General features: G+C 37.6%; 1 protein-coding gene and 1 pseudogene across 1 annotated transcript; one reads left to right on the top strand and one right to left on the bottom strand.

Moving 5' to 3' along the window:
- Nucleotides 1-5,755: 5,755 nt before the first annotated feature.
- Nucleotides 5,756-6,973, bottom strand: LOC149222943 (uncharacterized). Its single transcript, XM_089387725.1, has one exon. The coding sequence runs from the start codon at nt 6,971-6,973 to the stop codon at nt 5,756-5,758; it is 1,218 nt and encodes a 405-aa protein (XP_089243851.1).
- Nucleotides 6,974-18,425: 11,452 nt separating this feature from the next.
- LOC149222944 (E3 ubiquitin-protein ligase RING1-like) lies at nt 18,426-45,612 on the top strand (annotated as a pseudogene).
- The last annotated feature ends 26,477 nt before the right edge of the window (nt 45,613-72,089 follow it).

A 72,089-nucleotide genomic window follows, 5' to 3' on the forward strand; every position in this document is an offset into this window, starting at 1 on the left:
CTTTAATGGCTTTCTTTACCAGTCTTGTAATTTTGGAGATGGGGTTTTTCTCTAGCTTTTTGTAGCTTCCACTATTATATAAGTGGTCTTTCATCTTGTTTACGTAATCCTCATAATTCATTATAATAGTAGTGCCACCTTTGTCAGCTTTTAGAATGACAATGTCATTATTATTTCTTAGACTCCTTATGGCCTTGAGTTGTTCAAGGTTTAGGTTCCTTTTATGTGGTTTAACTTTCCTTAAGATGACACTGCATTCTTGCCTAATGAGTTCTTTGCCTTCATCGTTGAGAGTCTTGATTCCATCCTCTAAGCTGCATATAATTTCTTCATTAGGGATTCTGTTAGGGACTAAGGAGAAATTTAGACCTTTGTTAAGGACCTCAGCCTCTTCCTTTTTTAGTTCATAAGAGGAGATATTAACCACTTTTTTGTTGATTGTTTTAGTATCTATGTTTTCAACTATGGTGTTAGTTTTTATTTTATAGTTCTCCATCGCGTTATTCTTATTGCTATGTTTAGTCCTCTTACATGTCTAACTCCTATCGTTATTCCTATTCTCCATCCTAATTTTATTATTTGAATAATTAACTACTAAACTATTCCTTTTCACCATGTTATTAACATCTAGATTTCTACGCATAATTATATCATTGGCTACATACTTGTGATCTGCTACGTACACCGAGCTTGCTGCTTTAGTTGTTTCGTTTCTTTTGGGGATGGTTTCAAGTTCGGGGTTGCTCCTTTCAGCGTTCGATTTATTCTGGGGACTGCGCAGTACAATTATGTTATTTTCTACGTTTGTCTTGGACCATGCTCCTTCATCATGCAGCTTAGTAATGTTGGTAACACTACTGCTGATTACCGTTCTGCTCGGATCTGCTACCTTCAACATGTTTGATGCTCTATTTTCTGCGACTGTTTCGAGTATGACATCGTTTGCCTCTAGTTCGGGGTTGTCCTCTTTATTCAATGTTTCATTCAATTCTCTAGTCTCAGTGTTTGATTCTGGTGTCCCTTTGGCCGAGTCTCCACCAGAGCTGTTCTTTTTGTGGGGGTTGCGCAGAATAATTAAGCTATGGGTTCTGGATGCGCTATCGTCTACTTTTGACAGGATGTTGTAATCTTTTGCGCCTATCTTGTGGTCCGTTCTGCGAGGATTTTTACTGCTGATACTGCCTTTGTTGGTACTTCTTAACCCTAAGTTATGCTCACGCTGATCGTTTATAGGCTGGTTGTTATTTTCATTGTTCGATGGTTGTTCTAGTTTTTGAAGTTTGTTCATATGTCTTAACTCAGCTGCTTGTCTTTCTTTGCTAGCCTTTAGTGCTGCAGAGGCATCTATGACTCTCCAGAGGTCTTCTTTGATTGTTGCCGCTAGTTTTAAGTGGGTTTTGAAGGCTGTTGCGGATAATTTCCACAAAAAGATTCTGGTTCTGCGAATTTCTAGGCGAATTAGGGATTTACTAAGTCGTTCAAATATTTTATGGTTTTTCTGGTTGTGTAACCTGTGTTTTATGCAGGCAAAGGGAGGGGTGATATTAGAATCGCGACATTGTTTGAGGAAGTATAGATCTGATTCCTTTCTCTAGATTTTGACCCTTGTTTTTTTCGAGATTACGTATCTCTTTCCATTTATCCCCTCCATACAGGGTAACGATATTGGATTGTAGATTTCTGTGGAGTGTTTTCTGAGAGATTGGATTCGGATAATCCACAGTGTTCATCTTTTCATTTGTCGACATTTCAAGCCTAGACCAAGACTCATCATCAGGACTAATTTACAGAGAAGAGAAAAGTGTGTGATAAATATGGTGTAGGTGGGCTGTTAAGCTATTAAGCCGACCAATTGATTATTTAATAATATTTTAATCTTATTTTGATTAATTCCTGTAATATTATCATATTATATTTATTGAATGTATTACTATCTATGCACTATTATTAATTTTATTAAAGAGATACTAATTAAATATAATTATTACTGTTACTAATTTATTTTACCTATTTTATTTTATTTTATATTTATAATTTTTTACTTTAATGTTTGTTGATTTTGTGTAATGTTAATTAGATTAGATTTTTATAATTGTATTAATTTTTTTAATTAACTCTTTAACCTAGTCTAATCTTTGATAATGTACAAAGGTTATAGGATTATGTTTTATATTTTTTTTTCCCGTAGAAAAAATCGTAATTTATATTTCATATGAAAATAAATTACATTTTGTAGATGCTTAGAGCATATGCAAGTTTGCTGTCCATGAATAGGACAAAGTACACTAATAAAAATAAAAAATTAAAATTAAAAAACATCAGGGCTATACTTTTCTGCCCTTCTTCTTCTCCACCCTTCGCCAACCCTGAGAGTCCAAGGGGGGAACAATGATGGCCTGCGGGTTCTCTTGTGTGTTCACTATAGGTTCTTTATCAGATTCTGATCCTTCAGATCCATGAGTTCTTTTGATGCCGCTAACTTCCAACTGTGGGATTTTTTGCTGCTGAGAAAGGTTCTCCACTTGTGGGTCTGGTGCTTTTTCTTCCTGTGTGCCCTTCTGTTCCATATTTATATCAGGTTCCTCTTGGTTCACTGTGTGCTCTGGCTGATTTTCCTCTTCTTCCAGCGGTTCTGTATGCTGCCACCCATTTGGCTTTTTTTGTTGTTTCTTGTTTCCTTTTGGATTCTTTCTGGCCAGTGGGCAAGCATTTTGGAGGTGTCCTGTTTGTCGGAAACTACGGCATCTGAATGCAGTGTTTTCGTAGTCCAGTGGTTGTATCCACTCAGTATTGTTAAAATTTAATGAGATTTGATCAGGCAGCCCCTGACTCAGGTCCACTTCAACACAAAGTCGGGCAAAAGTAAAAATTCCTCTGTTGTATCTGTCTTCATCAACTTTTAGGAATTTCCCCAAGGTATTCCCAATGGCAGTTAAGACTAGATGATGCTAGAAGTGTAAGGGGAGGTTATGAAGCCTCACCCAAACAGGCGTTGTTGAGATTTTCATAGTGTTTGCGTCAAAATCTGCAAACCAAGGGGTAAAAAAGAGGCCTGCATTACCCCAAAACCAGGGCCCCTCATTGATGATACTATCCCTTTCTTCCTCTGTGTGGAAAGTTAAAATGAAGAAACCTTTTGAACATAGGTATATATTACATTCTGATGTCCAGTGGGAATAAATCCATTGATGTAAAGTATCGGATTTTGGCCAGTAGCCATTAAATCTACATATGACAGCTTGTTTAGTGAGGTCAGAGTGTAGTGCAGTTACCTCTGGTATAGTAACCTTGAGCGTTGTGTATTCCAGTTTTTGTTCTATTATATGTGGACCCGGTTGCTCTGGTGGAGCCACTGGTTTGTTCTGCATTTTTTCTTTCCCCTTGACTGCATCACGAAAAGTTGTGCCCTTTGAGCTAGATCCAAAACTTCCTCCTCTCAGCCTCATGCTTAGATAAATTGTTGAATCTCTTTTTATTCCATAATGATGCACTGGAAATTTTTCCTCTAATATGTGTCCTGCATATACCAAGCTTAGCAGACTAGCTGGTATGCCTAATGATTCTTGGATTTCATCCTTTAAGTTTTTTATCAGCATCCCTGTTCGTATTTGCTTGCAGATTGTGTTCCCAGATAGGGTTCTGATGAAGATTTAAAACCTTTCCTGACCGGATTCTTTTATTGCTTCTTTTGTTTTTTGCCTGACTCCTTTAGCTGGTTGATTCTCCAGCACAAAAAGGGGGGTGGGCTTGCCATGGTGAGGATCTCCAGGAGGCTGTGGGGCTTGGATCTCTCGTCGAAAAGAAATCTTGTAAAGGGGAGTCTCAAACCTTAATTTTACCGCTGCCAAAAAAGCAGTCTCCCAGTTCTGCGCCCCCATGGAGAGAGTAGTCTCAGACCTCAGGCAAACCAAATCCAAATTCCGGCCATATGACAGCCATATGCCGGCAGATCGGGCCCGTGGTGTGCCAAAAAGGGTCAGAGGAGCAGGTGACTGTCACTGTTTCTGATTGTCGCAGACAGAGCGAACTAGCCAGGGCAAGTCACGCACATCGAAGGGCATATCGACCTGAGACTGGTTCGGTTGTTTCGAAGCATAAGACCCCGGACAAAGTGGAGGGGTGCCTTGTGCCGCCCTGAGGAAAACGGCCTGTGCCAAGGAGTGGGGGAAAACCTCCAGTTTCTGTATGTTTTGATTCGAATCCTGCTTCTCCTTTCCATCAAAGGATCCGGGCCAGGTCCTGAGGGTATCATCGAGCTCTAGAAATCCCGCTGCAAGGCTCCGAGCCGTTCCAGAGAGCTGCAGGTCTTTAGGTACGGCGGCAACAACAAACAGGCCTTCTGAAACCCTAAGCTCGCGACCACCAGCCATTCTCGCTCCAGGTCTAACTGATTATGTTTTATATGTTAATAAGGTTTTTAATTATTATTAATATAATAAGCTTTTTAATATTGTTAATTTAACTATTAATTAAAATTAAAAATGTGAGATTAGTTTTATATTGTTTTATTTAATTAATTTAATTTATTTTATAAGCTCTATTTTAAACTAGATTCAAAGTTCTTTAAGAGTTTGAGTTAAAGTATTAAGTTTGATTTATTTATTTATTTCTTTTTTGTAGTAAACAATTGCTCAACCTAGTTTAATGTTTGTTAATGTACATAGGTTATAGGATTATGTTCTCTATGTTAATAAGGTTTTATTATTATCAATGCAATAAGTTTTTAATATTGTTAAATTTAACCATTAATTAAAATTAAAAATGTGAGATTAATTTTATATTGCTTATTTAATTAATTTATAAGCTATATTTTAAACTAGATTTTTATCTTTGTTTAAAGATAAGCCTAGATATATTAAGACGCAAAGGCCCTATATCTTATAGATCTATAGGAAGCTTTAGGATAACCGAGGGATTTGATTTGATAGGGAAAGATGAGGGGAGGAAGGGGTATGAGGAAGGGAGGGATAACTTATTCATTGGGGGTAAGCAAAGAGTTCCAATTTTTACTAATTTCCAAGCCTCCATCCCTATTAAGGTTACGAGGGTGTTTTATGATTTCAATAGCCTCACGAATTTTCCGCTTGAAATGGTGTTTTTCATTAGCAATGACTTTAGTGTCTTCAAGGCATATATGATGGTTTGTTTTACCTGCATGCTCAGCTAAAGCTGAAGAGCGTGTTCTTTCTTTACGGATATGTTCACTATGCTTTTTGAGCCTAATCCTCACAGATCTGTGAGTTTCCCCTATATATTATTCTCCACACGAGCTGTTGATGATATAAACACGTTTCTGTTGTAGTTGATCCTAGCTGTCCTTTACCGATTTCATTCTTTGTTTGATAGTTGACAAGGGTTTGAATGAAGTTTTGATATCTTTTTTTTCTGAGAATTTTGGCTAGCTTGTCAGTGACACCTTCAATGTATGGAAGGTAGGCATTAGAAGTCATGGGGTTTTTTGGTTTGTTTTATTGTTCCCTGATTTGGCCTTTTGAATAGCTTTGAGGATTCTTTTATTATTGTATCCTAAGTTGGCAAATGTTCTTTTCAGGTATGTAATCTCTTCTTCAGTGTGGTTTTTATATGAAATTCTACAAGATCTAGTGAAGAGGGTCTGCAGTACCCCCATCTTTTGAGCTGGGTGGTGATGTAAATCAGCATGGAGGTAGTTATTAGTATGAGCCTTCTTTCTGAATACTTTATGACCTATGGAACCATCCTTGTTTCTTATGAGGAGTATTTCCAGGAATGGAATTCAATTATTCTCCTCCATCTCCATTGTAAACTTGATGTCCTCATATATGCTATTGAGATGGTTCAAAAAAATTTTAAGTTCATTATCACCATGAAGCCAATTGGCATTGGTGTCATCCACAAACCTGACCCAGAACTTAAGTTTTAATGGGTATGTATCAAGAGCCTTATTTTCAAAATTTTCCATGAAGAGATTAGCGACAATTGGTGAAAGAGGTGATCCCATAGCAACACCCAAAGTTTGTTCAAAGATTTCACCTTGGAAGGAGAAGAAGGGAAGACAAATTTCAGCTAACTTTGCAGTTTGGGGGTCTACCACTTCTTTAACCACTTGTATAGCTTCATCTAGGGGAATTTTGATGAAGAGTTGGACTACGTCAAACCTGACAATTTTATCTCCTGGATCTAATTTTGTATTTTTAATGAATTTGACAGATTGATTGGAATCTTTTATGTAAGAGCTGGTTTTGCCAACTAGCGGTGCTAAAGTGCTAGTGACATATTTTGCTAATTCATAAGTGGGAGATCCTATAGTGTTGACTATATGCCTTAATGGAACCTCTTTTTTATTCACTTTAAGGGCTCCATAAATACGAGGTGTGATTTCACTATCAGGGGTAAGGCGCTTCTTTATTTTATCGTCTAGATTGGTTTCTTTAATGGCTTTCTTCACCAGTCTTGTAATTTTGGAGATGGGGCTTTTCTCTAGCTTTTTGTAGCTTCCACTATTATATAAGTGGTCTTTCATCTTGTTTACGTAATCCTCATAATTCATTATAACAATGGTGCCACCTTTGTCAGATTTTAGAATGACAATGTCATTATTATTTCTTAGACTCCTTATGGCCTTGAGTTGTTCAAGGTTTAGGTTTCTTTTAGGTGGTTTAGCTTTCCTTAAGATGACAATGCATTCTTGCCTAACGAGTTCTTTGTCTTCATCGTTGAGAGTCTTGATTCCATCCTCTAAACTGCATATAATTTCTTCATTAGGGATTCTGTTAGGGGCTAAGGAGAAATTTAGACCTTTGTTAAGGACCTCAGCTTCTTCCTTTTTTAGTTCATAAGAGAAGATATTAACCACTTTTTTATTGATTGTTTTAGTATCTATGTTTTCAACTATGGTGTTAGTTTTTATTTTATAGTTCTCTATTGCCTTATTCTTATTGCTATGCTCAGTCCTCTTAGATGTATAACTGCTATCGCTATTCCTATTCTCCATCCTAATTATATTATTTTAATTATTAACTACTTAACTATTCCTTTTCACCGTGTTATTAACATCTAGATTTCTACACATAATTATGTCATTGGCTACATACCTGTGATTTGCTACGTACATCGAGCTTGCTGCTATAGTTGTTTCATTTCTTTTGGGGATGGTTTCAGGTTCGGGGTTGCTCCTTTCAGTGTTCGATTTATTTTGGGGACTGTGCAGTACAATTATGCTATTTTCTGCGTTTGTCTTGGACCATGCTCCTTCGACCTGTGGCTTAGTAATGTTGGTAACACTACTGCTGATTACCATTCTGCTCGGATCTGCTACCTTCAACATGTTTGATGCTCTATTTTTTGCGACTGTTTCGAGGATGACATCGTTTGCCTTTGGTTCGGGGTTGTCCTCTTTATTCAACATTTCATTCAATGCTCCAGTCTCAGCGTTTGATTCCGGTGTCCCTTTGGTCGAGTCTCCACCAGAGCTGTTCTTTTTCTGGGGGCTGCGCAGAATAATTAAGCTACGAGTTCTGGATACGCTATCGTCTACTTTTGACAGGACGTTGTAATCTTCTGCGCCTATCCTGTGGTCCGTTCTGCGAGGATTTATGCTGCTGATACTGCCTTTATTGGTATTGCTTAACCCTAAGTTATGCTCACGCTGATCGTTTATAGGTTGGTTGTTATTTTCATTGTTCGATCATTGTTCTAGTTTTTGAAGTTTGTTCATATGTCTTAACTCAGCTGCTTGTCTTTCTTTGTTGGCCTTTAGTGCTGCAGAGGCATCTATGACTCTCTAGAGGTCTTCTTTGATTGATGCCACTAGTTTTAAGTGTGTTTTGAAGGCTGTTGTAGATAATTTCCATAAAGAGATTCTGGTTCTGCGAATTTCTAGGTGAATTAGGGATTTACTGAGTCGTTCAAATATTTTATGGTTTTTCTGGTTGTGTAACCTGTGTTTTATGCAGGCAAAGGGAGGGGTAAGATTAGAATCGTGACATTGTTTGAGGAAGTATAGATCTGATTCCTTTCTCTGTATTTTGACCCTTGTTTTTTCGAGATTACGTATCTCTTTCCATGTATCCCCTCCGTACAGGGTAACGATATTGGATTGTAGATTTCTGTGGAGTGGTTTCTGAGAGATTGAATTCGGATAATCCACAGTGTTCATCTTTTCATTTGTCGATGTTTCGAGCCTAGACCAAGACTCATCATCAAGATTGATTTACAAAGAAGAGAAAAGTGTGTGATAAATATGGTGTCGGTGGGCTGTTAAGCTGTTAAGCCAACCAATTGATTATTTAATAATATTTTAATCTTATTTTGATTAATTCCTGTAATATTATCATATTATATTTATTGAATGTATTACTATCTATGAATTATTATTAATTTTATTAAAGAGATACTAATTAAATATAATTATTACTATTACTAATTTATTTTACCTATTTTATTTTATTTTGTTTTATATTTATAATTTTTTAGTTTAATGTTTGTTGATTTTGTGCAATGTTAATTAGGTTAGATTTTTATAAATGTATTAATTTTTTTAATTCCTCCTTAACCTAGTCTAATCTTTGATAATGTACAAAGGTTATAGGATTATGTTTTATATGTTAATAAGGTTTTTTATTATTATTAATATAATAAGTTTTTTAATATTGTTAATTTAACTATTAATTAAAATTAAAAATGTGAGATTAGTTTTATATTGTTTTATTTAATTAATTTAATTTATTTTATAAGCTCTATTTTAAACTAGATTCAAAGTTCTTTAAGAGTTTGAGTTAAAGGATTAGGTTTGATTTATTTATTTATTTATTTTTTATAGTAAACAATTGCTCAACCTAGTTTAATCTTTGTTAATGTACATAGGTTATAGGATTATGTTCTCTATGTTAATAAGGTTTTATTATTATCAATGCAATAATTTTTTAATATTGTTAAATTTAACCATTAATTAAAATAAAAAATGTGAGATTAATTTTATATTTCTTAATTAATTAATTTATAAGCTTACTAGATTTTTATCTTTGTTTAAAGATAATCCTAGATATATTAAGACACAAAGGCCCTATATCTTATAGATCTATAGGAAGCTTTAGGATAAGCGAGGGACTTGCTTTGACAGGGAAAGATGGGGGGAGGACGGGGTATGAGGAAGGGAGGGATAACCTATTCATGGGGGGTAAGCAGAGAGTTCCAATTTTTACTAATTTCCAAGCCTCCATCCCTATTAAGGTTACGAGGGTGTTTTATGATTTCAATAGCCTCACGAATTTTCCGCTTGAAATGGTGTTTTTCATTAGAAATGACTTTAGTGTCTTCAAGGCATATATGATGGTTTGTTTTACCTACATGCTCAACTAAAGATGAAGAGCATGTTCTTTCTTTACGAATATCTGCACTATGCTCTTTGAGCCTAATCCTCATAGACCTGCCAGTTTCCCCTATATATTGTTCTCCACAAGAGCAGTTGATGATATAAACACCTTTCTGTTGTAGTTGATCCTGGCTGTCCTTTACCGATTTCATTCTTTGTTTGATAGTTGACAAGGGTTTGAATGAAGTTTTGATATATTTTTTTCTGAGAATTTTGGCTAGCTTGTCAGTGACACCTTGAATGTATGGAAGGTAGGCATTAGAAGTCATGGGGTTTTTTGGTTTGTTTATATTGTTCCCAGATTCTGCCTTTTGAATAGCTTTGAGGATGCTTTTATTATTGTATCCTAAGTTGGAAAATGTTCTTTGTAGAATATAGTCTAGTAGCCTTCGATTCTACCTCTACCTATAGAGAGGAAGATCTTCATCCTCTAAAGTCACCTCATCTTGAAGGTTGCTTACTTGAGATCCCACCTTCTTCTTTTGGAGGTCGAAATATTTCTCTGCTACTTGATTTTCTGTTGTGTCTGGAATGAGATTTTCCTCTACTCTTTTGGCTATGTTTTATGGAATTTTTTCCCTTAGCTTTAAAAGTAGCATGGTAAGAATCCCTGATTATGCTTAGATTCAAGATGCAAATCCCCTCTTGGATATCATACCTCAAGCCATTAATATGTATGGAAACTATTTAAACATCCTCTTCAATGAGTCTAGCTATAATATTTAATTTATAAAATTCTTTAGTATATCATGCCATGGATATTTGTCTAGAGTTCTACGACTACTTAAAAGGATTTAACTAGTAATATTTTCGAAAAATCTTGTTTTTTTATTCTGGTCAACATTCTATCCTAGCTTCTAACCTTGGTATTTCCTTTTCTTTTCCTATCAACTTGCACTTTATCCTACCACATCATTGCATGTCATCTTAGCCTTATGACAAAAAAAATCACTTTCTTCACCTCATCTAATTCTTCATAATCAAAATAATTTTCAATGCCACTTATCCAATAAAATCAAATGTAAAAGAATTAATGAAATCAAGGCCATCCTTAGATCGGTGCACTAAGGAATAAATACAAGAATTAGAAGAGTTGCTACAATAATATAGGGGATTTTCTAGCAACCTAAAGGGATACCATCCAAGAGGGAAGTAAAGCATGATATCCAACTATTTTTGGACTCTCCATTGCAAAACATTAGCTTATATAGGTAGTTAATTTTGGAATCAAATGAGGTGAAGAGGTAATTGCAATGACTGTGAAAGTTGGGTGTTATTCGACAAAATACCTCACCATGTGGGTAACCCATCATATTTATGCCTAAGAAGGATGGTACTTAGAAATTGTGCATTCATTGATGATGTGATGGACTAGTTGCAATAAAAAAACTACTTGACCAAACTATGTTTAAAATTAGGTTATCACCAGGTGTGTTTCAAAGAAGAAGATACTTTGTAGACAACCTCTATAATAGTCCTGGTTAAAAATTCAAGTAAAATATACATAAGGCCATGGTGATGGGACACATATTTCAATCTGAATGTGGGGAAAACATCCTAGTGGGTGTTCATTCGGTTTTTTATGGCTAAGGAAATTGGAAATCACAAGGGAAAAGGTTTTGGAAAGGCATGAGGCATTTATTGGCATTTTATTTATGAAAATAATAGAAATTAGAAGAAAAGGAAGGGGGAAGGTCACATGTTGCATGTGAGGAGGAAAATGAATGAAAATTGGAAATTTGAAGAAAAGAGAGGCCTCATCAATAAAAGGGCTTATGAGCATCAGTGGCAAGGGCTTGGTCAGTGTATTATGGTCAGTTCAGTTTTGGATCCCTCTCTTTATTCTCTCTCTCTCTCATACTCATGGATACTTAGAGTTTTATTGGAACACTCTTGGAGGGTGTGGCATACTTGGATTTTGGAGCAATAAGGAAAATGAAGAGCAGAAAACTGCAATAGGACATCATGATCAGCAACTATAGCGGGTTTTTCTTGAAGTTACAAAGTTGCATGTGTGTTTTCCTCACTACTTTTGGCATGCATGGAATATGAATGTGGTTTGTTGGTTGTGATCTGTCATTGGCGTGTAAGATGGTTGGGATTGACAATGGAATTTCCTAGCCTTGACATTTCCTACATATCAATGGTAATTGTGGGTTTATTTTCATTATTTTGTTTTGGTTGGTTCTCATGATTCCTTAGCTTGGGTTGAGTTACTAGCTCTAGATCCTTGGTTGGACAAACACTCTGGAGCCCTCTAACATCTTGGATTGAGTTACTAGTCCCGTACCCTTGGTTGGACAAATGCTCTGGAGTCCTTGGTGAGTTGAGTTACTAGTCCTGGAGCCTTGGTTGGACAAACAATCTGGAGCTCGATAAAAGCTATGGGTTGAGTTACTAGTCCTAGAGCCTTGGTTGGAGAAACTCTCTGGAGCCCCGGAAGGCTTGAATGGAGACCAATCTAATGATGGTTTTGTGATGTATGATAATGAGGTGGAATCATTGTTTGATGGGTTGAGGTGCATGGCCTTTGGAAGCCCTTGATAGTTTTTGATTGATGTTTTCTATGAGTTCCCACATTCATGCTTGGAATATCGCATGGGGGTGAATGGATGAAGAGAGTTTTGTCTCAACCATTCTATGGTCGAGTGGAACATGGATGTACCATCCCGGTTTGCATTTTTCATCATTAATATGAGGTTATTTATCCTTTTTATCTCATGGGTATTATACTAGTTTATATGTGGATTATATGGATGTTGTTTCCTTGGTATTTTTTGTTGTTGTTATTATGTTGGCAATGAATATGCATTATGATAGTGGCTATGTATGACTCCCATCATGGTTTTAATTGACATGTGAATGAACAATGTATCTATGGCCTAATGGATGAGACTGCAGCTAAAGTGATAAGGAAACAATGCCTCATAGCAAATCTCAAATTAGTATGATACCCCTACACTCAGATATGTTATTTACACCTGTAGATTACATATTCGTGATATGTTTGACGAAATGTCTACCATGGCTAGTAGGGGTCTAGTCAAGGTATTATTCAAATAATTGCACTATTACTATTATTTCGATGTTATCTTACTATTCTAAAGGTGTGATATAATTTTGGGTAGTGACTTGGGCTCTAGGCTTGAAAACATGGCTCAAATCTCAAGGACACTGGCACAACACTGACAAAAGGAGTCCCTTGACACTGGTAGGTAGGCCTGTGAGAGCGTCTAGAGGTCCTTGGATATCGTCATACCTATAGAATGAGAGTGACTGGGGTTAAATTTTTCCAAAATCTTAGTGGGACCTGTTAACACCCAGGTTGTTCCCTTTGGCTCCTGAGGGAATACGGCCGGGGTAACCACTAACCAAGCTTTGGATCACAGGTTCTAGCCAACCTGTAATCAGAGAGGGCTCTCTCTTTAATTGTTTAACTTTGTTCTTGAGAATCTTAGGCTAGATATGAGGTGAAGGTTTGGTTTAAGAATTTTGGTTGAATGATGTCTTTCAGTACCTAAGGTGATATCTTCAGACAGTTTTAGACCATTGGGCAATGGAGTCTGTGGTTGCAGGTTGTTTGAAGTGTTTGAGTGTGATTATTGAAGCAACATGGCCATTTAGATATTTCATGAAACAAACTTGAAATTGTGATGATGAAGTATGCTTAACCAGTGGAAGGCAATTAAGAAATTTCCACTAAATTAGTGATGTGAGAAAGAGATGTATTGACCAGGAGCAGGTTTGAATTCCTGAAAGATAATCACTGTGAAAGGTATAGTTTGGAAGTGCAGAAATTAAGAATTACACTCTTATAACTATAACTGAGGAAAACATACATAATAGCTTAGATTGAGCTCAGGGTATTCTATGAATAAATCCTGAAGCTATTCTTTTTCTTTGCCATTAAACTTGTGAAACAGAACATGAATGGATTATGAAGGAAATAACAAACATAACGAAACAGGTTAAAGAAACTTATTGTTTCGTGAAATACGCAGGAATCCTGTAGCATTCAGCAAGCACACCAAAACGCATCAGACAACACAGAACTTTGGAAATTCCATCAGCTTTGTTGTATTAACACTCTGAACATTTACAGCATAGTATCTCCTGAAGAGAAAATCAACAACCCCTGCAAGCTTATGCGAGGGGGAATATATACAATCGGTTATACAAAAATATCTGAACCGCTGAGTCACTTGATAAATAAATGTGCTCACCAACTTTACAAAATAGCAGATAAGGAAGTTATTACTGCTCTAAATACAAAATGAATACTCTTTAATTCTGTCAGAAGTCTTTTCGACCTTTGGAGGCCACTGAGTCGGTTGAGCGTTCTGCATTAATGCTGAATGATGTGTCTTTATGGCTTTGTCATGTTGTAGCTTTCTCGGCCCTGTCATTTGTAGCTGTCAGTATTGCTTTAGTGGCCGAATTGGTTTGCTGAGCTGGCTCAGTCCACTCTTCTCCAGACATACTGAATACATCAAATTTTCCTGCACATGATGACTTATATTTTTTGATGAAAAAACTTGATGAAAGCCTCTTGTTTACAGTAACAACTGTATCATTTTGGTCCACCATTCCTGTGTAGGCAGTTGATGTCTCAAAATTGCATCTAAGGTTTCATCTGCCTCTGTATATTTGTAGAAGTTTGGAGGCACTTCAAACAAATGTTTGATCTCATTCATAATAAAGAATAAGTTCTCTACTCTATCATAGAGACTTTGCCCTGATGCTGGCCCTGTTTCCTCTGAGGTACTTGATCCTCCAGTGATCTGATTGGTGGCAAAAGTATTCACCCTTTTGGCATAATTTTCATGTGAAAGTAGCATCCCTGCGCTGTTCAGCAAGCCAGGAAGGCCTCTGCTCTGTAATGCTGCAAACTTATCCATGAATTTGTTTACTTCTGTTTGCATGTCCTAGCTTCTTCTATCCAATGTTTGTACCAGGCTTCTCAATGTGAGGACCCTCTTTATCAGCAGGATGGTTTCAGTTCTATTGGGGATCCCAACTGCTGCCAGCTGAGGACCTGTGCGGTTATTGAGCACGTTGATCATTCTGTTGGCTATCTCAGGAATATTGCCTAGAGATGCTCTTGCTCTTTGGACATCCCTGTGTGCTTTGCCTATGAGCTCCATTTTCTCATGAATAGTCTCTATATACTGCCACTGATCTGTTATTGATTGGCCAATGTTGGCCCATAAAACTGTCTTGACCTCAGCTACAACCTTGTCAAGGGTGAGCTCTTTCTCCAGCTCCTTTATCTTCTCCTTGAGAGCCTTCACTTCTCTACCCTTTTCAGCTACATTTTGCTTAGACTTGTCATATTTTTCATTCAGCTTAGCTAAATTCTCCTTGGCTTCATTTAGCTCTGCCATTTGGGCTTCTAGGATTTTAATTTCATTCATCAACTTCTGCATATCAAGGCTTGGAGCCTGCTTTGATGTTGGTGCTGGTGTTGATGTTGATGGAGTTGTCTCAACTGTCTACTCTGTAGGAGGAGTGACAATTTGAGGGGGTTCCTCAAGGTTGATTACTTGTGGAGGGAGCTGAGATGTTTGGCCTCCTTCTTTCTGCTGTAGGGCTGCCTGCAATGCAGCCTCTGTCTCTATTAATTTTTCTGCAGTCTGCACCAACTGTTTGTGCAGTGTTACCAACAATGTTGTTGTATCCTAGTCCTTCCTCTGCTGAGCAACCTCTTCTGTTTGGGGGTGAAAGGTTGCTGGGATCTTTATCATCTTCCTTAGAGCTGCAATGTCTGCATCTCTTTCTTTTAGCAGTGCCTGCACAGCTTTGGGGTCCTTTGGGTCATGCCCGAGCTCTATAATTATTTCCTCTAGAGACCTGATCCTGTTGTCTTTAGCCTGGGAGGATTCCTTTTCTAACTCCAATTGTGCAGTGGTATTATTCAAAGAATTCAGGAATCTATAATTTGTCAATGTATTATCTGCTAGGGTAGCATACACCATCTCACCCGTCTGTTTATGCAATTCAATTTGATCCATTGGCTGGATTTCCTTGGACAAGATTTCCAAGTTTGTTCTTATATAATCAGCTGCAGACTGTGGCTGCAGCGCTGTGGGCTTGAAATGGCTCATTATCATTTTTCCCTCTTGCACATCATATGCAGACATCAACCTCTGCTGGTTTGTAGGAGCCATTTTCAACAAGTGGTTGTATAGCTGTAACCTCAATGGCTCATTTCTGGTCTTGATGTCTATGAATTGTTTCTTTATGCTAGACTCACCCTTTCTTTGTTACCCTGAGGAGCTAACCTCTCCTCCAAGTGTTCTTTGTTGCTCTTGCTGTAATGAGCTAGCTGATACCTCTGTTCTGGGGGGACCCATCTGTGTTTGACCAAAAGGCATCTCCTCCTCTGAGAAAGGATTGAGCCTTTGTCTCTTTTCCCCTTGCTGTGATGTTGCGGTGCTAAGGGGGGTCTGTTCCTCTCTATCTCTCTTCTTACCCCTCTCTTCATTTATAGGGGTTTGGAGCACCGAAGTCTCCACTGTAACATTCTTCACTGAGACCTCCTTTTCTTGTGTTTGCTAATCATTAGGACCAGGAGCCTCTGCCATTTCTTCTTGCTGTTCAGGATGATTTTCAGGTTGTTGATCTTGGGCTGATTGCTGCTCTTCAGGGGCCTCTTATTGTTCTGTTTCCTTGCCTTTATCCTTGGCTGAAGTTTCTGCTGTAATTGGGGCTTGGGTTGCCTTTTGTGGAGCTGTAGATGATGAGGCAGATGCTCCCACTTGAGTGCCTGGAAGAGAAAATACCTGTGAACAAAGCTCTAAGTCAGCCAACTTTTGGAGATTTCTTATTCCTCTTTGAGCTAGTTCTTCTTGTGTAGTAGCTTCTTCTAAGGTGCCTTCCCTCCATTCTAGTTGATTTGCATATTTTTCTATGTGAGGCAACCTTACGTGACCACAACTGGCCAGCCTATATCTGATCCTTCTTAAGCTTATGAAATGAGTGGGGTCATATGGTTTCCAAAGGAAACTGGTCTGTAAGCCAAGGCTTTCTAGCATTCTATCTGCCTCTTGCCAACCTTCCTCCCTTTTATTGTAAATGAAGTGACCTAATTGATTTCTAACTTTAAGCTGTGCTTTCTTTCCCCTACTTGAAAAATGGAGTACATCAGCATTCCCAAATTGCCTGAAGTATTCATGGGCAAACAATCTCATGGGCACATATCTGGGCAATATGTATGGGGGCAACTCACACCCATATATTCTGATAACAGTGTGGTTTTGGTAAAAATACCAATCCCCAATGCTGTATACCTTGGACAACTGAAGAATCCTCTGCATCTCATCAGTCAGTCTTGGAGGAGGTGAGCTCATAAGCAGAGACATGGCTGGGTGGATGAAGAGGTCTATAAACTCACAATAAGTGTATGGGGAATAAGATCTGCAGTGGAAAGCAGAGGACCAATAGACCACTGACCTTGGATTGCCTTGTGCATCCACTCTTTTCACAGGAAAAGGAAACTTCTCATGCTGATAGTATAGGATTAAATGGTAGACATAGGAGGTGTATCTAAACACCCTTTCTCTTGCCAAGTCTATCAATTGCTCATGTATTTTATTGGATATGTAGGTGGCATAGTCATAACAGATTGGGGGCTTACCAGGGGAAAACATGGCCATCATCACCAGCACAGTTTCATCAACAAATTCTATTGAATTATAGCCCAGTATGGGACTAATCATATCTGCAAGGTCTCTGCCCAATTGATTCAGGTATACATGAGAAATGGGAGGGTACTTCATAGTCTCAGAGGTTGAATCAATGAACAATTGATTTATCTTAGTGATTTGAGCATCTGTCAGTTTAGCTCCTTGTTTTATCAGATCCAATAGTGACAAAGGGACTAATTTCTTATCAGTCTTGAAGTTCAACATCTCTCTCATGGCTTCAGGGGTGACATAAAAAACAACTGAGCCTGAAGGGTCAAGCACAGCCCTCTGAGTGGGGTCATAGCAGTCAGCACAGTGGTGGATTAGGTCAGGGAACTGGTTGACCTGAGGGAGCCTGAAGATGGGGAGGAAAGAGTCCCAAATGCCCAATATATCCATTCCACTATCATGCTTGAGTTTCAATTCATTTAGCAACTGAATGTGATACTTGCTATGCATTAGCATTTCCTCTGATATTTGGTAATCTTGATCTGCTAATGGTTTCCACTCCAATTCTCTCTGAGGGGCATTCAATGGAGCAACATTCAGGGCAACAGGTGCTACTGGTGTATCCATGTTTTATAAGTGAATTTGGTTTGAATTTCGACTATTTCTGGAAGAAATACCGTCCTGCGCGGTGGGTTAGGTAATTTGCTGAATTACAGCCCGTTTCAGAGCAACAGGGGTGTAATTGGGCACAATTGGCCGGTTTAAAAAAGGAATTAACTTAGTTTCAAGGTGTAGCAGGCCTATTTCTCAGGTGAAAATGGTCAATTTCCTGGTTTTTAATCAATGCAGGACGTAACAGAGTGCGCAGTCGGAGAATTGGTAAATACCTGGTGTTATAACGATGGAGGAGCTTGGTTGCAGTCAAATGCTGAGTGGCAGCAGCTCTGGAATGGTCTTGGTAGGTTGGCGGCAGCAAAGGACGTGAAAATGCATGCAGGAGGCAGAGCAGAAAAACATATGAAAATGCACAAAAACGGAAAAATTCGGCCAGATATGGACTTTTGGGCGTTGGCGCGAAAATTTGGATGACGTCAGCATGACGTCATCAGGTGGGGTCTGGGTTGGGTGACGTTAGCATGACGTCATCGGGTGACGTGGCAGCCTGTGAGTGGTCCACGGGGACTGCATAGGTGGCGTGACAGCTCGGAGCGATGGCGGGCGGGGGCGCTGATGCGGCGGTGAAGTGGCGTGACGTTGGCCTGACCAGTCAGCGGTAAACCGGACACGGTAAGCGGTATGATATCGCACCGCTCTTCATACGGAAGCGGGATTGTCAGAAGGTGGCCCGATAAGATTTGGGGGCGACGCGTGGCAGAGGCCTGACGTCACCCTCTGACAAATTTTGGGAGGTAACGTCCGGTCTTCGGGGCCCGTCCGATATGGATGTGGGTCGTCGGATGGGAAAGCCCAGATCCGACGGTCGACGGGTTGATAAGGTGCCAGGACAATACGGTAGCGGGCGAGGAATATTTAATTGTTTTTCTGGAAATGTGCGCCCAGGCGGACCTTTGGACTTTGGCGGGTTTTATGGGTTTTTTCAATGTATTTTGTGTGAAAATGCGCATTGCACCAAAACTTTGGATAAAGCGGAGCAATGGGTTTTTTGGTGTGTTTTGCATATAGCGCAGGTTAGGGGTAATAGTGGTTTTTTACAAGGTTTCTTTGCAAATAGAGTGGGTAAATGATTTCAAAGGTTTGTAAAGGGGAAAGGGGTGTAGCTTAGGTTATTAGACTGACCAGGCGTCAATTTAATCCCTGCTTTTGGGCATATGGATATAATTGCCAGCGGGAGGGAATATTTATACATTGCTTGGGGTTTATACACCATAGTGTTTATAATAGTAGGGGAAAAGGGGAACATAGGGGATTTAGATAATAAGAAGTTAGGAGTTAATATGAGTGGAAAAGGTGGATGAAGGGGGAAAGACACTAAGTTTCTATATGGAATCAACTTAGTTCAGGAAGTAGATCAAAATGAAAAGAATTTTACACAAGAAATGTGGCTTTTAAAGAGATAAGAATCAACAAAAGAGTTTGACTTTCTTTCATGAACATAGGTAGTATTGGGATGTTAGCAATGAATGTGATGGGGGATAATCTGGAAGTTAGACAGGCTTCATTGTACTGTTGCAAAACTGCTGAGTAAGAGACCTGCACTGGCACCATGTTTTTCCTTTGCTTGAGCCAGTGACAAAGGAACTATGCTTCTGCAACCCCTATCTACCTACCCATCTACTGCCTAGCATTTTTTGTTACTCCAAGGAGGGTGCACTTAGACTTGCAAACCCTCATGTGCCTTTTCTTTTCCTTTGGCTTTTTCCTTTTGATTTTTCTATCTAAGGCTAGCCTTATTGCTTCCAAGGCCCCAGATTAAACAGTTGGGAACCTTCATTCTCTACCTAACTACTTTATCTGCCAAGATTGAACTGTTTGGACAGATTTCTTTCTCTAATCTACAACAGAAAATTGAAACATGGCATGATCCAGATTAGGCTGTTGGACCATCCATCCAAATTCAGTTAACATCAAGCTATGTACACATGTTGCATTCTCTTGGAAATATGGGATCTTTGCATCACCAAAGCAGAGCATATTTGGAACTTTCTTTGCCAATCATGAAATATGAAGCCTATTGGTATAGGTATCTAATAGTGGCTCCACATGGGGATGATTTTTCTTCTTGAAAGACCAAGAACAGCAGGTCAGAATGCCTTGGCCCTTGACTTCCTCTATCAAAATTTGAAGACTCTCTCTTTGTACTTCAAAACTGGAGGCTATCACCTCCGTGGAACTTCTGGAATATAAAGCCCTTTTCTACTTATTTACAGCAACTTCTTAAACTAAACTATTTGTATGCTGAAAGAAAATATATACACCTGATTATGTACAGAAGGGGAGATCCTGCTATGTACATGGAAAGTAGTCAAAATAGTGCTTCAACATCCGGCCATTCACAGGGCCTTCATCTAAGTCAGTTTCATCCAGATTTTTTAGGAAGTAAGTGTTGTTTCCTTGCACTGCTTGGATAACAAATGGTCCTCTCCAAAGAGAATCAAATTTTCCATGTTTTCCTTTATCTTCCCTTCTTGAATCCCACTTGAGGACTTTGTCACCCATGTTGAAATCTTCAGCCTTAGTCCTTCTATCAAAAGCTTTCTTTAACTTCTCTTGTAGGCCTTGAACTCTGTTAAACACCTGATCTCTAGTTTGCTGCAAACATATTATTTGATTGATCCTTCTTTGCATGTCATTGGGCTCAGCTTGACTTTCTTGAAGTAGTTTCATAACAGGAACCCCTAGTGATGAAGGAAATTTGGCTTCTAATCCATAGACTAACTCATATGGGCTGACCCCAATGGATCTCTTGGTTGTTAGTCTATCTGCCCATAAGGCATTCACAAGCTTCTTATGCCAATTCTTCTTATTTTCTTCCAACACCTTCTTTATGATGTTTACAAGGCTTTTATTTGATGATTCAGCTAGGCCATTTTCTTGAGGGTAGTATGCAGTGGAATGGCCCAAAGTAATATGAAATTTGTGGCAGAAGTTCACCATATTCTTGGATCTGAAAGCAGCAGCATTGTCTGTTATTATCTTGTTGGGGCAACCAAATCTAGACAATATGTTATTCTCCAAAAACTGGATGATAGTTGAATCATTGGCCTGTCTACATGGGATGGCCTCAATCCATTTGGTGAAGTAGTTTGTGGCTGTGAGGATCCATCTATGTTGGCCTGAAGTTGAGGGATGAATTTCCCCAATGAAATCCAAGCCCCATTGTTGAAAAGGTCTCTCTGTTGCAATAGGCCTCAAAGGAAGTGGCAGTAACTTTCTCTTTCCCTCAAACATTTGACACTTATGACATGAAGTGGTAAATTTTTTAACATCAGTGAACAAAGTGGGCCAATAGTAACCAGCCCTCAGTATCTTATCCACAGTGGACTTCCAGTACAAATGTCCACCACAATCACCTGCATGAAATTCTTTCATGACATTGTTAGTCTCATTCTCGATTAAGCAGTTTAACAATATACCCTCATGGTTTTTCCAAAGCAAATTGCCATCCATGACACAAAATTTTGAAGCTTTCATTTTTAGAAATCTAGATTTGGTTCTGGACAATCCTGGGGGAGCACACAGGTTTTGCAATGTATAACAGATATCAGAATACCACTGGGATTGTTCAAAGGCTGCATTGATCTTTGGAGTCGTCAGCTCCGGTTCACTGTCCAATTGTTTAATATCCAAGGCTTGAAAATTTTGTTTCAGACATTAATTTAGCCAAACCTTGCCCTTTTATCAGTTTTGTAGGTCTTATCTCAATATCAAATTCTAAAATGTTGGCAATCCATTTTCCTCTTCTGCCTTCTAAGTTTTCTTGAGTGAGTATGTCTTTCACAATGGGACTTGGTACATAAGCTATAACATGGGAGTACAGGATGTAGATCCTGAAGTCTTTGATGGCTTTGACCAAAGCATAAGCTTGTTTTTCCATGATCTGATATTTCAGAGGTGCACCTCTAAGAGCTCTACTAAAGAAAGCAATAGGTTTCTCATTTCCTTGGTAATCTTTCTGCAATAAAACAACAGCAATGGTATGCTGGGAGGCAAAAGGGAAAATGATAAACTCTTTGTCAAATTGGGGATTTGTTAAGATTGGAGTTTGGGTAAGGGCCAATTTGATGCCTTCAAAAGCTTGATTTGCTTCTACTGTCCACTTTACTTTTGAATCCTTTTTTAGCATGTTGTTTAGTAATCTGATTAATTCTGCTAAGTTTGGTATAAACCTCCTTAGAAAGTTGATCTTTCCCAAGAAGGCTTACAATTCTTTGATGTTTCTTGGATGGGGCATTTGCAAGATAGCCTGTATTCTGTCTGGGTCAATTCTAATGCCATCCTTAGAGATGATGTGGCCTAACAGCTTACCTTCTTCCAAACCAAATAGAGACTTCTTAGGATTTAAGGAAATTCCATATTTTCTACATGTTATGAATATCTGTCTCAAGTGTTTCAGATGTTCTTGGTCAGATTTTGAGAAAGGTGTGAGGTCATCTAAGTAAATGACAAGAAAGTCATGGATCTCTTTAGCAAAAGCAATGTCCATTGCTCTTTGAAATGTAGCTCCTGCATTTTTCAATCCAAAAGGCATTTTAACATATTTGAAAGTTCCCCATGGGGTTGTGAATGTTGTTTTATCTTGATCATCAGGGTGGACTAGGATCTGATTGAAGCCCGAGAATCCATCAAGTAATGATATTCTTGAAGCCCCCACCACTCTCTGGAGAATGTGATCCATTTTAGGTAAGGGATAATTGTCTTTGAGCGATACTTGGTTTAAATTCCTTAGGTCAACGCAAAGCCTAATCTCCCCGGTTTTCTTTCTTGTGGGCACCAAATTTGAAATCCAGTCTGAGAACCTGATTGGGGCTATGATACCAGCTTTATACATTTTTTGTACCTCTTCTTCAATTGAAGGGAGAAGCATAGGATTGATCCTTCTCAATTTTTGCTTGAATGGCTTTTGATTAGGCTTGAGAGGGATGGGGTGTTGGATAACAGAGGTGTCATAGGATTTCAAATCCTCATAACTCCATGCAAACACATCTTGGAACTCTTTAAAGAGGTCAATGTATTTAGGCTTCTGGTCAGGAGGTAAAGATGCAGACAATTTTATTATTTTGGGTTTTTCATGAGTCCCAATGTTGCATTCTTCAATGGCAGCATTGAGGGGCTACATTTTCGGTTTTCTAGGGACATCATTTGAATCAAAAATGTCCTCCAATGGAGTTAGGCCTGTTGGCAGAAAGTTATCCTTTAGCTCTATGATTTCTGCCTCTATACCAGCTATTTCATCCAAATGCAGTTGTTCAAGTTCTTGTATTTGTTGCTTGTCAAAGCTTTTTGAATAAAGCATTTGATTTGCTGTTTTGGGTGATATAGCTATTTGGTCTTGTTCACTCAATGGTTGCATGTCTTTCACAGAATCCACATCAATGTTCAAACCTGAAAATTTGTGCTGCAAGGTTAAGAAATTATTTATCTGTGTGTCATCTTCAAATACTTGCCAATCTTTAACATTGTTTGGGACAGAAGGTCTGTGTTTTATCTCAGCTGTAAAACAATGGTTAGGTTCAAAAGGCAATTTGCATGTACTAGAAAATGTGGCTAAACTGTGTGCATGAAGATTGTGGGCTCTAGCTATTTTGGTTATCTGAAATTCAGTGAAGGTTTTAAGCATTTCAATAGCAGCAGACCTATATGACCTTAGTCTTTTGTCATTGGTGACAAAATTGCCTTTCACTTGTTGGATAATAAGGTCTGAATCTCCCATGATTGAAAGTTTTGTTGCCTCTAATGTTTTTACCAGTTTGAGGCCCAGCAAAAGAGCCTCATATTCTGCCATATTGTTGGTACATCTGAAATTAAGCCTGTAGGCCCAACCTTGTGCATGATTGCTTTGTTTGTTATGAATCCACACTCCAGCTCTTGCCCCTAATTTGTTGACTGATCCATCAAACTCAAGGAACCATAAGATCTCCTGTTTTAAGGGATTTTCAACATTCTTTCTATAATTCGGGATTATAAGTTGGGGTTCTTGTTTTTCATCTGGTTTATCTTTTAGGAGTGACTCATCAATTGGTTTCTCAATTTTGATCTCTTGGGGACTCGGTTGCTTACTCTCATGCATATTTTGTTCAAGTTTGACCGATTTATCATCACTCTCAGGATTTGTATCATCATTGAACAGAATAAAGGAATCCATATCTGAATGAACTGCATAAATGGGGAAATTTTGAGGCTTTTCTTCACTGCTCACCATATATTTCATAAGTGACTCTCTATATAGCCTCTTGGGCTGACCAAAGACTGAGATGGTGGCATATGACATGTCTAACTACAGGGAACCTTGGAGTTTATCCCCCCACGATCTTGATAACAACATTCCATATTTGGGTGGGATATCAGCAACTACAACATCCATTAAGATTGTTTTGTTTGGATACTGGACAAGGGATACGCATAGATCTTTTATCAAACCTAAACACTTAACTTGGCTGGAGTCAAATGAAAATAGGTCCTTATAAGGTCTTGTAATGTCTAGGTTAAGTCTCTCCATCACTGATTTAGGCATAAGGTTATGAGAGGCACCTAAATCAAACATTGCATTGTGTAATATTTTATCATGAACATGCAAGCTGACATAAAAAGGTAAGACCCCTATAACTGCTGTCTTTCCATCAACCTCTGGACCGAAAAGTAGTTCTGGGGTATCATCCAACACATTGACATCATCTTTGTTATGGGTAAGTTGAAGAGACCTTTTGATTTGTTGTTTGTAAATGTCATGCTTGGCTAGCTCTGAAAGAGGAATGGCTATCTTCAATTTGCCAATTTCAGCTTCTAAGTCAAAGGGTTTTTCAGATTGGACCTTGGTATTGTGGTTGACAACCCTTTCTTTGTTGTTCAAATTTTCTTCTTGGTTTTCACTCTGATCTTGAGGCTTGTCCTTTTTACTCATCTTTTGGGGAGTAATGCTTGGATTAGGCTGCAAGGGTGATGTAGCCATTGATTGTTGATTTGGGGAAGATGCTTCAGTTATTTCTTCAACTGTTACTTCATTTGTAATTGAATCAGGTTTGTCAATTTGCCCTGTGACAATGGTTTTCTTAGGCAGTGGAGTGTCCTTTGTTTTCTTAGGCTGTGTCACATTTATAGTTCTGCTCCTTAGCTTGTATTGCTTATGAACTTCATAAACAGCTGTGTCATAGCCTTGTTTAAAGTCGAATGACTCACCTAACTTGGTTTGGAACTGCTTAATGTCATCATGCTTATGATCTTCTTGACTTAGAAAAACTTGTTGATCATCATTCAGACCCATTAGGTTAATGTGGGTGTCATCTATTTGTTCATTAGAAGTGGATGCTTCTGTATAATTTTCTTGGAACAGAGGTCTAATCTCTGGTTCAGAATTTGCTTTACCTACATTAGGATTTTGGTTTCTTCTGAAATTGGGATTCCTAATAGGATTATTTTGTGGTGGTTCCCATGATGACTTCCTCTCAACTGATTCTACTCTGTCACCTAATCTTTGCATACCAGTGATTATTGCATCCAGTTTTTGATCCCAGCCTGAAGGCTCTTCTTTAAAGGTTGTCTTTCTCTCAGTTCTTGTCCTATTTCTCTTGGCTATCAGGTTGGCTTCTACACTCACTGCTATATCTTGCATTTCGGCTAAAGTTCGAGGAGCTCTTTCCCTTAATTGGTATGCCATATCCGAATCAAATCCATCAGGAAAGGTATATAGGGCTAAATCAGGTGGGGGTCTGAGATTTTGGGGAATAGCATTGTAGACATTGTTAAAACGAGCACAATAGTCCAAGACAATTTCTTGGGGACCTCTTTTGATAGTATTGTATTCAGATAATATATGAAGTGGGTCCTTTTTCTTCTCCCATCTGTTGATAAATGTTTGATAGAGGGCTTCAGGGTCAGCTATTGAATTTGGTGTAAGTGACCTAAACCATGTTCTTACATCCCCTGTTAAGCTTTGCACAAAAAATTTCATTCTAACCCCATCATCATCTATTTCGTAGTTTTCAAAGTAGTCCTGCATTTTCTTAGTATGTTGAAGGGCTGGATAAGAGCCAGTACCATCAAAGTATGAGATTTTGCTTTGGTACTCTTGAGGCATAGGAGCTCGATTAGCAGGTAACTGCAGTGGGGCATATCTATTAGCCATGTTTGGTTGGACAATAGGGATAACAGGGATAAATGGGACAAGTGGAGGAAATGAGATGAAAGGGGTGTGTGTAGTTGATGGAGTGGTTGAAAGGATACCTTGTGAAGTGGATGAAGAGCTAGGAGATTGTGGGCCAGTTGTATGAGGATGTAGAGAAGCCTTAGCAGGGGTTAGAATGTCGGTTTGGAGACCTGCTTCAGAACTCGAATCTGATAAAGTCGCTTCTGATTTGTGTCTCTTAAGGATTCTTGCAATCAAGTTTGGATTTTGAAACTCAGGTGCTGGATCAGGATCTGGGTTTGATCTTGTGTAACGAGTTTTCTTCTTAGGAGCCAGCTTCTATAACTTTCTTTGTGAGAATTTCTAAGGAGGTAGTGATGTTTTGACAAGGACTGGTCAGTTATAGCACAACTATATGAAACCTAATGCTGAATAAAGATTGACTGAGGCAACTTTTATATACTCTTGCAAATGCAAAGCAGAGGCAGTTTCTAAGGCTATCTGGCTATCACTCAGGCTTTATCTACAGCATTAAGAATCAGATAGGAGGTTGCAAATTTCATCCAGGTCCCCAGTGGAGTCGCCATTTATGTTAACACCCAGGTTGTTCCCTTTGACTCTTGAGGGAATACGGCCGGGGTAACCACTAACCAAGCTTTGGATCACAGGTTCTAGCCAACCTGTAATCAGAGAGGGCTCTCTCTTTAATTGTTTAACTTTGTTCTTGAGAATCTTAGGCTAGATATGAGGTGAAGGTTTGGTTTAAGAATTTTGGTTGAATGATGTCTTTCAGTATCTAAGGTGATATCTTCAGACAGTTTTAGACCATTGGGCAATGGAGTCTGTCGTTGCAGGTTGTTTGAAGTGTTTGAGTGTGATTATTGAAGCAACAGGGCCATTTAGATATTTCATGAAACAAACTTGAAATTGTAATGATGAAGTATGCTTAACCAGTGGAAGGCAATTAAGAAATTTCCACTAAATTAGTGATGTGAGAAAGAGATGTATTGACCAGGAGCAGGTTTGAATTCCTGAAAGATAATCACTGTGAAAGGTATAGTTTGGAAGTGCAACAATTAAGAATTACACTCTTATAACTATAACTGAGGAAAACATACATAATAGCTTAGATTGAGCTCAGGGTATTCTATGAATAAATCCTGAAGCTATTCTTTTTCTTTGCCATTAAACTTGTGAAACAGAACATGAATGGATTATGAAGGTAATAACAAACAGGTTAAAGAAACTTATTGTTCCATGAAATATGCAGGAATCCTGTAGCATTCAACAAGCACACCAAAACGAATCAGACAACACAGAACTTTGGAAATTCCATCAGTTTTGTTGTATTAACACTCTGAACATTTACATCATAGTATCTCCTGAAGAGAAAATCAACAACCCCTGCAAGCTTATGTGAGGGGGAATATATACAATTGGTTATACAAAAATATCTGAACCGCTGAGTCACTTGATAAATAAATGTGCTCACCAACTTTACAAAATAGCAGATAAGGAAGTTATTACTGCTCTAAATACAAAATGAATACTCTTTAATTCTGTCAGAAGTCTTTTCGACCTTTGGAGGCCACTGAGTCGGTTGAGCGTTCTGCATTAATGCTGAATGATGTGTCTTTATGGCTTTGTCATGCTGTAGCTTTCTCGGCCCTGTCATTTGTAGCTGTCAGTATTGCTTTAGTGGCCGAATTGGTTTGCTGAGCTGGCTCAGTCCACTCTTCTCCAGACATACTGAATACATCAAATTTTCCTGCACATGATGACTTATATTTTTTGATGAAAAAACTTGATGAAAGCCTCTTGTTTAGAGTAACAATTGTATCATTTTGGTCCACCATTCCTGTGTAGGCAGTTGATGTCTCAAAATTGCATCTAAGGTTTCATCTGCCTCTGTATATTTGTAGAAGTTTGGAGGCACTTCAAACAAATGTTTGATCTCATTCATAATAAAGAATAAGTTCTCTACTCTGTCATAGAGACTTTGCCCTGATGCTGGCCCTGTTTCCTCTGAGGTACTTGATCCTCCAGTGATCTGATTGGTGGCAAAAGTATTCACCCTTTTGGCATAATTTTCATGTGAAAGTAGCATCCCTGCGCTGTTCAGCAAGCCAGGAAGGCCTCTGCTCTGTAATGATGCAAACTTATCCATGAATTTGTTTACTTCTGTTTGCATGTCCTAGCTTCTTCTATCCAATGTTTGTACCAGGCTTCTCAATGTGAGGACCCTCTTTATCAGCAGGATGGTTTTAGTTCTATTGGGGATCCCAATTGCTGCCAGCTGAGGACCTGTGCGGTTATTGAGCACGTTGATCATTCTGTTGGCTATCTCAGCCATATTGCCTAGAGATGCTCTTGCTCTTTGGACTTCCATGTGTGCTTTGCCTATGAGCTCCATTTTCTCATGAATAGTCTCTATATACTGCCACTGATCTGTTATTGATTGGCCAATGTTGGCCCATAAAACTGTCTTAACCTCAGCTACAACCTTGTCAAGGGTGAGCTCTTTCTCCAGCTCCTTTATCTTCTCCTTGAGAGCCTTCACTTCTCTGCCCTTTTCAGCTACATTTTGCTTAGACTTGTCATATTTTTCATTCAGCTTAGCTAAATTCTCCTTGGCTTCATTTAGCTCTGCCATTTGGGCTTCTAGGATTTTAATTTCATTCATCAACTTCTGCATATCAAGGCTTGGAGCCTGCTCTGATGTTGGTTCTGGTGTTAATGTTGATGGAGCTGTCTCAACTGTCTGCTCTGTAGGAGGAGTGACAATTTGAGGGGCTTCCTCAAGGTTGATTACTTGTGGAGGGAGCTGAGATGTTTGGCCTCCTTCTTTCTGCTGTAGGGCTGCCTGCAATGCAACCTCTGTCTCTATTAATTTTTCTTCAGTCTGCACCAACTGTTTGTGCAGTGTTACCAGCAATGTTGCTGTATCCTGGTCCTTCCTCTGTTGAGCAACCTCTTCTGTTTGGGGGTGAAAGGTTTCTGGGATCTTTATCATATTCCTTAGAGCTACAATGTCTGCATCTCTTTCTTTTAGCAGTGCCTGCACAGCTTTGGGGTCCTTTGGGTCATGCCCGATCTCTATAATTATTTCCTCCAGAGACCTGATCATGTTGTCTTTAGCCTGGGACGATGCCTTTTCTAACTCCAATTGTGCAGTGGTATTATTCAAAGAATTCTGCAATCTATAATTTGTCAATGTATTATCTGCTAGGGTAGCATACACCATCTCACCCGTTTGTTTATGCAATTCAATTTGATCGATTGGATGGATTTCCTTGGACAAGATTTCCAAGTTCGTTCTTATATAATCAGCTGCAGACTGTGGCTGCAGCGCTGTGGGCTTGAAATGGCTCATTATCATTTTTCCCTCTTGCACATCATATGCAGACATCAACCTCTACTGGTTTGTAGGAGCCATTTTCAACAAGTGGTTGTATAGCTGTAACCTCAATGGCTCATTTTTGGTCTTGATGTCTATGAATTGTTTCTTTATGCTAGACTCACCCTTTCTTTGTTGCCCTGAGGAGCTGACCTCTCCTCCAAGTGTTCTTTGCTGCTCTTGCTGTAATGAGCTAGCTGATACCTCTGTGCTGGGGGGACCCATCTGTGTTTGACCAAAAGGCATCTCCTCCTCTGAGAAAGGATTGAGCCTTTGTCTCTTTTCCCCTTGCTGTGATGTTGCGGTGCTAAGGGGAGTATGTTCCTCTCTGTCTCTCTTCTTACCCCTCTCTTCATTTATAGGGGTTTGGAGCACCGAAGTCTCCACTGTAACATTCTGCACTGAGGCCTCCTTTTCTTGTGTTTGCTCATCATTAGGACCAGGAGCCTCTGCCATTTCTTCCTACTGTTCAGGATGATTTTCAGGCTGTTGATCTTGGGCTGATTGCTGCTCTTCAGGGGCCTCTTGTTGTTCTGTTTCCTTGCCTTTATCCTTGGCTGAAGTTTCTGCTGTAATTGGGGCTTGGGCTGCCTTTTGTGGAGCTGTAGATGATGAGGCAGATGCTCCCACTTGAGTGCCTAGAAGAGAAAATACCTGTGAACAAAGCTCTAAGTCAGCCAACTTTTGGAGATTTCTTATTCCTCTTTGAGCTAGTTCTTCTTGTGTAGTAGCTTCTTATAAGGTGCCTTCCCTCCATTCTAGTTGATTTGCATATTTTTCTAGGTGAGGCAACCTTACGTGACCATAACTAGCCAGCCTATATCTGATCCTTCTCAAGCTTATGAAAGGAGTGGGGTCTTATGGTTTCCAAAGGAAACTGGTCTGTAAGCCAAGGCTTTCTTGCATTCTATCCGCCTCTTGCCAACCTTCCTCCCTTTTATTGTAAATGAAGTGACCTAATTGATTTCTAACTTTAAGCTGTGCTTTCTTACCCCTGCTTGAAAAATGGAGTACATCAGCATTCCCAAATTGCCTGAAGTATTCGAGGGCAAACAATCTCATGGGCACATATCTGGGCAATATGTATGGGGGCAACTCACACCCATATATTCTGATAACTGTGTGGTTTTGGTAAAAATACCAATCCCCAATGTTGTATGCCTTGGACAACTGAAGAATCCTCTGCATCTCATCAGTCAGTCTTGGAGGAGGTGAGCTCATAAGCAGAGACATGGCTGGGTGGATGAAGAGGTCTATAAACTCACAATAAGTGTATGGGGAATAAGATTTGCAGTGGAAAGCAGAGGACCAATAGACCACTGACCTTGGATTGCCTTGTGCATCCACTCTTTTCACAGGAAAAGGAAATTTCTCATGCTGATAGTATAGGATTAAATGGTAGACATAGGAGGTGTATCTAAACACCCTTTCTCTTGCCAAGTCTATCAATTGCTCATGTATTTTATTGGAGATGTAGGTGGCATAGTCATAACAGATTGGGGGCTTACCATGGGAAAACATGGCCATCATCACCAGCACAGTTTCATCAACAAATTCGATTGAATTATAGCCCAGTATGGGACTAATCATATCTGCAAGGTCTCTGCCCAATTGATTCAGGTATACATGAGAAATGGGAGGGTACTTCATAGTCTCAGAGGTTGAATCAATGAACAATTGATTTATCTTAGTGATTTGAGCATCTGTCAGTTTAGCTCCTTGTTTTATCAGATCCAATAGTGACAAAGGGACTAATTTCTTATCAGTCTTGAATTTCAGCATCTCTCTGATGGCTTCAGAGGTGACATAAAAAACAACTGAGCCTGAACGGTCAAGCACAGCCCTCTGAGTGGGGTCATAGCAGTCAGCACAGCGGTGGATTAGGTCAGGGAACTGGTTGACCTGAGGGAGCTTGAAGATGGGGAGGAAAGAGTCCCAAATGCCCAATATATCCATTCCACTATCATGCTTGAGTTTCAATTCATTTAGCAAGTGAATGTGATACTTACTATGCATTAGCATTTCCTCTGATATTTGGTAATCTTGATCTGCTAATGGTTTCCAATCCAATTCTCTCTGAGGGGCATTCAATGGAGCAACATTCAAGGCAACTGGTGCTACTGGTGTATCCATGTTTTATAAGTGAATTTGGTTTGAATTTCGACTATTTCTGGAAGAAATACCGTCCTGCGTGGTGGGTTAGGTAATTTGCTGAATTACAGCCCGTTTCAGAGCAACAGGGGTGTAATTGGGCACAATTGGCTGGTTTAAAAAATGATTTAACTTAGTTTCAAGGTGTAGCAGGCTTATTTCTCAGGTGAAAATGGTCAATTTCCTGGTTTTTAATCAATGCAGGACGTAACAGAGTGCGCAGTCAGAGAATTGGTAAATACCTGGTGTTATAACGATGGAGGAGCTTGGTTGCAGTCAAATGCTGAGCGGCAGCAGCTCTGGAATGGTCTTGATAGGTTGGCGGTAGCAAAGGACGTGAAAATGCATGCAAGAGGCAGAGAAGAAAAACATATGAAAATGCACAAAAACGGCAAAATTCGGCCAAATATGGACTTTTGGGCGTTGGCGCGAAAATTTGGATGATGTCAGCATGACGTCATCAGGTGGGGTCATGGTCGGGTGACGTCAGCATGATGTCATCAGGTGACGTGGCGGCCTGTGAGTGGTCCACGGGGATTGCATAGGTGGCGTGACAGCTTGGAGCAATGGCGGGCGGGGGTGCTGATGCGGCGGTGAAGTGGCATGACGTTGGCCTGACCAGTCAGCGGTAAACTGGACACGGTAAGCGGTATGATATCACACCGCTCTTCATACGGAAGCGGGATTGTCAGAAGGCGGCCCGATAAGATTTGGGGGCGACGCGTGGCAGAGGCCTGACGTCACCCTCTGACAAATTTCGGGAGGTAACGTCCGGTCTTCGGGGCCCGTCCGATATGGATGTGGGCCGTCGGATGGGAAAGCCCAGATCCGACGGTCGACGGGTTGATAAGGTGCCAGGACAATACGGCAGCGGGCGAGGAATATTTAATTGTTTTTCTGGAAATGCGCGCCCAGGCGGACCTTTGGACTTTGGCGGGTTTTATGGGTTTTTTCAATGTATTTTCTGTGAAAATGCGCATCGCACCAAAACTTTGGATAAAGCGGAACAATGGGTTTTTTGGTGTGTTTTGCAAATAGCGCAGGTTAGGGGTAATAGTGGGTTTTTACAAGGTTTCTTTGCAAATAGAGTGGGTAAATGATTTCAAAGGTTTGTAAAGGGGAAAGGGGTGTAGCTTAGGTTATTAGACTGACCAGGGGTCAATTTAATCCCTGCTTTTGGGCATATGGCTATAATTGCCAGGGGGAGGGAATATTTATACATTGCTTGGGGTTTATACACCATAGTGTTTATAATAGTAGGGGAAAAGGGGAACATAGGGGATTTAGATAATAAGAAGTTAGGAGTTAATATGAGTGGAAAAGGTGGATGAAGGGGGAAAGACACTAAGTTTCTATATGGAATCAACTTAGTTTAGGAAGTAGATCAAAATGAAAAGAATTTTACACAAGAAATGTGGCTTTTAAAGAGATAAGAATCAACAAAAGAGTTTGACTTTCTTTCATGTACATAGGTAGTATTGGGATGTTAGCAATGAATGTGATGGGGGATAATCTGGAAGTTAGAAAGGCTTCATTGTACTGTTGCAAAACTGTTGAGTAAGAGACCTGCACTGGCACCATGTTTTTCCTTTGCTTGAGTCAGTGACAAAGGAACTATGCTTCTGCAACCCCTATCTACCTACCCATCTACTGCCTAGCATTTTTCGTTACTCCAAGGAGGGTGCACTTAGACTTGCAAACCCTCATGTGCCTTTTCTTTTCCTTTGGCTTTTTTCTTTTGATTTTTCTATCTAAGGCTAGCCTTGTTGCTTCTGAGGCCCCAGATTAAACAGTTGGGAACCTTAATTCTCTACCTAACTACTTTATCTGCCAAGATTGATCTGTTTGGACAGATTTCTTTCTCTAATCTACAACAGAAAATTGAAACATGGCATGATCCAGATTAGGCTGTTGGACCATCCATCCAAATTCAGTTAACATCAAGCTATGTACACATGTTGCATTTTCTTGGAAATATGGGATCTTTGCATCACCAAAGCAGAGCATATTTGGAACTTTCTTTGCCAATCATGAAATATGAAACCTATTGGTATAGGTATCTAATAGGACCTAGGGGCAAGCTTCCTGAAGTGTTGGCATGATTCTTAGGGGGCTTGTAGTTGATGTGGAAGGTTTGTATGGTGTGTTTCCATCGGTTTGAATTCCTTAGCATGACTTAGGAGGTCAAATCATATCATAGTGGCCTCAGAGGGTGTTATAAAGTAGTATCAAAGCATGGTTAACCCCTTGGACTAGATGGGTTGGGTGTTGTCCATGCATTCACATTGTTTGCATGTGTTTTCATCCTTGTGGTTTATGTGATTGCTACATTTGCATAGTGTTGATGATGGTTGTAGTGATGTCACCATGTGAAGGTTGATGGTGTTGTTGTGGGATGTGTCGTAATGAGTGTATGGTTGTATATGCATTTTTTATGCATGTCGGGGTCTATAATTTGTTATGCATGAATTTTCATGGTTATGGTTATGCTTGTATGGTAGGTCAGACATGCATTGTGAGGTCATTGTATGCAATTAGGTCATCATGTTGTTACTGATATGTTATGATGCTAATGAACTAGTTGAGATAGAGAAGGAGATGGAGATCATCAAAGTGAAGTTGCAACATTAGACCTCGAAGCAAGAGCACGTTGTCAGACAGGTTTATATATTGGGCATGCAGGTATGTAGGTTCAGGATTGTTATATACATTATGGTTATGTGTATGGCTTTCATTCTTTCGATGTTATGGTTACATATATGATGAATGCTAGTTGATTAGTATAGTCATATGCACATGTGTCAAATAATCATGAATGGTAGTAACATGTGGTTGTACGCATTGTTGTTGTTGTTTCATGTTAGCTAACTTGATGATTATGTTATATGTCATTGATGAATATGTTATATGTTAACTTGTAGTTAGCTCAATGATTATGTTATATGTTGTTGATGAGCATGTTATAGGTTAACTTATTGTTGTTATATGATAGTTAGCTTGAGGATTAGGTTATTTGTTGTTGATGAGCATGATGTATAACTTATTGTTGTTAAATTCTAGTAACCTGATGATTAGGGTTATTACATTAAGATCTTGATGTTATTATGTTTTGTGCTAGTTTGGATTGACCCATGCAGATGATCATGGTTATGACATTTAGGTATGAGCTAATATGTTGTGATATTATTTCATACTAATCTAGATTGATCGTACATATGTGATTGTTATGTATGAGAATTTTTTTTTTATGATATTATGATGAGAACATGTTAGTTAGTTACTGTTATGGATATCATGATCTTATTTATGTTTGATTTGATACGTTGTGAAGTTATATCGTGATAACTAGAATGATTGTGCAGACAAGATAGCCTCCCCTAAGATACATTAAGGTATGAACTTTCTTATGCCATCTACTTCATGCTTGACTATTTGATTATGATATATATTTGGTATGTAAGTGTTTGGTGTCTATTATGTCATCCAATTGATTTATTCAACATGGTATGTTTGCAAGTTGGTTGGATGTTCGCTCAATTGCATAATATGAGTATGTATTCAAATGATCTTGTTTTAAGATGATTGTACTAACACATATGTGTTGAGACAGTTGATATGTACTTGAGTATAGTAGGTGATAGTGGTAGCGTTATGTCTAATGGATATGAGTTGACTATGTATTATGAAATGATTTTTAGTCTTGGTAAAGGTTGATTTCAAACTGATCGATATGATTGTCTTGATATTTGGAACATGTAGTTGACATGTGTAAACATTTGCATGAAACATGCTTGGTATTATCATGACAAGGTAACAAATGATGTGTTTATATAACTAACAGTTGGGTCATGTGATAGTGCATAGTAAGCCTCAATTATAGCAACTTAAATGGTAAAAGAAAAAGGAATTGGGCAAGAATTCCTTTGGCTATGTTTGGAAACCTTAATTCCAATTGAGTGAGTGCTTCGCATTTAGGAAGTCTTCTTAACCCTAATTTGTCTGACATTATGTGGATATGTCCTAGACTCATGAACATGTACTTGACAGGTATATTACCTAGTCTCTAGTTACAGGTGCATCGATCAAGAGAAATGGAATCTCTTGAGAGATCACGTGGATGCGTTCAGTTGCAAGAAACGTGATTGGAACAACAATGTAAGATAAATGGTATATTGTTATATTTAATTATGCATTGATCGTTATGTGTTTATGGTAGTAGGATGTAGGGGATTGCATGGAAAGAGACTGCCATAAAATCTTGTAGAAGGCTTGGGTTAAGACTTCTCTTAGAATCACTGTAAACTATGGGGATTGATTCATGGTGTGTATCGTCAGTCTCGTGCTTTTGGTCTTTGCGATTTCATTGTGCTTGAATTCATCTTTGATATGATTGGTGCAAGGGATTTCCACTTTGTTTGTGGTGTTGTGTTGTTATTGGCTTTCATGGTATTCTTATTGTTTGTTTCTTGTCTTACCTTTTATGCTTTGAGTCTTAGGAATTGGTTTGAGAAGAGGAAAGTTAATGGAGTAAGGGGAGAGTTTTACAGTACCCACTAAGTGATGTAAGACATAGATGAAGCTCAGTGTATGAGTAAGTGCAATGGAAGGTAAGGCTATGACAATTGGTTAGATTGGTTTGGTCCATTGTTGTAAATAGATAATTGAGGTATAGTCATGAGAAAGTGTTGTAGCGGCTACAACCACACTCCAAAATATTACCTTAGCTTCTTTTTGGAGCCTCCCTACCAGCCTTTCGCAGCATCATGTCTTTCTTCGTCAAGTGCACAAACTTCAGTGTTTTTCTTACACAAAGACAGCTTGTTGATCAAAGCTTGACACATTCCCCTCACAGGTTGTTCATCTGGACTTGGTCTAGCTGCAGGCTGAGCCACTCCCCCAAGAAATTGCACAATTCTAGAGGGAAAACAACCTTCCCTCCAGAAATTGTGTAATTATGTCTGGCAGCCTGTTGGGTCCCAGAATTGCACAATCTTGCCAGTCAGGCTCCACCTAGAAAACTGTCCAATCCTTCCCAGCAACGCTGCTCAACCTAGAAATTGTGCAATCCTGGGCAGTAGTCAGCTACTTTGCCCAGAAATTATGAAAATCTCCTGGGAAACCAACCTAGCTTCAATCGAGAAATGCACATTTTCTCCCAGCAGTTGAGCAATCTCATGCATGAGCAGTTGGGTTGATCAGTTCCACCCAGGACTAAGGAAACTTGAATTTCATGCATGGCTTTCTTTTTCCTAGAATAGCAAAAGGAAACATGCAAAAATCATCCCTTGATTCAAGGAGCTATTTTTAGCAGCTGGAGGTTACATGCAAAGCTTTTTTTAGAAACTTTCCTCCAAGTGTCGCTTTTTCCTAGATTTGTGGCATGCATGTCATGAGCTCAAACTTATTTATTTGGCACATTAGATCTCAGAGCTCTGACATCCCACAATACATCCAGGACTCTTCGACACATCTGGCTCAGCTCTTCACGGGTAAGTGATCTCAACTTATCTTTTTCAACATTTCTGTCTCTTTTTGTGTTTTCTCTTATGTGATTGTTGTTTGCTTGATTTATTTGATTGCTTTCTATTGTTTACATGCATACTAGCGTGTACTAGCACTATTTTAGTTTCTTTTTGCTATCTCAATGTTGTCGCATGCATGAAACTGTTTTGCACGAATGGTCACCGATTCAACGACTCACTTCACCTAGATGAATGTTGATCTGTTTTCTAAATCTTTCATTAAATGTTTGCATGCACGATCATCACTTGTGCTTTCACTCAGTATTGCCATGAATTCACTTTCATATTTTCTTTCAGTTGCCCATCGGTGAGTCTGGCCAGCCTTGGCCTACACCCTGCCTCACCGAGACAACATTGCGCAATCCGGGGAAGGAAAGCTCTGTCTTGCTCTCTAGAAATGTGTATTTCTACCCAGCCACTATTCTCCAGGACTATTTTCCGCATTTCTGAGGGACAGTGACTGATGGCCCAGAAAATTGCGCAATGCAGTCCTTGAGCCTGCAGTCATTGCGAGCTGGAATTGCGCATTGTGTAATCCCAATAGTCAGCAGTCAGCCTCCCCACATTGCCCATACTACCTTTTGTGTAGTTATAGAGGCCAATCACCCAGCCTCCTCAAGGAAACTACACAATCTTTGCTTATATTCCCCAGGTATGTGTTATGTCATTCCCTGAATTTGCTTTGGTTTTTGCTGATAGAATTCTTGCCATGCATGTCCCTTGTCTCTACATCTTTCAGGTGTTCATGCGCATCTCAGCAGTATAGGATCAATGGCCTCCATGAAAGCAGGATCAAAGGACACCGACGGAAGCACAACTAGAGGAGAAATTGAATAGATCTTCACATGTCTACCAATCTATGAAGATACCAAGTTGTTTCTAGACAAGGACATCAAGCTCAAATGGAAAGAGGTAAATGAAGCATTTGCAGGAACTTTTAGGGAAGACCTCAAAAAACTCCAGGTGTATGTGAAGATTCAAAATTTTGGCTTGTACCAAATTGCATGCAGATACCTTGCATTCCCATGCACGAACATGATACACTGGATTGTCTCACACACTGATCCTGAGACAATGACTTTGAGCAGTGTTAGTGGGATGAAGATCGAAACCTTCTGGGCATAGGATTATGATGAGATGTATCAGATGTCAGAGCCTGTGACTATCACAAAGACTCCTTTCAGCTTACCCAGTATCAGTGCTAACTCCAGAGACATTCTAAAGAACTGGGTAAAGGAGTCGGCTAGATTCAAGATGACACGCAACCATATCTACAAGACGAAGATACTGCAAAAGGCGTATTAATACTTGGTCATATTTGCATGTCAAATATATGGCCAAGAAAGCATGAAAACCTTCCCACATAGTTGGGTGGTCGCATTGGACCAACTGGCCAGAGAGAGAAAACCATGTAACTAGCTCGACATGTCGGCTCATCAACTGAAGGAACAAGTAATGAAGGCTCGATAGTCACTTGGAGGTATGCCAATAGAGTTATACATGTCTACCTACATCTTAGATGCAATCTGTGCCCGACAGGAGTTTTTGATCTTGGAATGGGCATGGTCATCGACGGAGACTGTTGTGAACACATATTGTAAGTTGTTGTACAAATATAGCTTCAGAGGAGTTATCACACGGCCTTCTGATCATTTTTTCACCCCAGTTTACAATATGATATTTGAACAGGATCCACCCTACATGTCAAGGGCAGCAGTGGAGGAACTAATAGAAATTTTTTATTGGTATGCCTCATAGTTCGACACCTTCATACGAATGTTCAACGTGGAGAAGTCTCCACATGTTCTACAGAAGTTTTCCTTGGACATACTCATCATACAGGAAGTAGCATATCACATCTCAGCATGATTGACATCTAGACTGCAACGGAAGAAGAAGGCACCTAGGCCCGCTCTACCATTGTGGATTGGGTTATATGAGATCTAGAGTTTCAAGCAAGTGGATGTTGAAGCAGAATAGATGAAGAAGTATCCATTCGACCTCCGAAGTTACAATCCGTATGACCCACATTGTATTATGAAAGATCACTACACAAGAGTACAGTTCAACTAGATCCACGAGGCATTTCATTGGGCCAAGGAGGACCCATGGAGATATTGCTACAGTTTCTCTAGACCCAATGAATAGCTCGGTTTTTTTGTAGAGAGGTTAGCTAAGCAACATGAAGCTACATCCTAGAACGCACCAGCACCAAAAACAGTAGCAGCAGAGGCAAGCATGCGAGTGCGCGACAAGGGAAAGAGGATGATTTTCAATCGCATGGAGGAAGAGCAAAGCTACAAGTTCCGAGCAGATCCACTAGTAGAGAAAGAAGCTATGGCTATAGTGGTCAAGATAAAACAATGTGACAAGCGAATCGCACAAAGGCAAAGGGAGAAGAGAAGAATGGAGGAAACAAAGAAGGAGTTGCATGATCTGTAGGAGTAACTTCAGAAGGCATGAGAGTTTCACAAACAAGAGAGGGAAGCGCATCAACAACATGTACAGTAGGGGGCACAACATGTGAAAACAGATGAAACATCGCCCGTACTGGTAGTAGATTCATCAGAACAGTTGGCATCAAGCAAACATGGTGAACCATCACAGGAGCAGGACTTCACTCGTGAGTTAGAGCAAGCACTTCAATAGTTGGATATAGATATGAAGCAATGAGAATTGTAACATGGCATCAACTTTATGCCTCACCACCAAGAGGTCTACTTACTTGCTTCACCACATTGAGATGATGACAAAGTCTCAAGTGACCAAGGAGGCACTACAATCCTGTTGACAGAGCTGGACCTGCCAACATGTCAAGGTGATCTCTCTCGTAAGTAGTTCCAATTAGACCTCAGACTGTTTGGTGTAGGTGTCCCAGCATTGGGTCATAAGGTAATGCCTTAACTGCGATGTTGCATAGAGGCAAGTCAGAAAACTCTATCAGTAGCAAGAGTGTGATTGCTACAGTGAGTCAAGGAAGGTGTATGAGAGGTTGTAACACATAGGGGGTGAGATGAGGGTGAAGGTGAGTTCCATGTTGAAAGGGATCAATCCTAACTCGGCTAGGAACACACAAGACAAAAGGACATACATAGCTTCCGGAGGAGTAGTCCACTCGAATGTGGCAGTCAAATCATACAATGTAAGTTAACACATACAACACTCATGGATCAGTCCAAATGAGTGCAATAGTTGTTACATCAAGGTTCATGTGAAAGGCCTCTCTGATGTCTGGCAAAGTAGTCGACATGGATGGATAACATTAAAAGGCATATAAAACACATTTGCAACAAGATTCATATAATTACATACGAATCAGTTCATACACAAATATGTAAGTTAAACAACATATATCATTAAGGCAACCGAAGCAGTCTAACTACAATAAAAACATATGCATGAAAATTTGTTGGCTCTTATTATATCAAGAAGTATAAGTTCCAATCATACAATACATCCATGTAAACCTGCTAGCCCCATAAGTGGAACATTACAACCATATCTGCCTACTCCTCCAAAGAGATGAACTAGCTCCATTCATTGAAGAAGCCAAGGCACGTTACAATACCTTCGAGGCTCTTTCCAAGATAGTCTTATCAGAAGCTTGGTTGACCAAAAGTCTATACAATGAGTTATGAGGGACTATTTATAGCAAAGGGTGTGGTGACCCTTGACATCCCCCTTTGTGACCATTCAACCACCCTCATGACTCTGCAGCTACTATATGACTGTTACATCCTTTGTGACCATTCAACTACCCCCATAACTCTTCACCCACTCTATGACTGTTACATCCACTATTGAGACTCTACTTACACTTGACATGACTCAACATTACAATGCACATGTACCGATGTGAAAAATGGCTTGAACAAGCCAAACTAGACATCATTCGGACTTAGACAACCATAAAAGTCAAACTGCTCGACATCCTCATGCTCATCAACAGTGACATATTGATGCCATGATTGGTAGTCCTTGATAGTGTCTATGTGTTTTGCTGTGACATCTTTCTAAAACCTTAACCTTGCCTCCATAGCATCTAGGTACTCTACTCGGGCTCCCCCATCCAACTCGTCTGAGAGCATGTACATCATTGTCTTCAATGTGGATGGATAAGAAACGTACTTGCGCATGATGTCTACACTAATAGGAAAGTTTGGGCTGATGGCGGTGCGCATAAACTCGTCGAAGTATAAGTAAAGCTCCTGGCTAACCTACTTATTTGTCTTCACCCGGGTGAGAGTCCCAAGTGATGGGATTATGTGGGTGTGAACTATAAAATCCATGCTTTTGAATACTCGTGCATGAGAAGCCTATATACTAGTGATGAGTTGTAGTAGGTCTTCATAGTTCCATATTTGACTCTGGATACGTGCTTCTAGATTGAACACATTGTCCTTCATAATATTTGGAAAGTGAAGCAGGGATCCGTTGTACTTCATCGTCCATGCTTGCATGTTATCAACAATAACATGTATGTTCTTCAAGATGCGTGATCTTCTTGCACATCGCTACTGCCATCCATGGAGATGGACGACTGCTTGGTGCACGGTACCAAACTTGGAGTACAATGCTCGCATAACTATATCCAAGGACAATACTTCATCTAGTATTTCCTTCTTTAGTTCAACTTTAGCGGACATTGTCACCAAGTCTCCTCCTTTCTTGGCCACATGTAGTTCCTTTACCATTCACTCATTCTCAGCTATCAGGAAACTAACACTTGAGCTAGTGGCTTCGACATACACTCTAGTTGCATTAGCCAAAGTAGTTGGATGCTTGTGCACATCAGTCACAATCACTTATTCATCAACTTGTGTAGGGGATGTTTGGTCCTGCAGAGTCGGTGCTCTCTGAGACTACACAACTCTATGATGAGATTTTTCAAAGGAGATGTTGTGTATCTCTGCTTTCGATTGACCACCAAGGATCTCAATGCCTCCTTGGTCATTCGAGACTTTCTCATCATCAAGATGCAATGAGGTGGGTGAGTGGACCTCTTTGTGGTGAGGCATGGGGTTGGTGTCCTATTCCAACTCCTGCTACTCCATGTCTTCATCGAATTGTTCAAGGTCTTGTTCTATGTCGTGAGCAAAGTATTTCCCCTGTGATGGTTCACCTTGTTCACCTCATGCCAGTTGTTCATATGAATCAATTACTTATACAGGCGTTGCTTCATTTTTCTGCATGTGATGCACCCCTACTAAATCTTTTGTTGTTGTGCTTCCTTCTCCTATTGGCGCAATGCTTTTTCTTTTTGGAGTTGCTCCCTCAGCTCATGCAAATCCTTCTCTGCTTCTTCCATTATATTCTTATCCCTCTACCTTAGTGCGATTCACTTGCGTGCTGCTACCTCTTTGCCTGAATAGCCATAGCTACTTGTTATACAAGTGGATGTGCTCAAAACTTGAATCTCTTCTCCTCCTCCATGCGGTCAACAAGCTTCCTGTTCCCTTTGTCATGCACATATATGCTTGACTTTGTTACCTCTACTGTTGCTGCTACCATTAGTTCTCTCCGTGATGTTGCTTCATGATTCTTTGCTAACCACCCTACGGTGAAGCCGACCTATTCATTGGGTGTGGAGGAATTGTAGTAGTACCTCCATGAGTCCTCCTCTGCCCAATGACATGCCCCATAGGTCCAATTAAACTGAACGCTCACGCAGTGATCCTTCATAAACAATGTAAACTTTGAAACAGGAACTATAAAATCAAAACGGGAACTCTGGCCAAAAAACCCCGAAAAAACATCAAAAACAGTGCTAAAAACGAAAAGTGTTGATGCTGGAATAACACCTTTTTTTTCAAAGCTAAATTTTCAACATGTTTTAAAAATGACGGTGAAAAGAAATTTTTGGTGCAAAAATTGTCCAAAAGACGCCCTCAAAACGAAGTGTTGATGTTCGAATAACATTTTTTTTTTTTTTTCTCAATGGTAAATTTTGTGCAAAAAACACCCTCAAAACGAAAAGTGTTGATGTTGGGATAACAATTTCTTTTTCAAGGGTGAAATTTCAACATTTCGAAATAATAGCATAAAATATTTTATCATGACCCCAAAAAACATTAAAATTTCAAAAAATAAAAATAAAAGTTAAAATTAAAATTAAAATTAAAATTAAAATTAAAATCGAAATTAAAATTAAAACAATGAAAAAACACAAATAAAAAAATAAAAAAAATAACAAAACATAAATAAAAATATATACTAAAAACAAAACATAAAATAAAAAACACAAAACAAAAAAAATCAAACATCAAAAATAAAATCAATCATAAAAATGTAAAATGTAAAAAAAAAAAAAAAAAAAACAAAACAAAATTAACCTATAAAAAATAAGAATTAAAAAACTAGAAAAAAATTACGAATTATAAACAAATAAATAGTAAAAGAAGCATATCTAAAAAAAATTGGGGAAAAAAACAAATATGTAAACCATAAAAAAATTTGGGAAAAGAAGAAAAAACACATTTAAAAAACTATAAAATTAAGTAGGCAACAATAGAAAAATTAAAAAGAACATTAACAAAAAAACTAAAAAAAAATTAAAATTAAAAACAAACTAGATTTAAAAAAAAAATAAATGGAAAATTAACCAAAAATAAAAAACAAAAATTAGTGAAATTAAGATTAAAATGATGATTACTTAAAAAATAAATGTAAAAATACATATATATGAGACAAAATATAAATAAAAAATATTAAAAAAAATTGTTTAATCATAAAAGAATTTGGAAAAAAAAAATAATAATAAAAAAAAAATTATATATATAAATTTAAGTAAGTAAAAATATAAAGATTAAAAAAATCATTAACAAAAACTAGCAAAAAAAAAAAAACAAACTAGATTAAACAAAAATAGAAAATTAACAAAAAAATAAAATTAAAAACTAGTAAAATTAACATTAAAAAAACAAAAATAAATTTAAATTATAAAAAAAAACTAAAAAAACGTAAAAAACTAGTGAAATTAATATTAAAAAAAAACAAAAAATGTAAAAAAAACAAATCTCACAAACCATAAAGAATTTGGAAAAAAGAAACAATATATATATATATATATATATATATATATAAGTAGAAATAGAGAAATTAAAAAAAACATTAGAAAAAACTAGGAAAAAAATAAAAAAATAAAAATAAAAACAAATTAGTTTAAAAAAAAAAAATAGAAAATTAACGAAAAAAAAACTAGTAAAATTAATATTAAAAAAACAAAAATAAATTTAAATTAAAAGAATAAACCCAAAAAAATGGTTATTTTTTATTTAAAAAAACAAAAATGCAATTATCTTTTTTTAAATATACCTATTTTATTTAAAAATAAATAAATAATTTTTTTTTTAAACAATCTTGTCTTTTATTAAAAAAAATACAAATTTAAAAATTCAAATTATTATTTCGAAATATAAATCATAAAAAAAAATTAATTTTCTTAAAACAAATTTTAATTTTTTAGTTTAAAATTTAAAAAATTATTAATTTTTTTTTTAAATTAATATATCAAAAAAAAATTATAATTACGTTTATAAAAAAAAATTATTAAACATTTATTATTTTTTTTTATTAAAATTATTTTTTTAAAACATATTAAATTTTTTTTACCCATATATTATTGTTTTTATTTAAAAAATAATAAAAAGAAATTAAAGGCCCACGGCCGCGCCACCACCGGGCGGCGGGAGGGCCGTGGGTCGATTCCGGGAATCGACCCAAGGCCCTCCCGTCGCCCAGTGGTGGCGCAGCCGGGGGCCCAGGGCCTGCACACTGCTAGTCTGGCCATCCGTTGTGGGCTCTGAATACTGGTGCCACATATGCAAGGAAACAATTCGCAATGTAATTGGAGAAGAGGTCTGTTGCCCTAGATGCAATGAAGGGTTTGTTGAAGAAATCGAAGGTGGACGGACTCAAGAAGCTCAGTCCCGGTCTGGTGGCTCTGATTCGACCCCAAGGGAAAGGATCTTTACCGAATTAATGTGGGAAGCTGCTCGGGAGCCTCAGGGCCGGAGGCCTGCGATGTTTGTGGTTGAAAGGTCACCGATTCTTCACTTTCTGCAACCCCTGGGCGCTACAGTGGCCAGGAATCGAGTATCGGGAGGTACTGAAAGAGTTCTTTTAATGAACCCCTTTGCTGTCCAGCATGAAGAGGATGAGGAAGGGAGCCTTTTTGTGCCCATGCCTGAGGCCTCCGGTGACTATTTCATGGGATCGGGGCTTGACTGGCTGATCCAACGCCTGGCAGAGAACGACGCGAATCATTACGGCACACCGCCGGCTTCGAGATCTGCCGTTGAGGCCATGCCTGCTGTCAAAATTTCTGAGGAGCACCTCAGCTCTGACTTGTCGCAATGTGCTGTTTGTTTGGAGGAGTTTGAACTGAGAAGCGAGGCACGTGAGATGCCATGTAAGCACATGTTCCATTCTGATTGCATTCAGCCGTGGTTGAAGCTGCACAGCTCGTGCCCCGTGTGCCGGTACCAGATGCCGGTCGATGACGAGGATGATGACGCGGAGAAACGGCAAGCGGAGGAGGCCAATTCGTCAGAGGAGAACAGAAGGGACGGGCCTGACAGACAGGCGAACACGTCAGATTCGGAGGGCGAACAGGATGGCCTGGCAGTGAGAGGAGAAGAGAATTTTCTCTGGCAATTCCCTGGCCACTTATCAGGTCCCTGTTTTTGTCGAGACGTGAAAGGGATGGGCAGAACGGGCAAGAAGGGGCTCCTGTTAGTGAGCCGTCTTTGGATTAGATATTTCGAGGCCTCACTGTAAATAGTTTTCATCGTAGAAATCTTAGATCTAGTTTTGTGGACTGAACTTCTGCCCTGCTTATATTTCGTATGGGCTTATTACATCTTTGATATTCAAATTCCATGTAATTGTTAATTTTTTTTTTTTTAAGAATTATTCGCAGTGTTTCCGACAATGTTATTGACTTTTTGAAAATATAATATGTAGTTTTAATAATATGAATTTTTAAATTAAAAAATAATAATAATAAAAATTGTTTAAAATTTTTTTTTTTTTTAATAAAAGACAAGATTGTTTAAAAGAAAAAATTATTTATTTATTTTTAAATAAAATAGGTATATTTAATAAAAGATAATTGCATTTTTGTTTTTTAAAATAAAAAATAACCATTTTTTTGGATTTTTTTTTTATAATTTAAATTTATTTTTGTGTTTTTAATATTAATTTTACTAGTTTTTTTTTTTTTTTTCGTTAATTTTCTATTTTTTTTTTAAACTAGTTTGTTTTTATTTTTTATTTTTTTATTTTTTTCCTAGTTTTTTTTTATTTTTTTTTAATTTCTCTCTTTATATATATATATATATATATATATATATATATATATATATATATATATATTTTAATTTTGTTTCTTTTTTCCATATTCTTTATGGTTTATGAGATTTTTTTTTTTTACATTTTTTGTTTTTTTTTAATATTAATTTCACTAGTTTTTAAAAAAAAAATCGTTATTTTTCCATCTTTTTCTTTAAATTAGTTTGTTTCTTTGTTTTTTTCCTGGTTTTTGTTAATATATATATATATATTTTTATTTTTATTTTTTTTTTAATTTTGTTTTTTTTTCCAAATTCTTTTATGGTTTATGATATAAATTTCTTTTAACATTTTTTATTTTTTGTTTTTGTCTTTTATATATATATTTTTATATTTGTTTTTTAGAGACAATTATTTGATGTGGATTGAAAATTTAGTTAATGATGTATAAATATGTAGAATATCAAAAATGTAAAATATCGACCTTCTTCTTTAAATATGCAAATCAATAAAAGCCCAACTACAAAAAAAAATAATAAATAAAAACTAGAAAATATGAAGAAGAAGATCACTTCCAAAATTATAAAATTTACGAAATAATTATTTACATTTCATACATTAGAAAATTTAAAGTCAAAAAATAGGCCTTTTAAAAAAAGAGTTACGAAATTATTATTTACATTTCATACATTAGAAAATTTAAAGTCAAAAAATAGGTCTTTTAAAAAAAGTGTCTGATGCAAAATAACCATTTTTTAAAATTAGCATGAAAATCACTACCATTCTAAAACGCAATGTACATAAAAGAAATGAAAGTGCAGAAAACTATGCTCTAAAAAAAACATGTGTATTCTGCATCACCCATTTTCAAAATCGGGTCACCTTTTTGCTATCTCTACAAAACGGGTAACAGTATCAGTTCCCGTTTCAAAGTTTACATTGTTCATAATGCAGTGTGGATCATACGGGTTGAATATTTGGAGGTCGAAAGGATACTTCCTGATCTGTTCTTCTTTGACATCCGCTTTCTTGATACTCTGAATCTCATATAACCCAATCCACAACGAAAGAGTGGGCCAAGGTGCTTTCTTCTTCCACTATAATCTAGCTGTCAATCCTGCCGAGATGTGGTGTGCTACCTCCTGCATGACAAGCACGTACAAGGAAAACTTTGGCAGAACACGCGGATAGATCTCCACACTGAACACTTGGACGAACATGTCAGACGGTGAGGCATACCAAACTGCAATGCCTAGCAATTCCTTCATCACCTCCTTTGACATGCGGGGTGGATCCTGTTTGAATATCAACCTATACATTAGGGTGAAAAAATGGTCGTATGGTCGTATGATCACTCCTCTAAAGCTCCATTCGCAAAATAGCTTGAAATATGTGTTCACAACAGTCTCCGTCAGTGACCATGCTGACTCCAAGCTCAAGAACTCATGTTGGGCACATACAACGCATATAAAGTAGGTGGACATATAAATCTCTGCATGCATACCCTCGGGTGACTGTCGAGCCTTCACGACTTATTCCTTCAGCTGGTGAGCTAGTATGCCAAACCTATTGCATGGTCTTCCTTCTCTATCCAATAGGTCCAATGCAATCACCCAACTCTGAGGAAAGGGTTCAATGCTTGCTTGGCCACTTAGTCGACATGCGAATATGACCAACTATTGGTATGCCTTCCTGAATATCTTTGTCTTGTAGATCTGGTTGGGTGTCATCCTGAAGCAAGATGGCTCCTTTATCCAATCCTTCATAATGTCTCTAAAGTGAGCTCTACTATTGGCCAAGCTAAATGGAGGGATCATGATAGTCATGGGCTCAGACATATTATACATCTCATCGTAATCTCATGCTGATCTGAATTGGATCCATGAAAAATAATCAAAGCACCATGACTGTAACAAAACATGACAGACTTCGAATTGATGAACACAGAGTGATTAGGAAGACCTCTGGATAGTGGCAGATTGCAACCAGCAAGGAACAACAAGAACGTCAGTCAAAGCGCGTTGACTGAGGCCCATGGAGTCCGTGCAGGAGGAAAAACTAGCCATTGGGAATCCTATATCGGGAAATAGAGGGCATTTCTAATTAGCGCTAATCACGCATCGCTGGGCAAAACCCATCGAGAAGGAAAGGCCCCAAAGTGCTCAGTCTCATGGAAGCCGGGAAAACCATGCGGAAAGCGCTAAGGCGAAAGGCGGGTCCCATGCTCCAAAACCGGCGGTATATCAGAGGCACATTTTGGTGGTAAGCAGATTTGGAGAAAAACGAGCGATTCCACTTAGCAACCGATGCGTGGCAGGTGGATGAGAAAGAAAACCACCGCTCATCGCACCTAATGATCGAGCATGTCAACCGCGCGAAATGAGCGAATAACTTAGGATCTGGGGGCTCCATATCTGACGGTGGAGATTGCGCCCGATGGAGGAACCAGATTTGACAGGGGATTAAGCCATGACACATAAGAATTTGAAGTCTGATTTGGTGGCTGAGTTGGCAGATGAGTCGTTGCACAACATAACTGGAAAACTGAACCAACGAGGAAGAGCTGGTGCAGTTCGCAAGAAGACAAGTGGCCACTCCCTGTAAGCCATTGAAGATGACATAGAGACAGGGAACTCCAAGCGAGCAACAGTAGGTGATCTGACGGGGGCGGAAGAGGAAGCGAGCATTCAAGAATAGATTGGATTTAAGCCATGAAAAAACATAGAATAGAAGACAGAGAGAGAAGAGAACGAAGACAGAGAGAGCGAGAGCAAAGAAGAGAAATTGAAGCAAGAAGTAGAAAAATAGAGAGCTGAGTTGACCTAAGGCAGCATCGAGCAGACAGAAGGATTGAGAGGTTCAAGCAAATCCCTGAGAGGATCTGTTGGGAATTGAGCACCACATTGGGCTCCTCCCATTAAAGACCAGAGAGGTCAAGACCTAGAAAGGGAAAAGGTATGTTTACTCTAGTGGCTTGGGGGATCCAAGAATCACCCTACTAGGCATTGATATGTTTCAGGAGACTCAATTTGAGCTCCTCATTATAAATATCTGCTTTAAAGACATAATAAAGAAGGCCACCACTGAAAACTGGACCAGAGATGTAGCCTTGGAGAATAGGGTGAACTCCTTATTAATTGTTGTGTTCTTGTATTTGTTTACTGTGTTTCTCTTGTTGTTTTCCACATTTCCAGTGTCTGTGTATTTTGCAATCTGATCGATCCGTTGCCTAAAATAATATAAACACACACCAACACATGAGTCTGTAATACCTTCATTCATTAATTATTTAACTGAGGTCACTCAAGAGTGACTTTTAGATCAAGTGGTATCAGATCTTTAGGCTGTTAAGGTTAGACAATCTTGTGTTGGTTTAGCTGTTGAATTCTCACTAGATCAAAGCTCAAATTAGGAGAAGGAGAGATGGTCGAAACTAATCCTGAAATTGGGAGAGTCTATCCTCGGAAGACAATGTTAGAGGAAGGATCTATGGGGCCAGACCCTCAATTCATAGATAGTTTCCTAGCCATAAAGTCCATGGTAGAAGAAATATATAGGGACTTTAGAAAACATAAGGATGAAGATTCATCAGGCTCTAAACAAGACAAAGGAGAAGATGATTCTCACTTCCATGACCACTCAAAAGGAAAAGGGAAAGAGGAAAGCTTTCTCACACCTCCTAACAACCCTGAACACAAAAAGAAAGCATCTTTGATCAAACTAGATGTTAAATTTGATCTACCTATATATGATGGAGAGTTAAATGTAGAAAATTTGGATAATTGGATTAGATAAATTAATGTTTATTACAAAGTACAGAACATCGATTCAGACAAGAGCAAGATTAAGCTGGTAAGCCTATGCCTTGGAGGCACTACCTTGGTTTGGTGGGAAGGCAGAACCCAAGCTAATATGAAAAGACATGGTAAGACTATCTCTGTCTGGATTGAATTTGTTTCTGCAATCAAAAAACAGTTCTATCCATTGGCCTACATGCAACAAGCAATGATGAGTTGGAAAACTCTTCAGCAGTTGAAAGGGCAAAGTGTGCAAGGGTACACTCAAGAATTTAGAAAGAGAGCATTGGTTCTAGGAATCTCATTAGACTCACCAGAGACTCTGTTGACGTACATTGGTTGTCTACACAGCTACATGAAGCATACCATCCTCATGTTTAATTTCACTAGTATAGAGGAGGTACATGTACAAGCTACTCATTTAGAATCTAGAGGAAAGAATGGAAATCTAGAAGTTGGGGGACCATCCCAACCCACTACAAGCAATAATAAGGAGAAAAGAAAGCAGAAGTGGAAAGCAAGGGAGGCTAACAGTACATAGAAAAGCAAAGCTTCATGCACTCATTGTAAAAAGGATGGCCATGATGATGAGCATTGTTGGATTCTGCATCCAGAGCTGAGACCTAAGAAGTTCAAGGGCAAGAAGAAGAAGACTACTGCAACTATGCAGAAAGATTTGGGATCAGACTCAGGAGATGAAACAACCATTGCAGCCAGAGGTATAAAAGGTAAGAATTCTGAAGCATCTACTAGTAATTCTGCATAATCTATTATTGATGAAGAGAATGAGAGAAAAAGAGATGAGCTTTTCCATATTCGATTTATTTCCAAACATCAAAAGATTGATACTTTTTTTTATAGTGGATCACAAGTAAATTTTATTTTTTAAGAAATTGTAAAGAAATTGGGATTAGCAACTACACCTCACAAGAAACCATACCCATTAGGATGGTTGAATGATAAAGCACAACTACAGGTGACTAGACAATGCAAACTCAAGTTTTCCTTGGGTCAGAATTTGTAGATGAGGTTGAGTTAGACATAATTCCTTTGAATATATGTGGAATTGTTTTAGGATGTCCTTACTTGTATGATAGAAGAGATATTTTCTATAGGGCTGAGAACAAGTATCTACTTGTTAAATATGGAATCGAATACTTTGTAAGAGCTCATAAGCTCAAGAATAATTATACTCTCATAAAATCAGGGTAGATGAAAAGAATAATAAATTCATGTAAACAATTCTTACTGATGGTTGTAAAGGAAAAGAAACCTGATAAAACCAATGTATTTGAGCGTTGTAATGCTAAACATCAAGTTGATTTGGAAAAGGTTGTTTCAAAGTATGATATCTTGTTTCAATAACCTAAAGGTTTGCCAGCCAAAAAGGAAATATTACATGATATTATTTTGTAGTAAGATGCTCCATTGCCTAACATTAGAATGTACAGGTTGTCTGCGTTAGAGAATGTTGAAATCAAGAAGCAGGTGCAGGAGTTGCTCGAGAAAGGGTTCATCAGACCTAGCACATCACCATGTGGGTCACCAATCGTTTTGGTGAGAAAGAAAGATGGCTAGTGGAGAATGTGCATTGACTACTGAGCACTAAATAAGATAACAATAAAAAATTGTTATCCCCTTCCTCGCATAGATGATCTTTTAGATCAATTGAAGGAAGTTGTTTATTTCACCAAGCTAGACTGGCATAGTGGATACAATCAGGTTAGAGTTGTATAACAAGATGGATGGAAGACTTCTTTCAAAACAAAGCAGGGATTGTATGAGTGGCTGGTTATGCCTTTTGGCTTAACTAATGCTCCTGCTACTTTCATGAGATTAATGAATGATGTACTGAGAACTTTTCTTGATGATTTTGTTATTGTGTATCTAGATGAAATTCTGATGTTTAGTAAAACGTGGGAAGAACACTTAAAGCATGTTAAGCAGACATTAGATGTTTTGAAAAGAGAAAAACTTCATGTTAAACTCTCAAAATGTGAATTTGGCAAAACAGCTCTGAATTATTTGGGTCATATAGTAGGGTGTGGTGAATTGAAGATAGATCCCTCTAAGGTGGCAGTCATTCTAAACTGGCCTAAACCAAAATTTGCTACAGAAGTTAGAAGCTTCTTAGGAGTAGCACAATATTGGAGGAAGTTCATTTCTAACTTTTCCTCAATTGCAGCTCCCTTACATGCTTTAACAGGATTGAACAAGGTGTTTCAGTGGGGAGGCAAACATCAGAAAGGCTTCGACACCTTGAAAGAAAATATTAGTACAAAACCTGTACTAGCACTGCCTGATCTTCAAAGACCATTTGAGATCCAAACAGATGCCAGTGACTATGCCATGGGAGCAGTGTTGACACAGCACGGTAAACCCATATGTTATCATTCTGAGACTTTTAATCCTGCGGTAGTTAACTATCCTACATATGATAAAGTATTGTATGCATTAGTACAGAGTGTGAAAAAGTGGAAACATTACTTAATGGGAAAAGAGACAGTAATACATACTAATCAGAAACCACTTCAATATCTGCACTCCCAAACTAAGTTGCAGCAATCAAGACACTACAGACGGATGGGTTTACTACAATAGTTTCATTTAGTCATCAGATATAAAAGGGCATGCACAATAAAGTTGCAGACATGTTATCTAGACCTATTATAAATGCATCTACTATACTTAAGCATAATTTTGTGCTACATGAAAGCTACATTAAACAATATGCTCAAGATATAGACTTTAAAGATGTATATGAAACTTTAGGTGAAGGCAAAAGAGTAGAAGAATTGGATTATCATGTAAGGACTGACTCCTGTATCACCGTGGGAAGTTATGAATTCCACAAACTGAAAGAGTAAAGATAATTAGAGAAGCACACACTTCTTTGATATTAGGTCACTTTGGGGTAAGTAAAACAGTTCCATAGCTGCAAAGATTTTGTTATTGGCCAAAAATGAATGAGACAGTTTCTAGATATGTAAGAGGGTGTACTATGTGTGCTAAAAGAAAGCCCAGCAATAGAAAACTAGGCTTGTACACTCCATTACTAGTTCCTTCTCACCCTTGGGAAAGTGTTTCCATGGATTTTGTCGGAGGACTGCCTAAATATAGAAAAAGTCATGATTATCTATATGTTGTTGTGGATAGGTTCAGCAAAATGTGGATTTTGATACCTTGTAATAAACAGATTACTGCTGAACAAACTGCAAAATTTTTCTTTGAACATGTATGGGCTCATTTTGGATTACCCACTTCCATTGTATTTGATCGAGACACCCAATTTGTGGGGAAGTTTTGGTCAAGTCTGTGGGAGCTAATGGACACCAAACTAATGAAAAGCACAACTTTTCATCCACAAACTGATGGCTAGATAGAAGTAGTTAACAGGACAATGATCCAGTTACTCAGAGGATATTGTGGCAAACATTCTAAGCTTTGGGATGAACATTTGTGTTATGTGCAGCATGATTACAACATAGAAAAACATTTTTCTACACAGAGATCTCCCTTTCAGACCTATTTTGGCTTCACCCTAAGGTCTCCTTTGGATTTTGTCTTTGGTAAAGATACCAAAATTGAGGGACACAGTGATGTGGACAGGGAAACTAGGTTCATTGAACAAATCCAAGAGATCCACGAGGAAGTACAGGAACAGTTCGAAAAGGGCCAAGCCAAATACAAGGCAAGGCATGACAAGCATCAGATGGAGCATAGTTTCCAAGTTGGTGACCAAGTCTGGCTGTACATCAGCAAGGACAGGAATCAAGGTGAAGGTAAAAAGCTAAAGCCTGTTAGGTATGGACCTTTTAAGATACTTGAGAATATTGGTGACAATGCTTTTCACCCTGATCTACCTGCTTACATGCACATCTACTCAGTCATGAATGCATATTTCTTGAGATTGTTTGAACCCTCAATAATTGAGGATCCCGAAGAGCAGAGTCAATTGCCTTCTATTGATGACCTACTACCCGAATATCTTAATGAATTGTAGGAAGACATAGTTCTAGATAGGAAGGTGAGGACGACGTGCAGAGGAGATGTTGAGTACCTCAGAGTAGGGCTCAAGGGTTCAAAGTTGAGCAGTGCAAAGTGGATAGAGATTGGACAAGTGAGACAATTGTATCCTCACTTAGTTGATGCTTGAAAACCAACTTTTGGTGGTCCAAAATATTTTTCAGTGGGAAGGCTGTGATCCGAATTGGATCCATGAAAAAATAATCAAAGTGCCATGACTATAAAAAAACAGGACAGACTTCGAATTTATGAGCATAGAGCAATCAGGAAGACCTCTGGATAGTGGCAAATTGTAGCCAGCAAGGAACAACGTGGACCTCAGTCAAAGCGCGCTGACCGAGGCCAATGGAGTCTGCACAGGAGGAAAAACTATCCATTGGGAAGCCTGGATCGGGAAACAGAGTGCATTTCTAATGTGCAAACCCCTTGAGAAGTAAAGGTCCCGAAGCGCTTGGTTGCATGGAAGCCGGGAAAACCATGGGGAAAGCGCTAAGGCGAAAGGTGGGTCCCGCGCTCCAAAATTGGCGATATATCAGAGGCACATTGGGGCGGTAAGAAGATTTGGAGAGAAACAAGCGATTCCACTCAGCGCTAGACGTGTGGCAGGCAGATGAGAGAGAAAACCACCGCTCATCACACGCTAACAGTCGAGCAAGTCAACTGCGCGAAATGAGCGAATAACGTAGGATCTGGGGGCTCCAGATCTGATGGTGGAGATCGTGCCCGATGGAGGAACAGGATTTGACAGGGGATTAAGCCGCGACACATAAGAATTTGAAGTCTGATTTGACTGATGAGTTATTGGATGATTCGTTGTACAATGTAACTGGAAAACCGAACTGACAAGGAAGAGCTGTCGCAGTTCGCAAGAGGACAAGTGGCCAGTCCCTGTAAGTCATTGACGATGATGTAGAGATAGGGAACTCCAAGCAAGTAGCAGCAGGCGATCCGACGGGAGCAGAAGGGGAAGTGAGTAGTCAGGAATAGATTGGCTTTAAACCATGAACAAACACAAAACAAAAGATAGAGAGAGAAGAGAACCAAGACAGAGAGAGTGAGAGAAAAGAAGAGACAATGAAGCAAGAAGCAGAAAAATAGAGAGCCGAGCTTACTTAAGGTAGCATCGAGTAGATAGAAAGCTTGAGAGGTTCAAGCAAATCCCTGAGAGGATCTGTTGGGAATTGAGCACCACATTGGGCTCCTCCCATTACAGACTAGAGAGGTGAAGACATGGAAAGGAAAACAGTCTATGTAGTCCTGTGGCTTGGGGGATCCAAGAATGCTCCAGGTGGATGTTGGTGGCCACCCACCTATCCCATTTGGACCCCCACAACTGTCTCTTTCAGCTCTTTCAGTTTCCTAAATTGTAGCACAGTTTACTATTTTTAGCAGTTTTTCGGGTCCTGAACTTCCGGAGCCGTTTTGAGGCCCTAAACGACGTTTTTTTGGGAATCTAGGGCAACATCGGTCCATGGACCGATGTTGCCTCCCAAAGTGGTAGTACTCGGATAGATCTTTCTAACGAGCTATCGTACGCGTCAAACGGAGATCGTATGCCAAAGTTACGACCCCGAGAAATTGATGTACCAATTTACCCAAACGGGGCCCACAATTTGGTGTTTCATCTTCTAGGGTTAGGTTTTGGGATGTGAAGGGTTTTCCATTGTTTCTCAACAATAAATAGGCCTTCGAGCCTCATTGTAACACAGCTCGAAACAGTTCAGAGGCATGTAGCCGCCACATCTCTTCTCAGAGATAAGTTACCATCGCCCTAGCTGGTTTATTTCCATTTCTATTTGTAAGCATATTTCAGTATTTTACAGTGATGAATGAAGTATTATTTCCGCTGCATCTCTGTATTTATGGTTATCGCATCTCTGTATTTATGGTTATCTCTGTAATCTATTGCGTTCCTCTTTAAATCCGGATCAGTGGTATCAGAGCGGTCTGCTTTTTCTCTGTTTTTCTTTGCATGTCCCCAACGAGGTCGGGATATAAGGAGTTAGGGCTTGAACTGGTCGAACCTTTGCAAGACCAGCCTTGCAAATCCCGACGGCCTCCCATGGCGGATGAGAAGAAAGACAAGGGGGCAGGAGATCCTATCAAAATCTTGCTCAAAGAAGCGCTCGAGCGGCAAAGGAACGCGATGATGGATAGCTTTGCGCAGATCCTTCAGCGACTACCCAGAGGTGACGCATCGACTTCCAACAGCAACTCTGGAAACGCCATGCTGTTTAAGGTACAAGTTAATTTTGAAATCCCCATCTTCGGGGGTCAAATAGACGTAGATGTCGTAGATAAATGGTTAAATCTGCTAGATGGGTATTTTTCTGTTCATGAATTTTCAAGTCGGGAAAAAATTGTTTTTGCTCGTCTCAAAGCAGCCCCCCACGTCAAGGACTGGTGGGAAACCTACTGCGAGCAGAAGGATGAAAGTACAGGCTCACTATTTTTAGCCGCACCCACTTGGAATGACTTCCGGGATGCCATCAAAGAGCAATACTACCCTGTCGGAAGCTATGAGGACAAATACATCAAATGGACCACACTGCGGCAGGGACGAGACCAAGATCTGCCGGAGTTCACAAAGATTTCTCATACCCTTCGCACACAGTTGGGTATAAAAGATTCTGAGCTGCATCTAGTACTAAAATACCGTGGTTGCCTACACAAATACATCCAGGAAGAGATGGGGTTCTTGAACATCCCCTCACTCAGCACAGCATACCGATAGGGTGTCAAAATCAAGAAAAAGTTCAAACAGAAGAAGCGAGACTTTGGATCTGAAAATCCGAAGCCCAAAGGACAAAGCCAAGGCGGGGTGACCCAAGACAACCCGTCGAAGTCGCAAGAAAAGAACAACACCACGAAGCCGAAGAAGGACACAGGAAAGTGGTGTGAGTTCCACAAGAGTCCCACGCATAACACAAGTGAGTGTCGGACCAAGCAGTTACTGGTGGCGGAGTTGAAGGCTTCCGAATTAGATGAATGTTCCGACCCTGAGCCAGAACTCGACAAGGGGAATGGCAAAGGGAAGCAGATCATTGATGCGGATCCCAGCGCCACTGTTGCCATCGCCAAGATCCAGAACGATGAGCCCGAAAATCCAGAAGAGGAGGAGCGTCTTTTCCACTCACAGATGTGGGTGAAGGGTTCGCCGCTGCAATTCATTGTCGACAATGGCAGCCAAAGGAACCTTATTTCAGCAGAGGTCGTGAAGCGGTTGGGCCTACTGACTACACCACACCCACAGCCATACAGTATCGGGTGGCTTCATGAAGGACGAGATCTCAAAGTTCGCCAGCAGTGCCGCCTTCCCTACAGCATCAAGCCCTTCACAGACGAGGTATTGTGTGATGTTACACCTCTGGATGTTTGTGATGTATTATTAGGCCAGCCATACTTGTGGAGACGACATGCTGTGTATGAGTCTAGGCCTCGTGCTGTCATTATTTCTTTGAATAATTCATTATACAAGATACTGGAGGTAGCCCCACCTATCACCACATTTCGATCACTACCAAGAAAGGCAGCAAGCTCATATCACAGACCAGGAAATTCATCTGTCTGGTCCACTCCCAAAGTAAGGGGAAGATTGTTGCTACATCCATGACCCCTGCAAAGGGTTCCTCTACGCAGCAGCAGCAGCAAAGGAATACGGTCATGACAGAACACAGGAACAACTTCTCACGCACAGGGGTACCACACAAACTTCAAGTGGGTGACAAAGTCTGGTTGCATATGCAGAGAGAACGCCTTACCAGAACCCATCAAGAAATTCAGACCACTCCGACATGGTCCTTACACCGATACCAAGGCTACGAGAAACAATTCTTTCAAGCACAACATTCCTCCATTCCTTCGCTTGCACCGAGCGTTCAATGTGGACCATCGTCGACCATGCTTCCCACCATTTCTGGACACATCAGAGATTGCAGAACAACTCACCAGAGACCCAGATCAACAGAAGCTTTCTCATCTCAAGGAGGAACTCAATGCAATGGGGACCATTGCTTCCTAAGGGGGGAGGAATGATCTAGGTGGATGTTGGTGGCCACTGACCTATCCCATTTGGACCCCCACAACTGTCTCTTTCAGCTCTTTCAGTTTCCTAAATTGTAGCACAGTTTACTATTTTTAGCAGTTTTTCGGGTCCTGAACTTTCGGAGCCGTTTTGAGGCCCTAAACGACGTTTTTTTGGGAATCTGGGGCAACATCGGTCCATGGACCGATGTTGCCTCCCAAAGTGGTAGTACTCGGATAGATCTTTCTAACGAGCTATCGTACGCGTCAAACGGAGATCGTATGCCAAAGTTACGACCCCGAGAAATTGATGTACCAATTTATCCAAACGGGGCCCACAATTTGGCGTTTCATCTTCTAGGGTTAGGTTTCGGGATGTGAAGGGTTTTCCATTATTTCTCAACAATAAATAGGCCTTCGAGCCTCATTGTAACACAGTTCGGAACAGTTCAGAGGCATGTAGCCGCCACATCTCTTCTCAGAGATAAGCTACCATCGCCCTAGCTGGTTTATTTCCATTTCTGTTTGTAAGCATATTTCAGTATTTTATAGTAATGAAATGAAGTATTATTTCCACTGCATCTGTGTATTTATGGTTATCGCATCTCTGTATTTATGGTTATCTCTTTAATCTATTGCGTTCCTGTTTAAATTCGGATCAAAGAATCACACTACTAGGCACTGATCTATTTCAGGAGACTCAATTTGAGCTCCTCATTATAAATATCTGCTTTAAAGACACAATAAAATAAGGCCACCACTGAAAGCTGGACCGGAGATGTAGCCCTGGAGAATAGGGTGAACTCCTTATTAATTGTTGTGTTCTTGTATTTGCTTAATGCGTTTCTCTTGTTGTTTTCCACATTTCCAGTGTTTGTGTATTTTTCAATCTGATCGATCCGTTGCCTAAAATAACATAAACACACCAGCACATGAGTCTGTAATACGTTCATTCATTAATTATTTAACTGAGGTCACTCAAGAGTGATTTTCATATCACATGCCTAGAAGGTTGCAAGCTTCGTCCCACTGACAATGCTCAAGGTCATTCTCTCGGGGTCAGTGTGAGAGATGATCTAGTGAAATTTCATGTCCATGCATGGGAATGCGGGGTATCTACATGAAATTCGATACAAGCAGGACTTACCATTATTCACGTACACCTAATGTTCTTTGAGGTCTTCCCCAAAAGTTCCTGCGAATGTTTCATTCACCTCTTTCCACTTAAGTTTGATGTCCTTATCTAGATACAACTTCGTATCTTTGTAGATCGATAAACTAGAGGACACCTGCTCAGCTGCTGCTTCAGCTGCAATACCATCAGTGCCTTCAGACCTTGTTCTATTGGAATCAATTGAGACATATGACCACCTGAAAGTTTTTGAAACAAGCAGCATGCATGGCAAGAAATATGTCAGTGAAAACAAAGCAAATCCGGGGAAGGACACAACACATACCTTGGAAACTCATTAGCAAGATTGCGTAGATTTACAGGAAGGCCGAGTGATTGGTTGCCAGAACTATACAAAAGGAAATCTGGGTTGTCCAGGAGGCAGGATTGGATGCTTGATCAGTGAAATGTGCAATCCAGTCAGGAAGCTGACTATTGGGATTGCTCAATGTGCAATTCTAGCTTGGAGGATTGCTGGCTCACGGAAAAATTTGTGCTATTCCTTGGACCAAGCAGCCACTAATCCATTAATGAAAAATTTATTATAGACTATGTGTGAATTCACTTATGTTACTTAGTGCAACAGATCAAAAATATTACGAATAACATAAACACATCAACAACTTGAAAACACATTCAAACACATCAACACAACCAAATTTAATAAAGGACTTCACCAAACATTCTAGCTACATCTCCTGGTCCTTTCGCTTCTAGTGCTAACCTCTTTATTTTCTCTTCAAATTGTTGTTATAGGTATGAGCTCGAAAATAGAGTCTCAAATAAAACAATGAACATCACCACTGCGTTCAACTCGAGATTTTGAGTCAAACAAGTATAAACTCGACCATATTTGGCCACTATGACCTCCAGACCCCCTGGAATGGTGCAAAACCACCTCTGTCCCTGCAAAACCACCCTCTGTTTTGGAAAAAACCTCCTCTACTTGCATAAAACCACCTCGGACTACACGCTGGTGGTAGGGAAGGTTCGTCACCTACAATGGTTTATTAAACAATTGGTGGCTTGGTTAACCAAGTCCTACCCTTCGATCTCTTTTGTTCTATACAGTTGGTTTGGTATTAATATACCATATGCTATTTGGTCTTGTTGTGAATGTGGGATATATATGTGATATGATAAACCAAAGGACTGACGGTCGTGGGGTTGACCCCAACCGTTCGGCCTTTTTCTGGCAGAGATCCCGACACTAAAATAAATACAAGTTTATCATATCCATTACCACATCCCGTCCGATCTAATGACTATTATGTCACCCGTTCTCCAACTGTCTTGGCCGATTTCCACCGTCGATCAATCCCGCGTGATCCAATGGCTATCTCCTCTTCCGCTTTCCAACTAGCCCAGACGATCTCCACCATTGATGTGACCCATCCAATCGAATGGATATCAAGCAATCTCATGCAGATTCTTGCATGAACGATTTCAGATCGAGAACGCATGAGAAAAGTTGTTTTCTTGTGATATGTGTCATCCACTAAGGTTAATTGCGTGAATTTTAGAAATACCATTTCCAGCCTTTAGGGCATGCGAGATACCGTTTACCACTTGCCAAATAATACCCACGTTCTTAATATGATCTCTTCATTTCTTAACTTTATTTTGCATGACTTAATCCTAGCCATCTATATCCCTCACTCTTTTTCATTGATCTGACTGATCCAACGACTATGCTTCGCTGCTCTGATACCACTTTCATCTACATTTGAAGACTTTGATCCGGAGGAAAAACTAAATTCATTTTGGATCATTCCTCCCCACTGGAAGCTTTTGGTCCACCAAAAGTTGGTTTTAGGTGTCTAGTAAGTGAGAATAAAGTTCCCTCACTTTTCCAATCTCTATCCATCGTGCTTTACTTGGATTTTCAACTTTGAGTTCAACTCAAAGATACTCAAGATTTCCGTGTCGCAAAGTCCTTGTCCTCCTGCTAAGAACTGTCTCCTCCTGTAGCTCATTGAGATAATCAGGCAAAAGATCCTCAATGGAAGGTGGTTGTCCTTGCTCTTCAGGATCTTCAATCAATGAAGGTTCATACAACCGTAAGTTTTTAACATTGACGACATAATAGATCTGGATATAAGCTGATAGATCTAGGCGAAAAGAATTTTCACCAATTTTGACAATTATTTTGAAAGGACCATATTAATTGGCTTCAACTTTTTACCTTCCCCTTGCAGTCTTTCTTTGCTGATGTACAAGCAGACTTGATCACCAACTTGAAAACTATGCTCAAATCGATGCTTGTCATGTTGCACCTTAAACTTTGCTTGGCTTCTTTCCAACTGTTCCTATACTTCCTGGTGAATTTCCTGGATTTATTTAATGAACTTGGTTGCTTTGTCCACATCATTGTGTCCATCAACTGTTATGTCTTTACCAAAGACAAAATCCAAGGGAGAGTTTGGTATAAAACCAAAACAACTCTCAAAAGGAGATCTCTGAGTAGAAGAATGTTTTGCATGGTTGTAAGCATGCTGCACATAACACAAATGCTCATCCCAAAGTTTGGGATGCTTGCTGCAATATCCCCGAAGCAATTGTATCACTGTCATGTTGACCACTTCTATCTGACCATCTGTTTGTAGATGAAATGTCATGCTCTTCTTTAACTTTGTGTCGATTAACTCCCATAGACTTGACCAAAATTTCCCGACAAATCGAGAATCTCGATAAGATACAATAGAAGTGGGTAACCCAAAATGAACCCATACATATTGAAAGAACAAATTTGTAGTTTGTTCAGCTATGACCTATTTATTACATGGTGTCAAAATACACATCTTACTGAACCCATCCACAACTACATATAAATAATCATGACTCTTTATAGACTTTGGAAATCCCCCAATAAAATCCATGGAAACAATTTCCCAAGGATGAGAAGGAATTGGAAGTGGAGTATACAAGCCTAATTTTCTAGTACTTGGCTTGCTTGTAGCACACATAGTACATCCTTTAATATATCTAGAAACTGTCTCATTCATTTCTGGCCAAGAGAAGAATCTTTGTATTCATGCAACTGTTTTACTTACACCAAAATGACCTGATACGAGAGAAGTATGTGCTTCTCTAATTATATTAACTCTTTCAGTTTAAGGAATGCATAATTTTCCTTATTGATATAAGAGTTTGTCCTTTATGAAATAATCTAATTCTTCTACCTGCTTGCCATGACTTAAAGTTGTTTATACATTCTTAAAATTTGTGTCTTCAGCATATTGTTCAATGTAAATTTCATGAATTACCGAATTATGCTTAAGTATTGTGGATGCAGTTATAATTGGTCTTGATAACATTTCTGCAACCTTATTATGTATGCCTATCTTATATCTGATAACAAGATGAAATTGTTGTAGAAAACCCATCCACCTGTAATGTCGTGATTGTTGCAATTTAGTTTGTGAGTGTAAGTATTGTAGTGGTTGATGATCTGTGTGTATGATTGTTTCTTTACCCATTATGTAATGTTTCCACTTTTTAACACTTTGAACTAATGCATATAATTCATTATCATATGTAGGATAGTTAACTATTGCTGATGTGAATGTCTCAGAATGAAAGCACATAGGTTTTATGTGCTGCATCAACACTACCCCCATGGCATATTCACTTGCATCTGTCTCGATCTCAAATGGAAGTTGAAGATCTGGAAGTGCTAGTATTGGCACTGTACTGATCCTTTCTTTCAATGTGTTGAAGGCTTTTTGTTGTTTTCCTCCCCACTACAACACCTATTTCACACTTGTCAAAGCATGTAAAGGAGCTGCAATCAAAGAAATGTTATCAATAAACTTTCTCCAATATTGCACTGCCCCTAAGAAACTTCTAACTTCTGTAGTAGTATTGGGCTTAGGCCAATTTACAATGACTTCGACCTTAGAGGGATCTATCTTCAATTCACCACCCCTTACAATATAACCCAAATAATTCAAAGATGTATTGCCAAATTCACATTATGACAGTTTTACATAGATATTTTCTCTTTTCAAAACATCTAAAATCTGCTTTACATGCTTTACATGTTCATCCCATGTTCTACTAAAAACAGGAATATCATCTAAATAGAATATTACAAAATCATCAATGAATGGTATATATACATCATTCATGACTCGCATGAATGTAGCTGGAGCATTAGTTAAGCCACAAGGCATAACCATCCATTCATAGAGTCCTTGCTTCGTTTTGAAAGCAATCTTCCATACATCCTGTTCTGTAACTCTAATCTGATGGTAGCCGCTTCGCAAGTCCAATTTAGAGAAGTAAACTGCATCTTTTAACTGATCTAACAAATCATCAATATGAGGTAGAGGATAACGATTCTTTATTGTGATTTTATTTAATGCTCTAAAATCAATGATCCTACTCCATGAACCGTCTTTCTTTTGCACTAACACAATAGGTGATCCACGCAGTGATGTTCTCGGTCGAATAAACCCTTGATCGAGCAACTCCTGTAGCTTCTTCCATATCTCTACATTCTCTAGAGCTGATAACCTGTACATTCCAATGTTAGGTAGTGGAGCATCTTGCTGCAAATAAATTTCATGTTCTATCTCTCGTTTGGGTGGAAGCCCTTTAGGCTCTTGAAGAAGAAGATCATAATCACAAACAACTTTAAATACATCTACTTTTTGATTAGGATTACAGCCTTGGAAAGCATCAGATTTATCAATATCCTTTGCTTTTACAATCATAAATAATATTTTTTTACTTGAATTTACAATTCTTTTCATCTGTCCTGAATTTATGAGAGAGAAATTATCTTTGAGTTTATGAGCCCTTACAATATATTCAGTTCCATCCTTAGTGAGTTGATACTTATTTTCAGTTCGATAGAAGATAGCATATCTATCGTACAAGTATGGAATTCCTAATACAATTCCACATATGTCCAATGGGACTATGTCTAACTCAATCTCATATACAAACTTTGACCCAATAACACATATTTCATTAAATTTGGAAGTTTTTTATTACAAGGCCTTCAACAACATTCATTCTTTTGTAAATTGTCATATTAACTTGATTCAACATTAAAATAATTTTAGTAATCTCAAACCAATTAGAAATCGTGAATGGGTCAAACATGGGGTTGTTATGTGCAATAGTATCAATACACAATAGGAGTGTGAAATAAAAAATAAAATACATTTATAAACTTATATGAATACAAATAACTAAATGAAATTCAATAAATAACTTCCCATTCATGTCCAGTATCAGCAGTGATTTTGTCTTCAAGTCATATTGGATTCTAATAATGAAATTATTTAAACCACAGATAAACTATTTAAGAATTGAAAATGACAAAACTCTAATATGGATTGGAAAATAAATGTCCTATGGTGCAAAAAGTTTAAATACAACCATTTTTACCCATCTCTTTAATGAGTCTAGATGGTCCACTTAACACATAATTTGTTAATTAATTATTCCATCTTTTATTAAGAAGAGAATTTTGTTTTGCATAGAGTTTTGTTTCAAAACAATACAATATGAGATTAATACAGTCTTAATAAATTACGTGATAGGCAAATAAAAGTCAATAAATGGATTCCTTATTAAATTAAATGAGATGAGATGATTGCATATACAAATAGTTGATTTAAGAATATATGAAAAAAAAAATTATGCGTTAAAAATTGAATACCCTACAACTTAACGAGTAGTATTCACTTATGAGCCATCACCCATTAGCCTAAATAGTCAACTTAATACTTATTATCAAGAAATTAAAAGACTTATTTTTTGAAAAAAATGCATCATAATATATGGATATTATAAATCACATTTATATACTCATGTTAATGGACATAACTAAGTACAAGTCAATAATATAATTCTAGCTCAAGTGATGATTTCAGTTTATTTAAAATACGAATTTACAAAAAAAATGACTTTAAATAATGAAATTAGATGCCTTACAATTCAAAAAGTTCAATGACATAATTAATCCATGATTGTGTCTAATCAAACCTTGATAATCCACTTATCAATTATTATCATCATATATATGTTTTTTTAAGAAATGCAAAATTATTTAGAATACATTTTTATCTCAAAAATTACATATCATATTTATGCGCTCATATTAGTGCATTTTATATGTAAACAATGAATAACTCACTTTGTACCTTGTTGATTTTCAATATGATATGATTGCAGTTACAACCATTAATTGATTCAAGCATATAAATTTATGAAAATTATCGATTGAGAAATCACATATCTTATGCTTCAAAAATATCAAATCATTTACCTATGACACATTTCTCATTAGCCTTACTAGTGAATTATGCATTGTGAATAGTGAATATTGCACATAACATTTATCAAGTAAATTATTATAATTTCTTTAGTAAGAATAGCACCTTTGTTTGCAAGTATTTTATTACAAGGCCTTCAACAACATTCATTCTTTTGTAAATCGCCATATTAACTTGATTCAACATTAAAATAATTTGCAAGTAATTTCAAACCAATTAGAGATCATGAATAGGTCAAACATGGGGTTGTTATGTACAATAGTATAAATACACAATAGGAGTGTGAAATCAAACTCTTAGAAGAAATTGATTTAAGCTAAATCATATTAGTATTTCAAACATAAAATAAAGATATTATAGTTATGGATAACATGTTAGATTCCTCGATGTTTAAATTTTATGTTTGGCAACTCTAACCCCCTTTCCCCCAACCTACGAGGGATTTGTTGATTGAATGACGGTGATGTGAGGATGTTATTGTAAATGACAAGGATAGGTGTCCCTTGCATTGCATTTAGACTAGTCTACTTAAACCTTAGTAAAATGTTCTTGTGCTCAATTTCCTACGGTCCCTTTGTGCCTTTATGAAGCACTAATGAGGGGGTCATCATTCATGTTCATAGCATGCAGGCATCCACTATAAAAGTTATACATTGTTGATCTAGGTATTTCAATAAGGTTAGGTACCATTGATCTATCTCCAGTCAAATCCAAGTACATTTAATGATATTTCTTAAATGGGTATTCAAGTCATTCCATTATGATGGACAGTGTCACAAATTGAAGTAAACAAGAAACTTTAGTGTTGAATTCTTGTAAGTAGTGGAGGCAAAGGTTTTCAAATATTAGCACAGTTGATGGTAGTGTGGATATTTATCTCTCCTTGTAAACATTGTCAAAACCAATAACAGTCTCGATGTAAATTTAGTGTCAACCAATTGTATGGAAAATCATGATTGACCATTACTTTCACTAAGAAGAGAAAATGATAAGCATTTTTAATGGGGAAGAAATAAATGTGAAACATAACTCATGTATTTTAGTTGAAATTTATATAAGTCCCTGTGTTCTTTAATTATTAAATACTTAATGTAAATACAAATAAATTATCATTAAGATATTGATTTTGAAGATTAAATATGTATTAAAAGGCATTCATCTATGACACTTGATTTTTCATGTAGCCTGAATAAACCACTTAAAGCTGATTATCAATTAATCTTAAATAGTTTTATATAAGATAAATCTTTACTTGCATTAATAGATTTATTTCAAAAATAAATTACATTTATAAACTTATATGAATACATATAACTAAATGAAATTCAATAAATAACTTTTGAGTCTTGTTGGATTCTATGAGATTATTTTAAGTACAAATAGTTTATTTAAGAATTCAAATTTACAAAATGTTAATATTGATGGGAAAAGCATGTCATATGGTGTAAAAAGTTTAAAGGCATCCATTTATGGCCCATCTATTGAATGAGCTTAAACAGTCTACTTAATGCTCGTGGTGAATTTATTAATCCATGTTTTATTAGAAAATTCATTTTCTTTACATGGTTTTTTATTCTAGAAATAACAATTTCACATTTATACACTCATATTAAACCACATGATAGTTAAATAAAAATCAATTAATGCTTTCTTGACTTATTGACTTATATGACATGATTACATATATGAACAATTGATTTAATAATGCATAGTTAGAAAAAGTTGTCAATTCAAAATACAATAAACTAGTTAGAACCCATAAATAATTGATTTTAAATTATTAATTTTCTAAAAATATATATTTTTTACTTACTTTGAGATCTTTATTTCAAAAACAAATTCCATTTATACATACATACATTCTAAACATAATTTAAGACATACTTGTCTTGTTGGATTCTATGAGATTATTTCAATTACAAATAATTTATTTAAGAATTGAAATTTACCAAATGTTAATAAAGGTGGGAAAATCAAATGTCATATGTTACATAAAGTTTAAGTACACTTATTTATGACCCATACCATGAAATAACTTTAGAAATCTACTTAACATTCATTACCAATTAATTATTCCATGTGTTGTTAGGAAAAACATTTCATATTACATGGAGTTTTTTTTTTTTTTAAAGTGCCACATTTACACACTTAGATTAAACTTCATGATATGAAAATAAAAGTCGATAAATGGATTTATATAGACCACTTAAAACTCATTATCAATTTATTATAATGTGTTTTGTAAAATATATATATTTACTTACATTAAGGGTTACATTTAAAAATTTCATCACATTTATGAACTTCTATCAATGCATATAGCCAAATAGAATTCTTCAAGTCATATTGAATTCTATGAAATTATTTAAACCACAAATAAACTACTTAGGAATTGAAAATGACAAAATGCTAATATGGATTGGAAAATCAATGTCTTGTGGTGCAAAAAGTTTAAATACAACCATTTTTTACCCATCTCTTTAATGAGTCTAGATGGTCCACTTAACACATTGTTAATTAATTATTCTATGTTTTATTAAGAAAAGAATTTTGTTTTTCATATAGTTTTGTTTCAAAACAATACAATATGAGATTAATACACTCTTAATAGATTATGTAATAGACAAATAAAAGTCAATAAATGGATTCCTTATTAAATTAAATGAGATGAGATGATTACATATACAAATAGTTGATTCAAGAATATATGAAAAAAAAATATGGGTTAAAAATTGAATGCCTTACAATTTAACGAGTAGTATTCACTTATGAGCCATCACCTGTTAGCCTAAATAGTCCACTTAATACTTATTATCAAGAAATTAAAAGACTTATTTTTTGAAAAAATGCATCATAGTATATGGCTCTTATAAATCACTTTTATACACTCATATTAATGGACACAACTAAGTACAAGTCAATAATATAATTATAGCTCAAGTGATATGATTTCAGTTTATTTAAAATATAAATTTACAAAAAAACAACTTTAAATAATGAAATTAGATGCATTGCGATTCAAAAAGTTCAATGACATAATTCATCCATGATAGTATGTAATCAAACCTTGATAATCCACTTATCAATCATTATCATCATATATATGTTTTTTTAAGAAATGCAAAATTATTTACAATATATTTTTATCTAAAAAATTACATATCTCATTTATGCATTCATATTAGTGCATTTTATATGTAAACAATGAATAACTAACTTTGTGCCTTGTTGATTTTCAATATGATATGATTGCAGTTACAACCATTAATTGATTTTAGCTTATAAATTTATGAAAACTATCAATTGAGAAATCGCATATCTTATGCTTCAAAAAGATCAAATCATTTACCTATGACACATTTATCATTAGCCTTAATAGTGAATAATGCATTGTGAATAGTGAATAATGCACATAACATTTATCAAGTAAATTATTATAATTTCTTTAGTAAGAATAACACCTTTGTTTGCAAGGAGTTCTATTTCAAAACTTATATTTCACATTTATATATGATTATTGATACATATAAGTAAACATAAGTCATTAAAAATAACACACCTCGATGGTTCATGTAAGATAATTTGAATGGCAAACAATTCATTTAAGAACACGTGCGCGCGCACACATATCTTAGAAAAAAATCGATACAACAAATTCATTGCAAAAACATTTATAAATAATAAGAAATATACATATTAATATAATTGGCAATTCCCATATATTTCAAAAAATATAAAATCATACAATTTGATTCAACAAAAACCATGTCCAAAATGTATTGAAAAAATAGAATGTACTTTTCAACAAATTTATAAAAGTACTTATCTCCATGAACTACAATGAAGTACATGTTCTATTGAAAATTCGAATGTACTCATGTTTTTGTTTGATACGATGAAGTGTCCTAAGAAAGGGGAATAAAACTTGCATAAGCCACGTATCTTGCTCTTTTCCTGTATATGATTTTATCAAGATGTGGTTTGATCGATATCTAATGAAATGAGAAGTATGTTTTTATGTATCTATTATCAATACATTTGATTCTTCATAATTATCTCCATATTGGGACCACACACCAATCAACATTTTCTCGTAAAATTATCTTCCTTTCCCTACTTCCAATTTTGTTTGCAAATGACAATGAGACCTGTCCCATGCAAATTTAAAGTCCTCTATATCAATATTTGATTTTTCAAGTACTCTTCAAATGTACTTGTCAGTGACATTTAATGTCCATATTGCGACATCATAATTTCTTAAGCAATATTTTAATACTTCTTACTGAAAAGGCCTTAAAAAATAGGACCTATCACCAATCTGCCAATCTGGTTCTCTTTGAATATGAAAATTTTGTTCATCTTTGGTGTATGATTGGAAGAATACTCTTCCACTTCAAATATCAACAACATCTTTTGACTTGTAGTAATTCCCAACTGTATCTGCACTGCAACCACATGTATGATATTAATATATCTCCACTTCAACACTTCATTGTTTAAGGACATAAAAACCTATCATTTTAAAAATGATGTTAATATTTATTATGAACTATTTCCATTTGTATGCAAACGTAATTTTACAATGAGTTCAAAGTATCACAAAATACAAATACAATTGCCCCATTAAAATGAACAAACAAATAATATGTTTACTTTATACATAGAGCCTAATACCTTTATTTAATTTGTATGGAATAAAAGTCTTATAAGATGCATTGACCCACCATTTAAATCATTGATTTTAAGACCTGTAACGATTTATTTAATTGCAACTGAAAAATATAATTACAATGGTCTAGTGCAAGTAAACAAACTAATTATATATTAATTTTCACATACAATATAATACAATTTTTAAATTTCAAACCTAATTAATTATATGTTAATTTATAGAGTTTCTACCTTAGTTTTTTTGTTGTTTCTTTTAGTACAAATTGTATGTTTATTGTTGGTGCTACATACAACTTAATATAATTTTTCAACTTATATGGAATAAAAAGGGTTATAAGAATGCAATGGGTCATCCTTCACATTACTAATTTCTAAGAGGTATAACGATAACTTAAACCACATTTAAAGCAAATAATTGTAATGATCTAATTAAAACAAATAGACCAATTATCTATTAATTTTACATATAATGTAATCCATTGTAAAATATATATATAGCATGGGAAATTTTGATATGAAAACATTAAATGACCATTCATCTCACCAAAAATAAAGAAAATCAAAATATTTTATTTTCAGTAATGACAAACCAAATCAACAATTCTTTTATTAGTGTTGTTAAATAAAAGTAATAATTCATGATGTCATACATATAATAGCATGATATAAACATCTGTAATCTTAAGGTACTTCTAAATGTAATTGAACATCCTTCAAAATAGCTCGCACATCCATAGCCTTTTGAGTTTATGCAATATTCTCCATAGCTCATTGATCAACCAATTATCCCCTTGATTTGCTCCAATGAATGGAGGGGAAAGAATCACATTTTCTTTTGGATTCTCTTTCACTCTCTCAATTAAACAAACAACTATAATAGTACTGGTTGCATCATATTGGGTATGCATTTCCCACACTTTTTTCAATGATTTAGTGTGTATAACTTTCATTGGATTATCAATGACCTTATGTCCCTTTTGTGGCTTACAGTCTGAAGCAATCCACTTAAACACAAGTTTCTTGTAATGTCTCTGAAACCAATTTTTTTAGAAATCTTGTTGTGCTTTGTTTCAAAGCTGTCGTCCAAATTGCAATGTCAAGAGATTCATTTTTGAAACACATTTCAAAAAATGATTTTGCATGTGGATGAATCCAAAATAATTTTTTCTCTATTGTGTAATCAGCATCAGCTCCCATTTTCTCAATATGCTCGTTGTTTGTTGCTTCATCATCGATGCTATGATAAAAAATGTCCTTTAGTTCAAAAATAACTAGTTTCTTTTCAGTTATTTTGGCTGCAACACAATGGAAAATAATATAGTCAAACCATTTTATTCATGTTACAAAAATTACTAAAATAATTGTTGAAACGATACATTTACCTTGAGTGGTTTTTGCACTATTTATAAATGAAACAATAATTTCTTTTATCATCTTGATAGGACCTAGAGTAAACATATTAAACCTTCAATCAAATACCAATACCAAGAAAAACATTAGTAATGCAACCTTTAAAAAGAAACACACACACACACACCTTTAACATTACTTTGATTGTTAATTTTATCCTTTTTATTTGTTCCTATAATAAAAATATACAAAGTTATTGTAGTTACAAGCATTTGAGTTTGAAGAATAATATGATAAACAAGAAGACAAGTTATAAGTATCTGATATGACATTATCTTCATCTTTGTAATGTTGCACCTCATCATCATCTTAGTTACCTTTATTTGTTTCCAAATTAAACATATAAAATATTTTGAATTGTGAAAATGAATAGAATCATTAAATAACAAGGAAAACAAGTGGACAAATTATAAGTACATGATGTTATATTTTGTTCTTGATTAAAGTTTTGTTTAACTTTCATTTGATCAATGTCTTGGTTCTCTTTGCTTGTCACTATAATAAACATTAAAAAAAAATGTTATAAATTGTGACAATGAACAAAATTCATTAAA

The sequence above is a fragment of the Pinus tabuliformis genome, chromosome Q, assembly GCF_031772625.1.
Source record: "Pinus tabuliformis cultivar Carrire ecotype Pingquan chromosome Q, CPIR1, whole genome shotgun sequence".
NCBI classification, from domain to species: Eukaryota; Viridiplantae; Streptophyta; class Pinopsida; order Pinales; family Pinaceae; genus Pinus; species Pinus tabuliformis.

What these genes read in the sequence shown, in the direction of transcription:
- LOC149222943 (XM_089387725.1), bottom strand. Translation starts at nt 6,973, where the DNA reads ATGGAGAATAGGAATAGCGATAGCAGTTATACATCTAAGAGGACTGAG.